The sequence below is a fragment of the Carassius auratus genome, chromosome 21 (assembly GCF_003368295.1).
Source record: "Carassius auratus strain Wakin chromosome 21, ASM336829v1, whole genome shotgun sequence".
Lineage (NCBI taxonomy): Eukaryota > Metazoa > Chordata > Actinopteri > Cypriniformes > Cyprinidae > Carassius > Carassius auratus.
In genome coordinates, this window is record NC_039263.1 from 25,320,131 (window position 1) to 25,392,219 (window position 72,089).

General features: G+C 34.3%; 2 protein-coding genes across 4 annotated transcripts; both read right to left on the reverse strand.

The window, feature by feature from the left end:
- Positions 1-2,947: 2,947 nt before the first annotated feature.
- Positions 2,948-28,983, reverse strand: onecut2 (one cut homeobox 2). Of its 3 annotated transcripts, none has more exons than XM_026196970.1 (2): positions 27,422-28,983; positions 2,948-10,448 (listed from the first exon to the last, which is right to left on the reverse strand). In XM_026196970.1, the coding sequence occupies exons 1-2, from the start codon at positions 28,515-28,517 to the stop codon at positions 10,150-10,152; spliced, it is 1,395 nt and encodes a 464-aa protein (XP_026052755.1). In that variant the 5' UTR covers positions 28,518-28,983; the 3' UTR covers positions 2,948-10,149. The 3 variants fall into 3 exon arrangements, with proteins under 3 accessions (XP_026052755.1, XP_026052756.1, XP_026052757.1); XM_026196971.1 differs by having other exon boundaries at positions 2,948-10,436; positions 27,422-28,973; XM_026196972.1 differs by having other exon boundaries at positions 10,182-10,436; positions 27,412-28,979.
- An 11,043-nt stretch (positions 28,984-40,026) lies between these two features.
- LOC113039079 (sia-alpha-2,3-Gal-beta-1,4-GlcNAc-R:alpha 2,8-sialyltransferase) lies at positions 40,027-50,768 on the reverse strand. The gene is made up of 4 exons (XM_026196977.1): positions 50,176-50,768; positions 46,980-47,099; positions 45,452-46,009; positions 40,027-40,663 (listed from the first exon to the last, which is right to left on the reverse strand). Exons 1-4 carry the CDS (start codon positions 50,337-50,339, stop codon positions 40,381-40,383), a joined length of 1,125 nt encoding a protein of 374 aa, XP_026052762.1. The 5' UTR covers positions 50,340-50,768; the 3' UTR covers positions 40,027-40,380.
- Positions 50,769-72,089: the final 21,321 nt, after the last annotated feature.

Genomic DNA, 72,089 nt, shown 5'->3' on the forward strand with positions numbered 1-72,089 from the left:
CTTTACTAAATATCAAAATGATTTTTGGCATAAAAGACGCTGTATTGTTGATTTCAGATATACCCCAGAGACTTATGACTTATGAAATACTTACAAGTGTGTGTGTGTGTGTGTACAGTACACACAAATATATTGTTTAACCACACACTTTTATTCTAGATGTGATTAATCACAATCAGTTTGACAGCACTAAAAATGACCATTAATCCATTAACTTGAACGTTTCTTTTTAAGGACATTTTAGTTATATTTTTCACCTTTCAAAGGAAACCGAAGTCAGAACTACTCAGAACTGATTTGCCAAAAGTGTTTATTTCTTCAGGACGGAGAACGTAGTTTCTTGGTGCTTTGAAAGACACTCATCGACTCTGTGTTAGCAGCTGTCCTGACTCTCTGAATGTCACTCCTTATCTGAAGGCCCTGATCCTCCTCAAAAGTCATGGAAAGCTAAATGTCAGCCGATAAGACGCAAACATTTACAGCTGATGGCCAGCAGAGATCCAGAGAAAAGTGTTAGACACAAATCACCAATATAAGGCACTTAGCAGGGGCTATGGGTGCAGTTATACTATAGACTTGCATTAAAGTATTAAATAGAAAGTTTTAAGTTTAATTATTAACACATTCTGTCAATGTGCATCCAAAAGTGAAGACAGGTTAAGTTTTTGATAGTCTTACCAAGGCTGCGTTTACTTGATAAAGCAAATATAGTAAAAATTGTGAAATATTTTTACAGTTTAAAAAAATCAGTTTTCTGTGTGAATATCTGTTAAAGTGTAATTTATTTCTGTGATGCTCCGCTGTATTTTCAGCATCATTCCTCCAGTCTTCAGTGTCACATGATCTTCAGAAATCCATTTTATTTTTCCGGCTTCACAGATGAATGAAGATCTTTTGTAACATTATACATTTCTGATACACTGTTACAAGGTGTGCATGTTACAGTGTAATTATACATTTATGTACAGAGTAATATTAAATAACTACATGGTTAGGGTTAGAGTTTGGCTAAGGGTTACTTGGATGTAATTATGCATCATTTATTGTTATTGCAATAGTGAGTACATGTACCATGCGTAACAAGGACACCTTAAAATAAAGTGTTAACTATATTTCTGTACTGTTACTTTTCTTAAACATTAAGTAAAAATTAGCAAGCATAAGTGCTTTTACATTTTTAACACTTTTTCCTAATATTCTGTAAAAATAAATTAACTGTAAAAATAAATTAAAATCTGTGCATATTGAATTTTTTTAGATTGACTTCTAAAAATCTTCATACAAGTTTGAAGTTTGATTATTATTATTTATTTATTTTTCTTTGGTGAATGAAAAATGTAATCATTAATGTATAAAAAATTTTTTTTACAAGTTTAAAAATTATGATTTTTTATTATTATAATTTTTTTTTTTTTTTTTACATTTTCATTCAACAATTGCAAGTTAAAATTTGGACACATTAAACTTTTCGGTTTTAACAGAACTTTTTTGTTATTGACCACATCATTATGAACCATAGTGTAAGTCAAATGCAGAGTGTGTGTGTGTGTGTGTGTGTGTGTGTGTGTGAGAGAGAGAGAGAGAGTGACTGAAGTATATTCTGTATATAATATACTGGTTGACAATAAATTTAAAAATAAATCAATAAAACCTTTAGCTTCTGACTTGTATGAAGATTTTTGTTCTGCAAACAGACACTAAAGGGTGAAATCAGAATCGTTCTTCAGTAAAAAGACAAATAGCACAGATTTGAACATGAACGAATCATAGTCATTTATTGAAGAGCAATGAGCACAACATTACCATCTGATGATAGTGAGCAAAACAACTACAAGAGGAAGAGAATCAACCCAGATGAACCTGTGAAGGTGAGGCATGGTCAGATGTGATGTGCACAAACACACAGATGTGCTGGAGGAAAACCGGCTTTGACTTGCATCAGTCAGAAAAACTTATTTATTTTATTCAAACACAGATATTAATATTGCGGATGAGAGGCTCTAATACTAATTGGTCAATCCCACCTGATCATAAGAGAGTTAGGCTGAAAGAGTTCAGACGATCAGATCCTGACATGAGAATCAGTCAAACATGCAAAACAGATCCAGAAGCTTCTTCTCAGGCGTCTCATTTGTTCTTGATGTTACATTATGATAAACATCTATTTGAGTTTTGATGTTAATCTTAGCTTAAATTTTACACATATTAAGGGCTTTACATTTTTAACAATAACTTTTATCTTCTTGAAGTTTGAAAACAAAACAAAAAAACAATCAATGGTTTCAAATTTTAAATCAACTTTTCTTGAAAATTCTAAAAAAAAAAAAAAAAGGCCGATAATAATATTTGTTACATTTTTAATCAACTGTTTTTCTTGAAGCTTGAAAATGTTAAAAAAAATATATAAAATGTAAAAAATCTTTTTTTTTTTTACAGTAACTTCTTGAATTTTTTTCGTTATTCATTTGTTGAATGAAAATGTAAAAACAAACTAACATTTTTATTAACTTTTCTTGGAGAACAAAAATTGTTCTTAATTTGTTGAATGAACATTTTTAATTTGTTAAAATATGCACACGTTAATTGTTTAAACTTTTTGAACAACAACTTTTCTTGAAGTTTGAAAACAAAAACAAAACAAAAAATTATTAAAATGTAAAAAAAGTTAACATTTGCAAAGATCAATGGTTTCAAATTTTGTTGTGTGAAAATTTTAAATATAAGAATCTAGTTCGACAAATGAAAGGCTTTTTTCTTGAAGTTTGAAAAATGAGAATATAATAATTTTCATATTTTTCTCTTCATATGCAATGAACTGAACTAAATATGCTGTCAAACTGTGTAAAACGGCATTTGATTCTTCAGTGTCCATTATAGTGAATAAAAAATAATCTTTGAACATTTCAATGCTTTAAATAACTCGTGAAATTTGAGACAATGCAAAAAATCAATGTACATCACAAGACAGGTTTTATTGTGATTGATGAAACATGGTTTCGAAATAAAATCACTTGTTCTCTTTATTTATGGTCAAAATTTTTTTGTGGAAGAACATGAACTTTGAATGTTTCAAAGACGTTGATCGTGAATGCAAAACTAAAATTTGATCAATTTTCTCTCATGATTTCCAACAACAAAAATCAATTTTTACATGATTCAACAAACCAACAAATGAACAAAGATGATGGAAAAGAAAATAATTCCAATTCGAATCAAAACAGCAGATCTTTGGAATACAGTCCATAATACACCGCGGTCGTGTTCGACGAGCGGTTCAACGTTACATCCATCGTTACATACATCCAGTTACATACGTGATCTTTGGACAACACAAGACGCCAATACTCAGTTAAACAACTCCTGAAACGCCTGTGACTCAAAGGGTTTTTTACATAAGAAGTAGATTGTCTGGTACATTTTAACTGTATTTGAGGACATTGCATGTTTAGTTGTTGTATTTTTGGATAGGATTGGTGTTGTAGATGTATTTAGAGCATAACGATTCGCTAAAAAATCCAATTTTGGAGTCAAATTTGGTGTTCAAACAAACATTGTATTTTGTCCCTGTTCGATATAGATGATCGGTTTCTGTTTGTGAGAATGGAAGATTAACAGTCACGGTGCACTCGATCAGAACAATTCATCCGAACTGGGGTGCGTTTCCCAAAACCATAGATGCTAACCTGTTAGCAACGTAGTTGGTTGGCAATGGGAAGTTGCATTGCAACCAACAAAGTTGCTAACTTAGTTTGGGAAACGCATCCCTGATCAAGTGCACGCTGTTTCGATAGACATCCAATCAGGCCGACATGCAAAAAACGAGGCTCAGTTAAAACTAAACAAGACGGATCCAAACTCTGAAGCTATTGACGACAATGCATGACACGCTAGCTAAAGCAGTAGAGATATTCATGCATAAATCAAGGCTGCGGCATTGAATGACGCTGCAATGCTGTTTTCACATGCAACGAAGAATCGAAGGAGAAAATGGATGGTGTGAATGAAAGCGAAGCTGTACAACGACTAAAAAAACTAAACTCAAGGCTCATTCTAGCAACAAACCAATTCCCGATCCAAAAATAACATCCTTGTTAAAAATATGAGCCACCCTTCACAAATATAAAGTCATGGAGAAAACAAAAAAAAAGTTGCACCACAAAACATATGTGAAAGTTGTCACAATAACAAGAGAGAAAAAGACAAGCATTGTGTTTTTTTTTTCTTTTTTTTTTTCTTTTTTGGTAAGCGAACCTCAGCTATTACAAAAAAAAAAAAAAAAACACAACTTAAGATGTATAAAGCTTTTTTTTCTTGGTTTGTCTTAAGTCACAGTTACTAAAAAATAAGAGTAAGTGAATAATTTAATACATACGCTATAATAACAATACCCTAACACTATCTTCTATGAGGTATATCCGAGAAAAATTTGGTAAGAAAAGCACGGTCTGCGCCCTCGACATGCCTCAGGGGTTTCTTTCTTATTTAAAGCTTTGCAACCATTCAAAAGAAAGAAAAAGTCAAGTCTAGAAAGCCTTTGGTATAGTTAGTCTTTTGTTCTCTGCAGGATTGCATTGCAAAGCTGTATGAAAACCGCGTCTCGCAGGTTTTTTCCTGTCGCTGAGGTACTAACAGAAGAAGAAACAGAGAGGTCAAACTTCGCTTTGGTTCAAGCAAGGCACTCATCCAACAATATCTCATACTTTGCAACTAAAGCGCTCTCTACGTCTTTGTCGGGGTGGAAACAAATATCACTTTGGGATGGAAACCGACGAGAATCTGTTTTGGTTTAATCGATGCAATGATCAGATTCCATCCACGTCATAAACACGGAATCACCGCTAAGAATATTGACCTAATGACCTTACGATCGATGCGGGACACGCTCGCGTCCCTGTTAACAGATGCTGTTTTTACAAGTAAATGTGTTAGTTTTGCAACAGGACGGAATGATGTACGACCTGCAGCAGAACGGATCAATACCATCCCATCTGCCGTTTGTGGTGTGTATTTAGCCACGTTTTCCTGAAAGTCGTCCCTACCCAGTCCCTTCGGTCTGCTGTGAGATGATTCGATTTTGTCTTTGGTTTTAGAGTTCGTCGTGCACAGAAACACCAACATTATTTTTGCCAGAATGGATTTTTGAGAAAGAAAACACTAAATACTGGGTGTATTTTTACTTGAGGTTTGCTAAACGGGTTTTATCTTCATGTGATGAAATAACTTTGACTAATTTATGTATTTTATTTGCTTAGAAGTTCATGTTTGTCATCATAATCTATAACAAAATTGTGGAGTTGTGGCAATGTCCAAATTGGCATTTTATTGCACTTCAAAATGCTGTAAATAATTTTCTTGGGGTATGTTTTAAACATTATTTAAATCTTTCAGTTTTAAAATTTCCTTGTTTCTAGTTTCTTTCTAACTGCAATTTCTCTGTAAGAAATTGTTTCTACACCGCATTTCTTTCATGCCAAATTTACACTGTAAAGGTGGCACAGAAGTGCTTCTGAAGTGGCATTTAGGTCTCTTTACACAAACTGTTTAATACTGCTTAAAAGTGGCATAAATGCATTCACACAGCAATTGCAACTATATATTTGATATTAAGTCTAAGTCTGGCTTTAATGCAGCATCACTGAATTTCCGAGCAGGCATAAAGCCGCCTTAACTCAGCTGTGTAAAGATGCCATAATTGTAGGCAGTTGGAAATCTCTACAAAATGCAATGCAGCTTGTGACAAAAATGCATTTAAGTCTGTGAAGACAACTATAAATGTCACTTCACAGGCCTTCTGTGCCACATTTGCGATGTAAATTTTGCACAAGTATTAATGCTAAGTGCATCTTTGTTCAGCAACTTTTGATGTGCTGGCTTTACACAGCTGAGTTAAGGCTGCTTTAAGCCTGCATAAAATTTAGTTTAATGATGCAATGCTGCATAAAAACCAGGTTAAATTATACCTTTATACAGTTCCACTTGCTGTGTAAATGCACGTATGCCTGCTCTAAGCAGCATTTAACAGTCAGTGTAAAGACAGCTGAGTTAAGGCTGCTCTAAGCCTGCATAAGTTTTAGTTTAATGATGCAATGCTAAATAAAAACCAGGTTAAATTATACCTTTATACAGTTCCACTTGTTGTGTAAATGATTTTATGCCTGCTCTAAGCAGCATTAAACATGATGTGTAAAGACAGCTGAGTTAAGGCTGCTCTAAGCCTGCATAAAATTTAGTTTAATGATGCAACGCTGCATAAAAACCAGGTTAAATTATACCTTTATACAGTTCCACTTGCAATGTAAATGCATTTATGCCTGCTCTAAGCAGCATTTAACAGTCAGTGTAAAGACAGCTGAGTTAAGGCTGCTCTAAGCCTGCTTAAAATGTAGTTTAATGATGCAATGTTGCATAAAAGACAGTCTAACTTATGCCTGTATACAGTAGCAATTGTCATGTAAATGCATTTATGCTACCTCTGAGCAGCATTAAACAGTCTGTGTATAAACACCTAAATGACATTTCAGAGGCACTTCTGAGCCACTTTTTAATTGTAAACTTGCAGTATTAGGCCCAGTGCATGCATCATGTGAAGTTAAGGCTTCTCTAAGCCTGCTTAAAATTTGCGGCACAAAAGCCAGTTGTAATTTCTGCATTTATGCCACTTCTAAGCAGCATTAAACAATCTGTGTAAAGTCACCTGAATGCCACTTCAGAGGCGCTTCTGTGCCACCTTTGCGGTGTAAATTTGGCATTAGAGTTACTTTGACTAGAACAAACCGTCAAAACTACAAATTTCTAAACTTTTCTATTCATTGTGTTTGATTAAAGAATATGGGATAACGTTCATGTTTCTGTGCAGGATGGGTGTTTGTTAGTGGGTTGGTTTTTGCATCACGGTCTTTTACATTCTGACCGGTAAGAGGCGATCAGAAGCACACAGCACTAAAATGTACAGCTCGACACGAGTGCCATCCGCTCCATTGCACTTATTTTTCAGAGGAGAGGAGGGACTCGTGTCTGAAAGAGGAAGAAGAGGAAACAGAGAGAGTGGCATTATCAAAATATCCAAAGCATGGCGTCAAGCGCAGACCGTACTCGAGAAAAAGAAATCTTTGGTATCTTTGGTTTCATCAACACGATTAAAATTACAAATGGAAAATTCAGTGAGGTAGCCTCTGTGGTTCTCACTATAGAGATAGAAAGACTTTTATACACACACACAAGTCAGTCTTGGAAGCAGCTTTTTCTAGTTTTTTAAGGGATTCCTCTACGTCCTTCTACGAGTGAAGCAATGAACAAACGGCCTCTCAGCATCCGTGGGATTTATCTTTGGTGAGTTCTGCGTTGATCTCCGTTAACGTGTGGCTCCGTATACCATCCGGCTGAAATTCGCTGCTCGTCCTTCGACACAACAGTGTAAATCGATCGCAAATGCCCCTTCAGACAGATTGTTTTCATTCGAAAATAAAAAAGGACAGACAAAACCTAAACAATTTCCATACACATAAATTACAACTAAAACCTGATCGCTAACACATTTCCAGAATTATCTTTCTAAGAAAAATTAAATACACCCTTTGTGTTGCTTTTTAAAGTAAAGCTAACTAATAAATTAAGAGGAGCACTGCATCTTTGATGCACTAGTAGTCTTAAATAGTCAATTACATCTAATTAAATAGCATTAAATAATTAAGAAACCAAAAAAATAACCTATGCATACTAGTCATAAATAAATACGTCTGATGGTGTCCAACATGCAAAAGAAGTAAATGTAAACTTTGGCAAGCTAGTAATCAGGATAAAAGGGGAGGTTTTGGTTAATTTAAATTAAGTTCAATCATAACAAATATAAATTACATAAATAAAATCACATATTGCAAATCCTGGGTAAGACATTGTACAGAGGCATTGGCAAAATATAAGTACTAAGACAAGCAAAGGAAAGCTCTTTGGCCCGTGTTGCTAAAGACCTGACTGTCGTGAAGAGCAGATGAAGCTCCAACCAACTGGCGTTGGAGAATCTTTGGACTAGAAGCTTTTAAAGAGAGAAAGCTAAAGGATAAAGCTATTCGACCTACAGTCTGCAGTTTCCTCTCTACAGATTAAGTGAGCGTTTTTGGCAGATTATTGGCTTTTTAGTTGGAATATAGCAAGTGATGGAACCGGCTGCAGCGGCTCTCTCAAACGAGGGACTTGGGATTCAACGCTTGGAAACGAGCGTGCATATGTTGGGAAATGATGGATGGATGACGTCTGGATTGGTGGAACTGATCCATCTTTGGACTATGATGGGATGTGAGTGCAAAACGATAACATAATGAGTCGTTCAGCTTGGGAAAATGGGAAAGAGTGAGGTTGCATGTGCTTAAAGGCGTTTATCTTTGGTATGCCCATCAGGCTGAGTTACACCTTTAGTTTTAGCTGCAAAATGGATGGAATGAGCCAAACGCTGAACCCTAGACGTCCCATGTTTGGAGAGGAGAGCCGCTGCGATCCCCTCTGTGCCGCGCCAATGCGCCTGAACAGGCGGGACGGGAAACTGAAGGGAATTGCGGCGGGAGTAACTCTGAATCTTTGGTATTGTAGCTGATGAGGTTTTCGTTGTTCTTTCCATTTTGGTTGAAAAAACTGCATAGGCACACATTTTGAGAGACGCATCATCCTCCGTTTGCCGTGGGAACAGCTCCGTCGCATTCGAAAACCCTTCCGATCCCATTCTGCTTCCAAAGTCTCCACCGATCCGAGCGCAACAAAGACGACGGCTCGGCGTTCCCGCTTTGTCACAGTCATGTTTTTTTTGGTTTTGTTTTTTTGTTGTTGTTTTTTTTTTTTTGTTTTTCCTTTGAACATATTCGTTTGCAGAACAGTTAGGTGCAGAAAAAGTTTCTTTGGTGTCGATTTGTCAATAAATAGAAAAAGTCTTCAGTGTCCGTTTTGAGTGATCCAAGCGTAACCCGGGAGAGAACTGCTTACCGGCTCTGTTTGTTCGTCGGTTCAATAATAAATGAGGACGAGGGATGGAATTTGAGATGAGTGAGCTAGGAAACTACGAGGGAAGGAGTCATGCACACTTTGGGAAAGCTAAACTGGCTGGCATTGGTGTGGAGATTGTCCTCTTAAACTCTTGTAAAGGCCCTGATCACCAATGCCAGTTCACTTGTGTTTGGTTTCTTAGCTTAATACGGTTACAGTCATGACAGCAAACAGCGATGTGTGTGTGTGTTTTGCAATGTAATTCATTGAGTGTGTTGAGCTCGTGAGATGCTTGTTCTTCGGTCTTATCATCCTGAGTTGTTTTTTAACCATAGAAGAACAATCGGTGTGGTCCAGCCCCTGTTCTATTGCAAATTGAATGTGCTTCAGGATTGTGCTCACAAACCCGGCCGGCCAATATAACGGTGTGAGAGATCTGCGGTCGGCGTGTCCTTCACGTGTGTTGTGCTTTGTGCTTCTGACGGGGTTTTTTCTAACGCACAGTTGAAAAAACCTGCGACCCGATGCCATCTTAAAGCTGTGTGGTTATGCAATTGGTGAATTTCACAAAAAATAACATGCAAGTCATGTTTCACTCCAAAATGCATTAATATTTGTTGTTCTTGTTTAAAAAGCCTGTTTGCAATTACACTGCAAAAAAAAGCTATTTTTTGTTTTTAAATATTTAAAATATTTGTTTGAGAAGGAAAACAACATATTATTTTGCGTAAAATAATAAATATCATTGCATATAAATATAATACCTTTGTATATTTATATATAATTGTTTTCAATTCGAATTCAGTTTGTTTTCTGGCCACATTGGCAATTTTGTTTTTTTTTAAAGCAAATCTGAAATTTTAATAGCTTAATATGTTTTGTTTCTCAAGTAAATATTATTTGTACTTGAAAACGAGTGTATTAAATTGCATTAAATGCGACCTGGATGTGTTTTTGTGAGATTCATCCTTATAGTTTAAAGTATCTCTCCTCACACACACACACACACACACACTTCTGGAAATGAATGTAGATGTTGAATGCAGACCCTTTGGTTTCTCTTCAGCGTTTAGCTCTTTGGATGAACAGCTCGGTGTGTTTCGAGCCGGTAAGCAGCTTCTCTCCTCTCGTTGCCCTTCGGAATGATTTTCTCCTCTTAAAAAACTGACCGTCACCTGATCACGCTTTGGTACAAGTGCTGGAGGTGGACGACGTGTTGCCCAGACCCCCCTCGTCCAGCCATTTGTCCAGGCTGCGTCTGCGGGCGTTCATGAAGAAGTTGCTGACAGTGTTCAGTTCCAGACCCAGCTGCTGCGAGATGGTCAGCTGCATCTCTTTGGACGGACGCTTGTTCTCCTTAAAGATGGCCAGAAGCGTTCGCCGCTGCAGGTCTGTGAAAACCAGCCGCGATTTCTTTGGTGTATTGCTCCTGTCTTTGCTCGGGTCTTGCTCTTTTCTTTTGCACGCTTCGGGGGTTTCGTTTGTTGGAAAGGAGACACAAAAGAGAGAGAAGAAACACGTTAGAATCAGTCACACTTATGTTCATGCATTTAGCAAACACTTAAACAGTTCATGCAGGGTTCGAACCTACAACCTTCGGATTATCAGATTAGAATCACATACAGTAAAAAGAGAAAATAGCAAAAGAGTGACAGAAGGGACAATTAGACCGTGTTATTCCTGATTAGCAACATCAGTGTTATTTAAGTTTGCAAAGAAGTGGAAACTTTGCAAAAATCCCCTGGAATATTCCAAAAAATTCCTGGAAAGTTTCCCAAATGTACTAGAAGTGTTCCACCTTTTTGCAACCTTAGTGTAATTATAGTATTTATTAACATTTTGAAATAGCATTTATTTTGTACATTTTAAGTTTTAGAATTTGTTTTTTAATGTGCTTTTGTTGTTTTTATTTTATTGTTGTTTTAGCTTTAATTTACATTTTAGTTTTAATTCTAGTAATTTTGTTATGTGCTTTTGTCATTATTGTTAGTTTTTGTTTTTAAAAGATATTTTATTTCAAATATTATTTTATTTTTATTTTGTTTTAGGCATAGTAATTGTTATATGTGCTTTTGTAACTTGTTTATTTATTATGATTTCTATCTTAAATTTAATTTTATATCATTTTTAGTAACGGTATGCAAAAATAGCATTTTTGTTAGTTTTTTTATTTCTATTTTATTTCTTTTTTTTTGTTGTATTTCTATTAACCTTTAATTTATTTTTATCTGTTTTAATTTAGTTTTTATTTCAGTTTTAGTAATTTTATGTGTTTTTGTAATTTGTGTTAATTGTTTAATTTTTTTAATATTTATACTTCGCATTTGTTTAATTTTTTTCAGTATTAGTATTAGTATGTGCATTTGTTAATTATATCTAGCTTTAATTAGTTTTTGTTATAGCAATGTTTGTTCCTAACGTATTTTTATTTCAAAGATTTTCCCAAATATTTCAAATTTCAAATACACAGTTTTAGTTTAGTTTGCAGTAAAGTGTAAGACCGACACTGCATTAGAGCAAACCTCCTGAGATGTGTTTTAGCAGCTTCTGGTTCAGAAACATCTCTAACATCTGCTCTGTGATCAGTGCGTCTCACGGGAAAGCTGTAGATGATTTGAGGAAGCTAAAGATCCTCTCCAGGTAATTGCTTCTGCGACCACCACGATTCCCACAGTAATTCACTCCTGTTCACCTGGAGCTGCTGGCTTTATTTTTAGGGTCTTTTATCACGATAGACTCCAGAGACCAAAAACACATGATCACCTGATAATTACCAGATAAACCAGAGCAAGAACTAGTCTGATCTACACCGACAGCACCAGCAAATCAACAACAAACACCACAGATATATACAGTATATATACAGAGAGAGAGGAGAGGCATTACACACAGTACTAGCACTCTTTCTGCAGAATGTAAAAACTTAATTGATATGAATGACCAGCAACATTTGGCAAAATGTACAGTTTACGAAAGCACATAAAACATATCCATTCAATTTATCTTGCATTTGCATTTCCTTGAATCCTGTACTTATTCCTTCAGGATATATTTTAACTAAATTCTAATGCAGTTGCTTTATATTTTTCATCAGCTCTCAAGATATGAGAACAAACATGCATTATTCTGTTATTCATCTGTTAATCTGCAGTTATTGTTTGTTTGGGCACAATTTTAATGTCTGACGAGCAGAATTTTTTTTTTATTGCACCAATTAAAAAATAAAAAAATAAATAAAATATTAAATAAAATTATAAATTAATCAGAAATATCTTCCTTGACGTGTATTTAATTCGATTGTAATTTTTTAATATATATATATATTTTTTCTATATACACAAAACTGAATTAAAATGCAAGTCAATAAAATAAAATAAAATAAAATAAAATAGACTGATGCATTAAAAACAACAAATGAACCAGAAATATCTTCCTTGGCACATGTTGAATTAGACAGTTAAATGTTATTTCTTTTTTTGTTTTTTTGTTTTTACACAAAGTTGAATTAAAATGTAATAAAATGCAATGAAATAAAAATGATGCATTAAAAATAATGAATTAAAATGACAAATTAAGGTCTCTTTTTTTGACAGTATTTAATCAGACTTCTGATTTTTTTTTTTTTATACACAAAACTGAATTAAAATGCAAAGCAAATCTTAAATATAACGGATTTCTGAGATAACAAAGGCATACTAATCATGCATTCATCTCTTATTGCATACAGTTTCACATGCTGTTTCTATAAATAATAAACAGTATATAGTGCACAATAATTGTAAGTGTTCTGCAAGTATTTCATTTCAGACAGACTCGATGGTAAATGCACAAACCGTCTGGCAATTAAAACATGACTTATGTGTAACATCTGGCCTTTAAAAAGACAAATATTTTTATTTTACAGTCAAACTAAAGTCTTTATCGCATGTGAATGAATTTAATACATCTCTAAAAGGAGGTAAACCAACAGTTAGTAAAAGAGCATATAATCTAATGGACATTTCATGCTATTTTACAGTAAAATATTTTTTATAATTTACAGTGAAAAATCAGAAATTGATGTGATATTTTTTCATAATTACTTTTCTTTTTAGTTTTGTTTATAATCTTCCCTGTACACTAGAGTTTTATTTTACATCTTGTGTTGTTAAATGTTGATTGCATTATTTTAGGGTTGTGAGCGTTATCATGATGCTGTTTCTAAATATTAATACATTCATAAAAGCTGTTCCTTCTCTTTTTCTTTTTCTTTTGAATTTATCTATTTATTTTAGTGGTTTTCAGTATATAATAAAAGCTATTAAACTGATTTTAGTGCTTAATTTTAGTATTTGGATTTACATTTTTAATAATATTTATTATAAATTATAAATAAAATTATTAAATTATTTAAAAAAATTAAATTATTTTCAATCCATAAAATCTAATTTTTTAATATTATTTTTTATTATAATATTTTGCATATATATATATATATATATATATATATATATATATATATATATATATATATATATATATATAAATGTAATATCTATGAAATTATTTAAATTTACATCTTAAGATGAATGAAAATCCTGAATGCTCGACTAAAGTCATATCACTTCTGCCACAAATCTGCACTGAAGAATCACATGCAACAACTCAAAAATGCAAATCAACAGCACTAATAATAAACTAAAACATATTTTCATCTGCAAACAACATGTGTGTGTGTGTGTTTGTGTGTGTGTGAAGATTTGATTTGATTACTTCTCTGAATTAAGTATGCACAACTGAGCCTGGGCCAGATCAATAGAAATCAGGTTAAGAGCTCAATTGAGTACAAAACTATTATGTAAGAGGAAACGACGGTGTAAATAAAGGCGGACACATGCCAGTGTGGTTTTACACAGTGTGTGTGTGTGTGTGTGTGTGTGTGTGTGTTTTCATTTCTGCTGCATTCACACCCTCATTACCAGACTTGCTTTCTCTTTCACACACACACACACACACACACGCAGCACAGACCCATTTGTCATAAATGAAGGCGGCAGCAGGCCAAGTGTAAAGAGTGTGAGAAAGCGCAGGTCTTGCTCTCAGGCAGAAGAAGTTGCTGAGCTCTGCAGACAGACGTCGTAGAGACTCGCGTGTGTAAAAACGACAAAGCCCTCGCCGGCCCCTATCACAGCGCGCTTAAACTAAATATTTGATAAAGACAAATGCACAGCAGTATTTCCACACTTTGCATGTATAATTGATGCCGAAACAATGGCCGCACAAACACAGAAGTGAGTGTTCAGGGATCTGAAACTCCGAAAGACATTCAGCGCTTTATCCTCAACTTCCATTAACCCATTCAAGTCCAGAATATTTGGAATGATTTGCACAAGCTTTCATAGTTCATCATCCTATATATACACTGATGGACTAAACTCAATTAAAAATCTATATTTTAACATACAAATTCTAAATATATTATTTAGAACATTCAGAGAACATTCAAATGTAACATTTCTGTTGATTGATTTCAAATGGAATGTTCCCTTAATGTTTCCAAACAACATTAAAAAAACTGATGTTTTGAATGTTCAAAGGACGTAATGTTTTCATAACTTAAAAAATTCCCTAAAAATGTTTTACACATATCCACAAACACGCATAAGTGAGTATTTTTTTAGGGAAATTGTACAAAAAAATATATATATAATAAGGAGTTTAGACCGTCTGTCATCCTAGCTTGGAACAATATGTTATTTCTAAGAACATATAATATATTTAAGAACATTTCGCTAACATTCTTATTAAATTATGAAAACATTATGTTCTTTGAACATTTAAAACATTTGGTTTTTAAAATTTAGTTTGAAAACATTTAGGGAATATTCTATTTTATCATTTGCAAACATTACAAAAACGTTACATTAGAATGTTTTCTAAACGTTCTAAATAATGTTATTACAGACCAGACAACTTTGAATGAACGTTCTATTAATGTTTCTGGAAGGTTTGTAATTTTTACAAAAAGTAATAAAGTAAAAAAAAAAAAACATTAGATAAATGTCCACATAAAAAAATTTCAGGAATAAACATTCTGTAAACAATGTGAATAACATTATTAAAAAACAAATGTTACTTTCAATGTTCTGAAACAAGTAACAACTAAAAAATGTTACATGAGTGTTCGACTAAAACACTTCAGAAAATATGTTCAGTGAACAATGAATAAATGTTATTAAAGAACTTAAAGAACTTTAAACAAATGTTCTCTGAAAACAAATAGTCATAACATTTAAAAAGCATTTAATAAATGTCCAACTGAAATGTTTCAGAAAATTAAATTAGCCAATATTTAATATACAGTATAGTATTACAGTATTAACTATGCATGTTACCAATCAAAAATTAGGTTTGCATATATTTACAGTAGAAAATGTACAATACATCTTCATGGAACATGATCTTTACTTAATATCCTAATGATTTTTGGCATTAAAGAAAACTAGATAATTTTGACCCATACAATGTATTTTTGGATATTGCTACAAATATCCCCCAGAGACTTAAGACTGGCACCACTCACATGTTCATCAAAAAATGCAAACATCTAATAAGACCAGATGCAATACTGCCACAGATGACTTATTACAATTCTGACTAATTAATTTGTTATGCGTTTAAATTGAATGATAAATTGCCACAGAAGCACATCATCATCTGGACAATCACAGATGCATATCATTAAGATGTTTAAGATATCAGTCTCATATTGAAATCCTTTGAGTCCAGTGTTGTGGTCAGCAGTAGATGGTGCTGTTCATCCATCAGAGCCAAAGTAACACGAGCAGTGAGCGCCATTCCACTGGAAGCCTCCATTACTGATGAAACATCAGCCGGACCCCATGCTAAACGTGCGCTTGTTTGAAGCTCTGAGTTTAGTTACAGGGTCTTAAGCATGAAAAATGAAGGTGTGCCATCGTTTCTGCCGGTTAGACACCATTACTAGGCCCAAATTCACACTAACTGCAGGATTAATACACGTTTATTCTCATGCATAGAAAGCAATTTCGGAATGGAAGATTGGAATGTATTCAGGAAAATCCTGAAGGAATACATAAAGGATTTGAGGAATTGGAAAACATCATTTGTAACAATGGGATCAATAAGAATCCTATAAGCAAATAAGATCCGACTGGATAAACTAAACCCTTTTCTTCCATAAAATACTATTTAGGCTTGGGATGCTTTAGGATAATGATACAAGATTCTATTAGCAGTCAAATGATTCTCTAATTAATATAGGATTTCTATCCTTCAGGACTTGTTTCAGATTATGATGGAAAAAAATCCATAAGCATTCCCTTCAAGTAATGTCCCAATGCTTTTCATTTTTAGAAATTAATTCAGTTGAATTCAGGGAATATTTTCCCCAGCTAACAGGGAACGTTCTAGAAAGGTTTTCTCAAAGTTATTAGCAAACGTTCATCCAGTAATATTAGTAAAGTAATGTTATCAAAATTTAGCACTAAAGCACTATTTATTGTTATTTTTTGAAACATTTCAGTTGGATGTTTAACTGACATTTTTGAAAATGTAGCTATAGCTGTAGCTTTTGTAGAATATTCAGAAATAATGTTTCCAGAACTTAATGGGAATGTCAGCAATACATACTTAGAACATATTTAATACTTTTCTGAAGATATTTTTAAAGAAACAAATGTAATGTTTATGTAACGTTAGGAGAACATTCAAAAGTAATGTTCCCATTATGTTAGCAAAATAATGATCTGAAATATTCCCTCAATGCATAACCAATTATTATATATATATATTTTTTTTTAATGTTAGGAGAACATTCAGGGGAAAAAAATCTTAACAGGAGCATTAGCAAAGCATTCTCAGAACATCAGAAAAAAAAAAATTCATGTTTCAGTTGGATGTTTGACTAATATTTAAAAAATGTAACTAAATGTTCAGAGAATATTCAAAAGTAACATTTCCATAATATTACAAAATATTAAAATCGAATGTTCCCTCAACATTTGCATAACCAAGAAAAACTTTCAAAAAACATTCAGAAATAACCTTTTAGTAACTTTATGTAAAACATTCTTAGAAAATATTTAACAATTCTCTCAAAATGTAAACTTTGTAAAAAATGTGAAAGCTTTTAAGTGGTTGTTCAACTAAGATTTAATTAATCCCATAATGTTTGCAAATAGTTCAAATTGAATGTTCCCTCACTGGTCACTTAATCAAAAGATGTTTTTAAAATGTTCAAAAGAGATGTTTTGAATGTTCAGAGAACATTTAGAAAAACATTTTCATATAATACATAATGAAAATAAGAATCATTTTCTCAAAATGTAACCACAAAATATTCATAGAATGCAAAAGCTTTCGAAGAATGTTTTTAAAGTTTTTTTTGGATGTTCAACTGACATTTTTTAAATGTAACTATATGTTTCAGGAAGTTTGGAGAACATTCAAATGTAACATTTCCATGATGTTTCGAATAAAAATTGGAACTTTCGCATAACCAAGAATTCTTTTTTTAATCATTTAAAAAACTGACCATTTTTAAACATTCAAATGTAACGTTTTCAGAACACTGGGGTCAGCTGTCTATGTTGTGCACGAGGCATCTGTACTTTCTCCTTTTGTTCTCTGTAGTAAAATAAAGGATCAATGTTTACTTCCTAAAGCCAGCTCTCTTTATGAGGCTCTGATGGCTTTCTGTTCAGTGCTGCTCTGGATAAAAGCTCCAGACTGCTGCTTTTGTAGAGTAGTGAATTTCCCCGTCATCATTTGGTATTCTGCTTACTGTGGCCGAAATGATCACACACACACACACACACACACACACACACACACACGGAGACGCAATCTCAGCCGTCAACACGCAACACTGACTCCATCAGGACGGGCTCTCATGGCACTTACAGTGCGATCAAAAAAGCAATTATATTATTCAAAGGGATTTACCATTTCCGTGGTGGGAGAGGGGTGTCAACTTTGGGCTTTTCTAAAAGGGGTAGAGTTCAATCAATCCGATCAATACCTCAGGTTTCCATGGCCTTTCATCAAACGGGTAAGAGCTGCTCTCACACCGCTGGTTTATCTTTGCTCGCTGGCAAATGTAAATCAATGTGTGTGAGAGGAAACGTCCAGTGGAACGGTCCTAACCACAGCGCCGTCGTTCACTGGGATCTGAACGCACTGTGAGATGCCCGTATGAGATCGATCAGTTCTGGCCTGTCTTGAGTATCAGCTTACACCTTCAGTAATTAATGAAGAACCCAAAGACTAGCCTGTTTCATCAGCCTATATATACTGAAACCTGTAAGAAATCTGATTTCATTTCATTTGTAGTGTAACAAATCCTAAAAGCATGCTACTGATGGATAATGGAATTTTTTTGAAAATACTACAACATAAATCAAATAAGAATGTACTAAAATTATTTTCCATTCAACTGGATGAACTGAAATTTGGGACAAAATTCTGTCTGTTCTGAAAAATATCAAGCAAAATGCATGTAAATTAAAAAAAACAATGATAAATAGACTATAACTGTGCAAAGGATTGCTAATGGAATATGTATAATAATAATTAAATATTTATAAAAAACTAAAAAAATATAGGTAACACTTTAGAATAGGTAACACCTTTTCGTTGCTTATTAGCATGCACATTACTAGTTTATTAGCCATGTATTAATGCTAATTATTATTACCTTATACCTTATTCTATATCCCAAATCTTACCCAATACCTAACAACTACCTTACTAACTATTAATAAGCAGCAAATTAAGAATTTATTGAGAGAAATGTCGTAGTTAATAGTTAACAAGTGTCACCTATTCTAAAGTGTTACCTATATATATATATATATATATATATATATAGTGTCTACGATTCTCTAGATCTTCAGAAATTCAGATAACAAATTAATTAGAATAAAAACATGATTTTCATTTTAGGATCATATTTAATGCTTTATGGATTCTCTGAGGATTCTTATGTGCAATAAACAAATTGTGTTAGAAAATATATTAACATATTAGCTTCTATGTGCCATATTAAGGCTATTGGCATCAGCCGAAAAACATTTTTAATAAAACATATATATATATATTTGTGAATTTTTCTAAGGACTGGTTCCAAATTCCATTATCATTCCTGAAGGATTTTTTTTTACCTTCAAATGTAATTATATTAACTTAAATAATCTAAAATCAGTGCCACATTGCAACAAAAACAAAAGGCCACGCACATTAACATGAATCGACAGCCCATACGGCCTACATGACGTCAGCGGATGAGGAAAGTCTTTTCAGAGTTAGAGTAAAAACATTAGATTTTACTGCAATAAGATGCACTAATGAATCATTGACTATAAAACCAGGAACATGCATTAAGGTGAATTTGACGTCGACTGCAGTCTTCACATCAGACGGAGTGGTTTTACTCTCGGTACATTATGTCCATGACTTCACAAAAACAAACTGCTGTCTGATCACCACTGAATTATACATGCGGATGCAGCTGAAGCCAGTTTCTGAAAACCCTGAGATCTGATGCTTTGCATGATTTCAATGCAAGGAGAATCAAATCTGCCCAAATGGGTGCAGATATCCAGAGAGATTAAAACAAAAATGGTGAATTGAAACACTTATTTTACAATAATTTCACAAAATGTATTGAATTAGGCTGTAAAATGTTCTATTTGTTTGCTAAAGCAGCCGAATCTCTAAATGTCTAGTCACAGTCACCAGATTTACATGAGGGAGAAAAAGACATACACAAAGAAATGGAGGGAATGAGAGCCGGGGAGTGGGGGGTGGTGGGTGACAGATCAATATTTCGCCACAAAACACGATCAGTAATGATGTTTTCACTTGTTCGCTGAAACCTTCCCATAACAGATGAGAGAAAATTCCTCTTTTTTTTAATTCGGCTAGTGTTTCGTACTCTCACAGTTGTGTGATCTCGAGCGAACGCCGGGCGATCAAATGCTTCCGATCTCAACATCAACCGTTTTCTAAGCATACGCTCTTCTGGAAGTGCATGGCTTGTGTGTGTGTGTGTGTGTGTGTGTTAGAGCGAGAGGACTTGCTAAATGCATTATGCTGTAGTCTTGCACTTAGCTGTGTCATTCTGTGCATGTGCGGATATCCTTAATGTGGAGGCCGGACACCTCACCGAGAGATGGAGGAGGGGATGGAAAGAGAAACTGAGAGAGAGAGAGAGTCTTGTGTTCTCTGCAGTGGATCATCTTGCTTGAGCCACAACTAAATACAGTAACCCCCAAAAGTATTTGTGCACATGCATCACACTTCTAATGAAGATACCAAGCATGTGTATATCTCTGAAATCCTGCAGGATCTTTTCTGCAATAAATGTGTTTTTATTTGATTTGATTTTAGAACTACTGTTTTATCATTTCAAATCATACTGTTAAGTCTTTTGGTTTTAAAGTGTGTTTGTGCATCTTTCTAAACAACAACAACAACAACACTTGATATATAATGCAATGATATTCCAACAAGGCAATGGGATAAACGTTCTATCAAATAGAAAATACATACTTCCCCAGTTGATTAATTAGTGCAATTAAGACTATGCAAGTGAAGCCTTGTGTGATTCGAAATGCACTAATTTTCATGAAATTCCAGAAAAATGATCTGAACATTAGATGAAGCTAGGTGCAAAATTCTTGTTTCATTTTGATGATAAATGAAAGAAGAATGTTTTTATAGAGGGCATTTTGGATTTCTCTTTATATCACCCTGAAAAAAGAGAAAAAAATAAAAGTTTCTGTAATGTTTTTAAGAATAAAATGTTATAGAAATCAAAACAAATCATATATATATATATAAAAAACCTTCAGTAAAATTCTTCAGACAATAGAGAGAAGTTTGGTGCAAGTAAACTCTGCTGAAGTGGAGAAAGAAATGCTAGGTCTTTAAAAGATATGGATTTTTACCATGTTTTTAAGAATAAAGTGTCATACAAATCAGGGCGAGTGATATATAAACAAACCCCTCAGTAAAAATCTTCAGACTATAGAAAAGGAATAAAACTTCTAAGTTTGGTGCATGTAAGTTATGCTGAAGTTGAGAAAAAACTTTTAACAGATGCATTGAAATCGAAATCTACAGACGCAAATATGTAAAGTGTAATAAAAATATGTGTATTTTGGAGGTTTTCTGTTCAATTGTATGAAGGACATTTCATGGCAGAAAAACAGCCCAAAATCTTGACCAATGCATGAAACAAACACAGTGGTTTTGCCTGAAGTGTCCTTAAGTGAGACGCAAGTGCAGGGTCACTGTATCTCTCCATCTCCATGTGGAACAGAACTAATGTTCTCTGATCAAGTGAATAAAAGATCAGAGTTCTTCTGGGTCTCAAACGATGACATCAGCGGTTCAAAGGTTTGTTGCCAGACAGAAACATCAGCACACTGACAGAACCAATCAGAACGTTCACAGACGCTGTGTTGAAACAATGCTGATGGGGTAACACTTGTCAACAACATCAGTCAACGATCCAATCAGCTTCACAAACACACTCTATGCCTGCAAATGCACAAAAGTGCCACTGGTAAATAAGCAACACTGATTACTCAGATAGGGATTTTTGTTATCCGTATCTTTTTTTTTTGGCAAGAAGCAACCTGTCTTAAAAGTACACAAATCTTGATTGCATCACATCCTAAAATGAAAACTCTGTCATCCTTTATCCAGCCTTCATGCAGATCCAAACCCAAAAGATTTTTCCATCCTATAGATATTCATGCAGCTTATTTCCATTCAATTGTTTTTTTTTTATTGACTGTATCTATTTAGTAGCTCCAATAATAACAAAAACACGAATCATACCATTAATCTATACTATGGCATATGAATGCTTTTACAGTACTTCATAGCTTTCTGGAGCTAAATATGAACTAAATGCAAAAAGATGCAGGATTTCTCCTTTTGCATTAAATTAGCGCATTTTGTTTTATTTATTTATTTCAGTCATGGGTTTCATTTCCAAGGAATGCAATGCAATGATCTGCCAAAAGCATAAACCTAAATGTGCAAACCTAAATAAAAAATAATAATAGCAAACAGGTTTGGAATGACATGTAGGTGAATAAATGATGCCAGAATTTGTTATCTATTCCTCTAACAAAAGTTGTATTTAAAAGAACATAAAACCTAAGTGTAAATACTGGCCATGTTTTATTACGTAAGCTCTTATCAGCTTCTAGAAAAGCAAACATGAACCTTTCTCTTTCCTCATAGCTGGAGTTAAAAGTTGCCTATTCTTTTTACCAAGCCAAATCAGAGATGAACAGACATGATGGTGTATAATCTGTTTTACATGAACTAAACTTTACAAAGTCAGTTTCCATCATTTATATATGGATCACTAATATAAAAACCGCTGGAACGCAAGAATAAAATCAAAAGAAAAAGAAAACGGACAGACAAATGAATCCCCCACAGACCCGCTCCATAAAAACATGTTTTGGCTTGCTGTTCGCTTGCTGACAGCAGCATGACGGGCCGTTTTGTGGGGCTGAGAGACCAAAAACTTTGCCCTTTGCTCAGACTGGTGCTGACGGTGATCCCCCAATCACAAGACACAGAGATAAACACATCAGCTCACCTCAAAACTCACAAACAACCTGCTACCGCTATCTGTGCTGGAAGATATCCCTACTGTGAACATCTGGGGTTTAAACATACAGAAATACAGTTTTAGAAATACATTTTTAAGCGGTTCTGGCATAAAATGAAGCTTATTTTCATCTTTACATGAAACATTACTATACTAGTATCATTTGCAATGACAAAAGTAGAATAATTTAGGCATTTAAGAAGCATTTTCAGACTTTTAAACCCCACTATAGAGTTTATCTGCTTAAATATGATTGGACTGATTGCAACATGACTACATAAAATATGTTAACTTTTCAGAGAGCTATAGATGAGTAAAATACATACATTATAGATATAAAAACATTAAACCATAGAATATTAATGAGTCTCTGGAATATATACGTGAAACACAGAATCGTAACAGATGATGTTCTAATTAAAAATAATCTAATTTAATTTCTAAAAAATTTAAGAAAGCAATCATAGCACTTTACAATAAACAACATTTATTACTGTTTTTTTAATGGAAGTTAATAAAACAATTTTTTTTTGTTCATGTTTAGTTCACAGATGTTTTTGAAGTATCTGTAAATTAAGTTGATGTTAACTAATGAAACCTTATTGTAAAGCGTTACTGGATAATCTTAATAATACAACAGGCAATGCTGTTTTTTTTTTCATAAAATAATGCTAGGACATCTTCCATGAGATTGGATTAGTCTGCTTTCTGAATCAAAAGCAGCTTGACCACAATAACAAGAGTATCTGATAAACCAGTCGGGCCCAATCATATTTCTGCCGGGATTATTTCACTCTCTTGGCCCGTGTTACACACTTATTGGGTTGAGAAGAGAATCTCATCACTAAAAGGTCCCTCAAAGCACCGCAAAGCCATTACAATTATCAGACGCCGTCCTCTCTGGAGCCGCGAGGCGCGTCACTCCGGCCTTTGTGTGAAGGTCACCGGGCGCATCCTTTTAATGCCGGCCTCCTCCACACAGAGCCGGAGTGATTAAACATCCTCTGGAAAACATCTATCCTCGGTTATGCGTTGATTTCGCGTCTCATCCAGGCGGCTTCATCAGCTTTAATGATCCTTTTAAACAAGCACAGCTCAGAATAGCCCACCAGGAGTCTTTTTAGCACGGAGTCAGTCGGCTTGCTGGGAACGTTCTTCCAGCGTCAGCTTTACTGGAACAAGTCCGGATCGGGTTCCAGATCAATGCGAACTGGGTGCACACGTTTATGTTATTGTTGCCAGCATTAATGCCCTTTTAATCTTTAAGAGATTACCCGCATTGATCCGCCGTCGTTCAGCAACACATATTTGTTTGAGAAAGTGACATAACTCACACACATTACTGAACGACAGGACGAAAATAAACAGCAGTACTGGCCTGGCTCTGCCCTTTGAGAAGTCCAGAAAACAACATACTGACAACATGATGCCCGATTGGCCTTTGCTTTCACTTTATATTAAAATCTGACACAACCTCATTGTGACAGTACACATATTTTAATTAGATTTTCCAACTAATCACTTGCCGATATATCGGTCAGTTCATTTGGAGTCTACTAAGCACTACAAAACTGAAAATATGCAATTGCTATTTTTAATAAATTTCTAATAAAATGTTTAATTTCATAGTGTTTAAACTTTTAAAATACTATTATCGGTTAGCATGTACATCAGCGTTTATCGGCTAACCTCGTCTGTAGATATCGGTATTGCATTTGCCATTAAATAACACATATCGGTCAACCATATAATATACAATAGTGCCCAAATGTCTAAGACCACATTAAAAAAGGCTGAATTTTTTCATACAGATATGGAAATGAATAAGAATTTAAGTGGCATCCAAATGTCTCAGACCACATCAAATATTTGGGATTTTTGTCATGCAAACTTGAAAATATATTTAAAATGTGACCACACTGAAAATGCAAAAAAAAAAAAAATTCCTTGCAAATGCATGAATAATGATATACAGTAGCGTTCAGTCTGAAACCACAATTAAAAGCTGGGATCTGGAAATAAACCAAATTTACACTGACATCCAAATGTTGGAGACCTCATTTTTGGAATTAAATAATAATTTACAATGGTGTCCAATTATTTGAGACCAAATTGAAAATCTGGGATTTTGTCATGCAAACCAGTAAATAAATAGTTTTGAATAGTAAAAAAAGGCAAATGAGGTGAAAATAAAGAAATACTTGAGTCATAGAAATATTAGGATCAAATGTCAGTAAATGAGTGTGCAGAGATGGTCAGATTTCATGATGGAGAACATAATCATCAGGTTTTATTTCTCTGATGCACTAATGCAACAAATTTTTCATTTTAACTTTCACTCAAATTGGTATTCTGTTAAATATACATTGCACATAAAAATTATGTATTAAATGACAAAAATGCAAGTGCTCTCAGTTTTTCTAATATTTCATATCTTCCCCATGTCTGTCTTCAATTTGGAAAGCGAAATAGTCATTTGCAGAAGCCCTAATCAGTAGAGACGTCTCTCTGAATGCAGTCTGGCATGGGTTGGAGGTATATTTATCCATCTCCAGTGCTCTTATTTACGGGCCGGGACCCCGAGTTTCTCCAGCACTGGCTCTTTTTTAATCTCCTCTGTCCTGACTCGTATAACAGCGCTTGTCCCCTTTGATCATTTACTTAATAAAGTTGTTTGTCCATGGTAGACGGCACAGGCCGAGGTTCGTCTCAATAGCTGATTGCCTGCACCGTGTGACTGGAATGAGGTCCAGTCAGACGTCATGTTTGATTTGACTAAATTAATAGTGCAAAGACAGGCTTGTTTTCTCCTGTGACATCGGGCACCTGCACCGCTATGCTTAGAGAAGACCAATAAGTCATTAAATCGCTATGTACCTTCAAGTATGATTATAAATATCCTTTTTTTTTCTAAACAACATTTGACTTTAATGACAAGTTGGACTCTAAAAGTGCAAAACCTAAAGATCATGATTTAAGAACAAACAACATCTTCAATTAAAGCAAGAAAATCTGACCGTCTGTACAAAATGTAACATGAACAATGACTCTCATTTACTTACATTTGATTAGTCACCTAAAAATACCACAAAAATGTGTTTATTTGCAGTTATACACACACACACACACACACATACATATATATATTTAAATTGCTATAAAATTCCCTATTCTCTGATTTTTAGACCCCACTGTAGGCCTATATGTAATTTTTATATATAAATCAGTTATCATTTGTTCAGGATTATATTATGCTAAATAATATGCATGAATTTACAAATTTCATTTAAAAATAAAGGTTCTTTTTTTGGAATTATGTTTCCATGAAGTACCTCTACAACAATGGAATCTTTCCATTTCAGGTTCTTTAAAGTGGAAAAGGGTTCTTTAATATTTTTAAATGTTCTTCACACTATTTGAAATGGTTCTTTGGGGAACTTCTATGGCATCTCTGTGAAAACCCCCTGTGAAATCTTTATTTTTAAGAGTGTAACTCCGAGTCAACATTTACATGCAGGGAATTCAAGCATGAAAACAAAGCGGCCAGCAATTCTCTCTGCGTCAGACATTTCTGATGTCATGACATGCAACTCCTCTAACAGCTTATTTTTGCTTCATTATTTGTGTCTCTTCTCTCCCCTAAAACGCAGAACAAAAGGCAGGTGCCGAGCTGCACATCTCTGCCTGTTTAACCCAAGACAAGGTGACGTTTTGTGCGTTGAGCTGAGGGTCACGCAGAGATTTCTATCAATAATTCATCGAGCCGCTGCAGCCTCTGTTCTTCTTTTCAATTCCCCTGCAGATCACATAATACCTTCCCCCCAACCCAAAGCCATCTGTGAGACCAGAGCCCTGCAGGGAAACAGCATTTAAGCACCTACGCCAACATCTCAAAGCACACTTCTGCTCGAAATCGCATTCTTGATAAAAGAAAATGCATTTATTTGCTTGAAAAAAACAATTGCCTTCTGTGGCCGTTCACAGTGTATTTCATTAGCTGAATGCATCATATGCAAAGAGTCAATGATGGCATGTTTTGACAAAGATGCTTCTGTTTTGGTATGTGATTTAACAGCTGGAACACACACTTCTTCTCTGAACCTTTTATTGACACTCAAATGCATTGTTCTTTAAGTGAAAGGGCACAGTTTATGTTTTTCTCAGCTGAAGTTAATGCACAGGCTCGCACACTTGTGTTGCACAATGCATGAGGCATCAGAGCTGTCCATTATTTCAGTGAATAATTGTGCATCACCCTACAAATTAAAAATCAATGCGCACCAAGCTTTTATTTTAATGCACTGATAGGATGCTCTTCAACAACACGACACCGTCTCTGACACCTCGCACGCAAAACTACGAAATTCAAGTCTTGCTTTTTCTTCACCCGAACAAAGGAAAAGGGGTCCTGCACCGCCCATCGCTAGAGGGGGCAACACGCCTGATGTAGAGGGGCAGGAGGGGAATAACAGTCCAGTAATTACCAACACATCCCTATTCAGCGCCTCTCTGAAAGCTTTCTTTGACTGAGAGAGAAAGAGAGAAAGAGAGAGAGAGAGAAGAGAGACCGAAGCGGCTCTTCCAAAGCATGCACTTGCAACATTTCAAAAGTAAATAAAGACGGAAAAACAACAAACGGAAGCGGAGCGATACATTGTTTCACTCTTGACGTTCGAAATAAAAGAAAAGCGCCGCGCGTCTGCGCATCAATTAAACATTTTACGCATTAATGCTCGTGCCACAGCCGAAAAATCGCCCCAGAAAAATTGTTCAAAAGCAGATACCTTGTCTTACCTGCAAGCCGAAGGGCCGACATCCTCTGAAACTCGGGCTCCTGTAACCACTTCCACATGCGGCGAAACGTTTCACGGCCGGACTTGAGTTTACTCCAGGGTTTGGGGTTCCGCAGCAGGTCGGAGAGCGTGCCCTGCGAGCGGCACAGCACCCGCTGCGCGAAGATGGCCTGCGGGATGCTGTAGCGCTTGAGCTCGGCCGTGATGCGCTGCGCCACTTCCTTGGTGTTGATCTCTTCCAGCTGCCCCGAGCTGGAGCCCTGCGCTCCGGAGGAGGAGGAGGAGGAGAGCGGTCTGTCCCGGTTGGAAGCCAACACGGGCCCGTGGGATTGAGGGTGGCCCGGATGCCCGTGCATCCCGTTGAGGTGGGGCATCATGCCCGCCGCGGGGCCACCGAGGCCTCTGGAGAGGTGCTGGTCACTTCTGGCCAGCATGGCAGTGTGCGCGTCGAAGTTGGAGCTCAGCATCTTATCGTGGCTGTGCGCGCCGTAGTTGTGGAGCGTCTGCTGTGCGTTGTGGATGGAGCCCAAGCCGTTGCCCAGAGGGGACAAACTCTGCCCCATCCCGCTCATGTCTTTGTGGTAGGGGCTGTAGAGGTTGTTCATGGCTGGTAGAGTCCTCTCGTCCCGCATGAGGGTGAAGCTGCCGCTCACGTTCCCAGAGAAACGCTGGTGGTGATGGTGGTGATGGTGCGGATGGTGGAATTTGTCGGACACGGTGGAAATCGGCGGCAGGGGCTGCAGAGGGGTCAGGGTGGTGTAGGTGCCGCTCATCCCGGATGGGGAGGTGTCGCAGGGCATGCTCATGGCGTGATGGAGCGGCAGCGAGAGCTCGGGACGGTACTCTCCTCCTGCGCCGCCGCCGCCGTCCAGAATCGAAGCCATACTGGAGACCATCGCGGAGCGCGACGGCGCCACGGTCAGATCCTGGTGTATCCGCAAGGAAGCCCCCGGATTGCGGTTGTGATGGGGGCTGTGGCTGCTCATCAAGTCCTGCTCATGGCTGAGGCTGCCAATGTCCATTGTCATCTCTGGGTTCATGGCGTACGCATCCAAATCCTTGGCCAGGCATCGATAGGCGTTATAGGCAGTCTTCATTCAGTCCATTGATTTATCTCCAGCTTTGTGCCAGGGATGTGTTTCTCTCCGTAATTGTTTTTCTTTTTTCCCTCTCCCTCTCTCTCTCTCTCTCTATCTCCAAAGGCCTCTCGGGTTCTTTTCCTCCTTTTTTTAATAAATAAAAACACCGATCTCTATCAGACGGGCCAGTGCTGATTTCTCCCCATGTCCGAGTCCTCTACTCCTCCTGCGTCTTCTGTTTGGGCAGCTGGACGTGTTTGGGGTGGGCTTGCTTCGCGCGCACCCGACCCTGCTGAAAGGGGAGGAGTTTAGCCTTGATTGACGCGCCGGAGGGTCCAATCGCGTTCCTCGCCAGCGCGCCTCTGGCCAATCGCTGACGCTTCCATGAAGCCCTTCGGAGTCGCTGGCTGTGCATCTGGAATCGCGCGTCAGACGAGCGCTTCGCTGTCAGCGCAGACGCATCGGTTATCCGGTTCATCCTCTACGAAACAACACTAAAATATAATCACACGAACAGGTCTATTCAAAATCCTGCAATGTCACTGTACACTCTCAAGAAAAAAATCGACTAAGCTGCATATTTAGCCTACCCCCAAAGGGCATATATTAGTACCTTAAAGATACATTTTAGTAGGCTACGTGTATACTCATTAGTATATATATATATATATATATTAAAAAATCTAACTTTATCTTTATTTCGTGCATAGTCCTGCAAATTACTGAATATTTGTTTTTTCCTGTTTTTACTTCGATGGATAAATGATCTATCTATCTATCTATCTATCTATCTATCTATCTATCTATCTATCTATCTATCTATCTATCTATCTATCTATCTATCTATCTATCTATCTGTCTATCTATCTATCTATCTTCTGTCTGTCTAAATTCATCCATTGGATTTAAACACTGAACACCTGCACATTTAAATGTATTTCCCTCGTGTTTTTTGCGAGTTAGCCATTAATTTAACTCTTCCTCATTACATGTTTGCATTTACAAGACCAATTATGCATATTAATTATGGGCTCTGTAAATATAAATGCACGTGACACTGTAAACAGGAGCCGATCATTCTCTTGTTTGAATTTGTAAAATTTTGCTATGTTTTTTTTTTTTAGGCTTTATTCTGTTTCCAAACACAATTTTACACCGCGTTAAATTCTAATGTCTAAAAAAGAATCAGAATGTTGAGACTTCTAGATATACAAAAGAAGTGCTTTTTAAATTTCAGTAAGCTCTGCATGTTTGTTTTAGTTTCTCTGAATCGATCAATCCGCTCGCGCACTAACTTCTTTTCCGCGCATTATGGTCTGATCCGGCTCGCAGTGATTCAGAAGGAACAGATTTCTCGAATGCCGGTTGCTATTTTGTTTGGAGGATGCGCAGATGTTGCTTTTGTTTAAAGCGACTGTAATTAAGGATGAGCGACAGAAGTCTGAAAAGCGTGACCTATTTCTCTTTTGATCAGCTGTCAGAGGAGGAGCAGGAGGTGCAGGGGGCCCAGTGTCCTCCTCGAGCCTCTCCCCGGCCTTTCAGCTGCCACAAATTGGAGGAAAAGTGTGTGTAAAGGCTACCTGCTGCAGGAGATGCAGTGACGGACACACACGAGCCTGATTCCTGCTCTGGTGTTCCGCGAGAGCTTTTGTGCTGCTTTGCTTTGGCGCACTCCATCTATAATGCGAAGAATCACTGACTGAAAAAGGCCCTTATTCATGTCAAAGAAAATCGATATTCGAAAGAGAGAGAGAGAGAAAGAGAGAGAGAGTCTCCACGTTGTTTTCTTGCTAAATGCATGTAAAAGTGTAAACGTACAACTCACTTTAAATTCAACAAACGCAAATTAACGAACGTTCACTCTTAAAAAAAATATTTTTGTGATTTTAGTTCCTCTTTAAGTATCTGTATTACACATTATTTAGCAGTATTTTTTCAGGATTCTATAGAACCAAAAAAAAAAAAAACATTCACATTAAAATCACCCAAAACACGCGTGAAAACAGAAAATTTGACTATTATATGCACTGACAAAACGGTTGCATGTTTTATAAACTGTTTTCTAATTTTCTAAACAGTCAAAAAAAAAAAAAAGTCAGTAAAAGGCAAAACTTTTAATTTTGTCTTTGTGTTGCACTATAATCTATATAAAATGGAGTAGAAATGATTACAAATATGTCATTAAATGGCAGGAAACAGATCATACTGACATAATGATGATAAACTTTAGTTTTCTTAATAGTGCATATCTACTATACAGATACACAAATAATCTCCCAGGAGGCCTATAAGACAAATATAATTTTAAAAATCAACATATATTTTTGTAAAGGCCTGGTTTCACAAACGGGTCTAACGTTGGCAGACCATAGTTCAATTAGGACATTAAAGTATTTTATTAACAAGCCTTATTATAAACATTAGGCTACTAGTGCATCTTGAGACTAAACAAATACACTGATATATTTTGAGATCAGTCAGTGCAAGCTTCTTTCAGTTGAAAAACAGCTAAGAATTACATTTTATGGCTTAAGAATCGACTGTGAAACCTGGGGATTAATAAAGATAATGGCATGCTATTTAAATCCATTTAGTTTAGTTTTTTTAATGCAAAACAATTCTTGTTTTCTGTGAGATTATTATATATATATTTTTTGTATGCATCTGATTGCAATATCAAACTGATAAATACTCTGATTAATGTATGTACTTATAATGTAGACTAAATACTTACAGTAACAAAAAGAGTTAGTTTCAAGGCAATCGTTCAGATGTGATGAGTTTAACTCATGTTGCCTTCATCTGAATGGATTAAGTGTAAATGAAACACACTTCAGTTTGTTGCTATGATGCACAATTTCTTCTTTCCAGCTAAAAGCTGAAGAGGCCCGAGTGACTCTTCGATTGGAACCGTGTTTTCTCTCTCTCTCTCGCCCTGTCTTTCCTCATTTCTGTCGCTCTCTGGCCATCTGCTGTGTAAGTGCAGCACTATTGATCAGAATCAATGCGCCTCGGACCCCATGATGCTGCCGTTACCGTCGCGCGCTGCATCTGTTCGGGGCGCGCGCAGAGATCCTGCGGCTCTCGGTAAGTCTCTGACCTTCCTCCGGCATTAAACGCGGCAGAAATGCGCTTCTTTTGCTCGTAAATACGCTTTTATCCGAACCTGCGCGGCGCGTCACAAATCACATCAGAGAGAAGCGTGCACGAGGTCCTTCTGAGTCTCGAGACGAACGGAAAAAAGAAATCACCCGGTGTTTCAGCTATTAAACCCGTTTCATATTTGTATTGCGCCGCGGATGTAAATATGACAATACAGTATTTGGGCTCGGCGAACATAACGTTAACCTCCTTTTACAAAAAAAATAAATAAAAAAAATGTAGTTGGACTTTTTAACTTTTACAAAGATGAGGTTTGTTTTCTGATATTCTCAGTGATTTTGCATATTTAAAATCTAATTTAATTTCAATATACAGAAACATGTTTATGTCATGCATATTGTTGGCTGCAATATTCTCATTATGTGAATTTTATTCACATAAAATATCAATATAATTCTGATGTCCAGCAAAAACCAACAACTATCAGATCTAAAAGTATCACTGTTGTTTTAAAGTTTATTTTATTGTAGCTAGCCTATATTATTAATGTCATGCATTATTATGCATTATTAGGCTATAGCATATTTTAGGCTACTTGAAATGAAGATGATTTTAATGCGACGAGCTGAAATACACGTCCAGGGCCCTTGAGATCTGTTCCTATACGACAAAACGAAATAAAATCACATTTTAAAGGTTAAAACAAAGATTTAAAAGACTTTCAGAAAAGGTTTACACACACACACACACACACACACACACTGAAGGCAGTTGGTTTGAGTCTGTTGTTCGGATCTCGTCGTGCATGAAATGCTTTAACAGGTGCGCAGAGATTATTATTAATTGTAATTCTCTAATTAAGTTCGACTGAAGTCAGGAAGTTTCACATGCGTGTAAATCTGACTCATATCTCACATGACAATAACGCTCTGAATAATTTAATAGATCAGAGAGATTTGTGTTCAGAATGCGGCATTAATTCATACAATGTTTTTTTACGTGAAAAAAATCTGATTTAAATTAGTCATGCATGATATTAAAACTCACACGCGTGCATTTATTTCCTATTCTAACTGTAAATGACATAAAAGTCTGTAGCATTTCCAAAAGTGTCCTGATTTATTTTGTTGAGCATGGCGGCTCATGAACCATAAATAGTTGAATAAATACATTGTAAAATATTTTAATTATTTTGAAGAGTTAATGTAAGCTTATAAAGGGTTTAGAAACACAACACGACGTTAATATCTGACATTGCATTACCTTTTGGCCGTGGTTTTATTCTTCCTGATTTTCACATGACATTATTATTTTCTTTTCTTTGGGAATGAAGATGCTCTGTTAAACGCATCTTACACTGATATTTCTGTGGGATATTAAGGATGCAGATTTGAAAGGAGATCAGGTGACCTGTGACATTTGACCTCTCAGAATAACCTGATCACTGGAACAAGGATGTCAAACAATGCAAGGAGAAAGAAAGGGGGGTTAAATTAAATAATTCAACTACAATTATTTAAATGCATTTGGCTACAAAACTGGACTCAGTAAATATGTTGAAATGTGTAGCCCAAAACTAAAATGCATGGTCCCTAAAGCTGTGTTAAACTGAGGTGTGTGTGAAAGTGTGTGTGTGTGAGAGGGTTTGTTGAGTGTCTCTGATGATCATATTGATTGTTTTGAGTGTTCAGGGTTAATTAATAACTGCTCTTGCTTTGCATGCGTGAGCAGTTTAACATGGAAGTGTTTTACTGATCGGGTTTTCTCTAGAAGAACGCTTCTGTTGCATATTTCTCCATGATATCTTCATCGTGTCTCGTTCTCTGTTGCTGAAAGGCTGTATTTTGCTTGCTGTGTTTCAGGAGCCGTGACCTTTAACCCTTGACACGTTCACCTCATTGTGTCCATGAAAGAGACGAGCAAACACGCGTGGACGACACCACTGATACCTCACCCTGAAACCCTCCTCTTATATATATATATATATATATATATATATATATATATATATATAAAACCTAATAAACTGAATATATGTCTAAATGAACTAATGCATGTAAACACTATGTAATAATCACATTTTTTTTTAGGTATTTCTGAGGTTTACAAAACACTTTGTTATTTTGACATTTGAATTTATTGTAATTAATCTCCCTACAAAAATAAAACAAAATAGAAATGATTCTTTAAAGCCTCCCTGTAACTGAGAAGACGTATAATAAAACATAAATATAAAGTATAACCAATAATAAAATATATATATTAATAAATATATAATATGTGACCCCGAACCACAAAACCAAGTCAATTTTTCTAAACTTGCATCTATGCATCATCTGAAAGCTGAATAAATAATATTTTTCCAGTGTTGTAAGGTTTGTTATGATCGGACAATACAACTATTTCAAAATCTAGAATCTGTGAATGCAAAATATATATATATACTGAGAAAATCACCTTTAAAGTTGTCCAAATGAATTCTTAGCAATGCATATTACTGATCAAACATTTATATATTTAAGGCATGAAATTTACTAAATATCTTCATGGAACATGATCTTTACATATCCTAATGATCTTTGGTGTTAAAGAAAAATCTATAATTTTGACCCATACCATGTATTTTTGGCTATTGGTACAAATATACCCCAGAGACTTCAGACTGCTTCCGTAACAAAAATCTTTTTAAATAATTTAAATGATGCATTTTTTGTCTTATGTGTGTGTGACAAAAATGCTTACTAATTTAAATTGCAGTTAAAATGTTTAATAATCTACAATGCTTGAAAATATGGATTAAATCATGCCGTTTTACTAAAATATAAACACTATTATAAAACAGTTAGCATTGTAATGACCACGCACACATCTGTCTGCCCTATTCTTGTGCTTTTCTGAAACCCTGCAGGAGAAATGAGCACTTTCCCCTGCTCTCTCAGCAAGCCTGTGTGTGTGTGTGTGTGTGTGTGTGTGTGTATTGATTATCTGAAGCTGGTTTGCATTTCTATCTTTTGCTCTGAACCACAGAACAGTGTTGTGTACAGTCATGTTTATGTCACTGCAGATGAACATCAGACTGTCCGAGATGACAAACCAAACCATATTGATTCACAGAATAATAAATTTAATAGTTTCTAATAACCAAAAATCTGTTATTTTTTCCATGCAACCAGCAGACATCTCATTATTCAGATTTCTTCACTTATAACAATAATAGATGTGTTATATAAAACCCTTTCCATTGCTAATTTGTATATTAAAGCAATAGCCAATAGGCCTATATACTGTAGTTATGCTTGATATTATTATAAACATCACCGTTCATTTACAAGCTTTGGTTTTAAGTTTAAAAACGTAATGAATGGTAAAATCTTCAAGAGCAAAGAAAGGAAGGAAAATGTGCTGCTTTTCCTTTTTCCTCCCCAAATTGATTTTCTATGAATCACCAACACAAGAAACACAAAACGGCACACAAATGAAATTACACTAAACAAAGCGTCGGCTTTAACACAAGACTTAGACAAAAACGCTGTAGTGTACCGTCTGCTGGGAAAGACTGATGAATGCTCTTCTACTCGACTGACTGTGATAAACACTGTCTGTTTTCATGCATTTTGAGCTTTTCAGGAAAGAAAACATCCAAAATACACGTTCAAGGGATTGTTTTATCGCACTTTTCCAGTTGCATCTAATGCATTTCTTTAAAGACACTTTTGTTCACTTCAGCAGCACTTACAGTTTTATCCCTATCTCTATTCTGAAGATTTTTACTGTGGGGTTTGTTCACATATCTCTCATGCCTCTCATTTTAATCCTGAAAACATGGCGAAAATGTATTATGTCTGTTGACAGTATTTTCTGATTTATGGAGTGATGGAAATTAATATGACAACTAATTTAAATGAACCTGGCTTTAGCCAATGTTTAGCTTCCGGTTCTGGAAAACTGGGTGAATTAGTGCATGTTTAATTCAACAGCGGCTCATTTGCATGCTTCAACATGACATTTCAGAAAAATTATAATACAAAAAGTGTTTGCTATCCTTAATGCAATCAGTAAACTGTGATGTCTATTAGTTAACACTTAGATAGATGATACCACAAAGTCAATTTGAAGTTAAACTTTTATAATAAAATAAAGTTTTTTTTTTTTTTTTTTTTATACAATAGAGTTGGATATAAAGTAACATCTAATATTGGCCTGGATCGAACCTGATTTTTGGCTCTTCGTACTAAAAAGTGTGGTCTAAAGAGACAAAGCCGGTGGGCTATTACATCATTCTGTTTAAACTCTGACCCCTCTTTTTAGGAGCAAGGGTCAAAGGTCAAAGTAGACACGGGAGCCAAGCGCTCTGACAGCAGGACACAATAAACAAACTAACTTTACCATAAACAACAATGTGTTTGTTTATATTTAACATAAAAAAACTGGTTGATGATTGTTTTTGAGTGTGTGTGTGTGTGTGTGTGTGTGCTTGTTTTTTATTGGCAAAGCAATTGCACAATAGGATACACCATTATGACATTAGAATATAAAAAAGGATGTTTTTTCTTCAAAAAATGATCAATGTTTTCTCTTCCTCCGCACATGGATTATCAATAACCTACGCTCATGTTGTTCTTCTTTGATTGACGTTTGTGTTTTAAATCATGTTCAGAAGGACGTCTCTACATAAACACCGTCACGTGACGTTCTTTAATAATGAAGTGTTGAACTTTCCTCACAGATTTCATCATATAACCTGATTTATGATAACTGTAAATAACAAAATATGAGAGAGAATATGAGAAATGAGACTGATTTCTGACAGCCATTAGACTGTCAATCACAGCATCTTCTGATCAATCTGAAACAGATCAAAATGTATCGTTTGTTAAAATATAATCACATGAGACACGTTTGATGTCTGACACTGAAGTTTATTTGCTTGCTCTGAAACCATCACCTTCATGAAAACATCTCTGTTTATAACAAAACCGATCACACATTAAAAGAAGAAGAGAATATCATTCACACACTTAAAATTCACAGAAACGATTCTCGGGTAAGTCGAGATCTGCCTTGTCTTACAATCGAAACACATTCAGAAGATGGAAACACAGACAGATACAATCAAAAGAGGTCGGCGCTATCAAAAGAACTGCATTCGACATTCACAAAGAGCGCAGAACCGTTCTCTGGGGGAGAAGAGCTCGATATCACAGAGGGAAATCATACACAGATGACGTCTGTACGGTAATGAAAGAGTGAGGAAAAGATCCCAGCAGCTGAAGGGTCTAAAACATTAACACATCAATGAACAAATTTAATAAAATGCAGAAAATGTCTATACAGTCAGTGGTTTTTATAAAGTTGCTTCTCATGCACTCTTAAAAATAAAGGAGCTATAAAAGGATTTTTTTAACCATTTTTGGTGCCACAAAGAACCCTTCAGTCAAAGGTTCTTTAAAAGGAACCATTTTTAGACTCTGAAGAACCTTTTTTTCGCCACAAAGAAGCTTTTGTGAAACAGAAATGTTTAAGGTTCTTTATGGAACCATTTGGACAAAAAGGTTCTTCTATGGCATTGTGAAGCATCTTTATTTTTAGGAGTGTAGACTGTATTTATTTGATCAAAAATACGGAAAATACTGTTAAAAATGTGAAATATTTTTACTATTTAAAATAACTGTTTTCTGTGTGAATATCTGTTAAGCTGTAATTTATTCCTGTGATGCTCCGCTGTATTTTTAGCATCATTCCTCCAGTCTTCAGTGTCACATGATCTTCAGAAATCATGAAAATATGATGATTTGCTGCTCAAGAAACATTTCTGATTATTAGCAACGTTGAAAACAGATATCTTTGTGGAAACTGTGATGCATTTTATTTTTTAGGATTCACAAATAATTAGAAAGTTCAAAAGAACAATATTTATTTCAAATGTAAATCTTTTGTAACATTATAAATGTCTATATTGTGTATAATTTGATCAATTTAATTTATCCTTGATGAATAAAAGTATTAATGTCTGACACCAAAGTTTATATATAATACATATCACAAAATATGAAAATATTGCATTGTAGAAACAAAATCTGGCACGATGATATTAGTGAAAGCAATAATATCAAAATTAAAATGAAATGTGAATACTTTTATGGTGTTTTGCAAACTTTTAAAACAATTTTAAAAAATTTTTGGGAAAAAGAAATCATAATCCTGACAGACTTTTGCGTGTGATGCTCTTTGGTAAACGTCATTATGTTAGTCAGACTGTTTTTGGGCTTTTAACATTAATTAGCTTTTTTCATAAAAACATGACGGTTTTAGATGTTTATACAGTATATGCATCATACACTGAAAATAAAATGAAAATGAGATTACATTATTCAGTAATCTGTTCAGGCTAGAACTGTCTCGGCCAATCACATCGCTTGCTAATCCTCTCAGCCAATCAGTTTGCTAATTAAAAATAAATTAGCATGTGCAAACCATTTTAGCAAATACTAAAAAGACTAAATAATAACACGTTCTGGATAACTATTAAATGCATATACAAATTATGATTATGAAGATTATTCTGCTGCATTTCATTAAATTAAGTTTCATATGAAAACAGTTTTGTCACTGCATTCGGTTCAGTCTTATACGGCAAAAATATATATTTTTTTCTGGCTAAAACACTGTATATTTTAAATATATGCTGTAAACAGTGAAGCTGTTAGAAATGTTAAATATATCTGCTTTCAACCTTCATATCACAAAATATTTCAAAATGTTTTTGAGGGGCAGGAAAATACATTTCCAGTCTTACACTAAACTACATTTAGGTTTAATTCGTTTTTTATTTTTTATTAAAATGTATTGTGTTCATATGTGAATGTGTTTTTTGGATTGAAATATATATACGGAGGGCAAATTGTATTTTTAAAATGCTTTAAAAAATATATTGATATTTTTAAAATATATCTTCAAAAATATATATATAGAAAAAATGGACAAAAAATGTATTTGTAAAAAAAACAAAAAAATACATTTGAACGAATACATTTTTGACCATTTTTTTTTGTAACATATTTTGAAATATATTTAAAAATGTTTGAAATATATTTTTTGCCGTATGGGTTCAGAAAGCCAGAAACAAACAACACTATCATAATCTTTATCAATTCATATGCTTTTACATTATCATCTATAAAACAAAATTCTGTATATTAAAAAGAGAGGAATAAATATTAAAGACGATGTGACACCTGGTTTTCAGCACACACAGAAATATTAAACATTCATAAAGACATAAACTGACATCATTCATATTCATAAACGATATTATATGTAAAGTAAACATTGATATTTCTTCAGCTCTCAGGAGCCAATCACAGCCTCCCCTTGAGGAAGCCCCGCCCAGTGGCTCCACATTGGTGCAATCTCATTGATTGACACAGACTTTGTCGAATGAAATGCTTTGATTTGACTTAACTGTGTCTATATAATAATTCAACCACATAATCCATGCAGAATATAAGCATCATCCTTGCCCTTCTCTGACATTTACAAAACAAGACTTTCTGAAGAAAATGCATGTAGTGTTTGTGTTGTGGGTCGTTGGCAGGGTATTTCTATGCGGTTGCTAGGGTGTCGTCGTTGGTTGCTAGGTGGTTACTCACTCGAGTCGATCTGGTCTGTAGATAATTATTCAAAAGAACCATAAATTGAAGAATTTCTTTGATGTGCTTTATATTTGCATTATATTTAGGTTATTATTTTGCAACATGATGCTGTTTCATTGTCCATTTGATAAAATGAGCTGATAAATGCTTTGAGCAGATACAACTTTACAATAAGATTCCATTAGTTAACATTAGATAATTCTATTAGTTAAATGAACTGACCATGAAAACCCTAAAGCATTTGATAAAAAAATAAAATGACAATAAAATAATAATCATAATGCCCATATAGCCCATAAAAAAGGAAACCCTAAATATATGCTGTAATGAGTGAAGCTCAATTAATTTTTTTCAAATGTGAAATTACTGGATTGAAATATATGGAGGGCAAAATTAAAAAAAAGAAGTTTAAAAAAATATATTTATATTTTTAAAATATATATAAAAAAATGGCCAATGAATAAATTGGTAAAACATATATTTACATAAATATATTTTTACATAAATATTTTTTAAATGATTATTATTTGGGCCTTTTTATTTATTTTAAAATATATAATATTTATTTATTTGCTCTATGGTTAAGCTAACATGAACTAACAACTGTATTTTTATCAACTAACAATAACAAAAGTTATTGTTATAATTATTATAATTGTTATAATTATTGGGCTACATTATTTTCTGGTACATAAAAAAATTTATATATATATATATATATATATATATATATATATATATATATATATATATATATAATTTAATTTAATTTTTACAGTTTGTTGCTGTATGGGTGAGCTAACACTATATTTTGACATTTTTTACATTTATTTTGACATTTTTTTAATCTATATAAATGTAAAATATTTTATGTTTTTGCCATATGGGTGAGCTAAATCTCAATAAATACTGCAGTAAAAGTGAAGCCAATATTAGTTAATGCATGAACTAATGTCACCTTATTGTAAAGTGTCACCATTCTCCCTTTCTATCCCTGATATCATTAGTTATCAATAACACTGCTGAGCTCAGTGTGGACAGTTTCAGAAATAAAATCCAGGGCAATCACGACAACCGTCCATTAGCGAGACCGAACAACCCCACATCTTGACCTCTGACCTCTGACCTCAGGCGCAGTGGGAGAGGCTGAGTTTGAGGACGCCGTCCGCGTGCATCTTGAAGAGCAGTTTGAACTCGGTGGGCAGCTGGTGAGACTCCTGCCACTTGGTGGTGAACTTGGTGCCCTTCTTGTCGTAGTAATGGTAGGGCAGCTCTTTGCCCGTGTTGGGGTCCCAGCCGAAGGGCCAGAATCCGTACAGGTGCACCTGTTCACACAGAGACGAGGCCAGCGTGAACATCAGGATCCCTGTGCTCAGACGCTTCGGGGAAAGCTGCTTCGTCTTCCAGTACCTGCAGACAGCAAGAGCGGAAACTTCTGCTTAATTCAGCTGTGACCCTGAAGCACAAAACCAGTCATAAGAGTCCATTTGTTTTTAATTGAGACTTATACATCAATGCTGGATAAATAAGCATTTCGTGATGTATTGGTGCAAAAAAATTAAATTAAAAAAATTTAAATCTAAATACTGAGAAAATCACATTTAAAGTCGTCCAAATGAAGTTCTTTCAAATGCATATTACTAATCAAAAACTAAGTTTTTATATATTTACTGTAGGAAATTAAAAAAATATCTTCATTGAACATGATCTTAATATCCTAATGATTTTTGGTGTAAAAGAAAAATGCATAATTTAAACCCATACAGTGTATTGTTGGCTATTGCTACAAATATACCCCAGAGACTATTTCTAATTCTAGATGTCCTATAAAAATGTATTTAATACAATTATAATGAACACAAAATTTTTATTATAATTTTAATGACCTTTATAAAATTAAATTATACTAATACATTTTACATTCATCAACCGATTGATTTATTATACATAAAACCTGTGATTTCTTCAAATTACATTAATCATAATATCAACAATAATGTGAAAATTAATTATAAACTCTTTCTAGTCTGTCTGTGTATTTATTTATTATTATAATTTTATTTGTAAAATGGAATAAAAAACCAATAACTCTGGAATAACAAAAAATTGCAACAAAAAAATGTAATTAATAAATGATGTAATTAACATAAATGTTACAGTGTTTCCATAAGAGCTGATCTCAGTACATTCTGCACTCTGGCACCTCAAATCCTCCATCGCTTTACCTGCGAAACCCAAAACTTCAGCGTGAATCGAGTCAAATATCCTCACATAGAGCTGATGGCAATGGACCAGCGTTTACCCAGAAACCCCCGGGAAACAAAACTAATGTGTTTCACCCAAAGTGGCACACGTGTCTGAGGGAAAACGGAGACAATACACCCATGAAGGTCAGCAGCTCCTCTGTGTGTGTGTGTGTGTGTGTGTGTGTGTTCAGATGTTTCGCTCAGAGCAAGGTTAGTTCAGCCAGCATCTCTAATACAGTCACAGAAACACTGAACACAACACTTAACCACTGGGACAATACTGGGACAATGTGTGTGTGTGTGTGTGTGTGTGTGTTTATAGGTCTAACATTAAAGATTTTAATTCCCACACCTCTCTCTATGATGAACATGCTTTCAGTTTCTCAATTAAAATAATTTTGAACATGTCTAGGGGTTTTAATCTGAGCTTTAATGACTTTGCAAATATCTATTTACTTATTTGTGTGTTAAAAAATACTCTTGATCAGTTTTGTAATAACTTTCTAATGCTATTTATTTATTTTAGATTTAACAAATTCTTTAAAAAAAATAAAATGCATTTATTTATTAACTTTAATTTTTTTAAATATTATTTATAAAGTTTAAAAACTTTTACTAACATCAATATAATTTTGTCTATTTAAATCAAATGTCAAAATATTTCGAAAATGAAATAAAAGTTATAATTAAATGATGAACTCACAGACTGTGAAACCCAGTGTCTGAATCCTCTTGTGAGCGTCTTCCAGAGTGAAATCACATCGACTCTGTTTGATGGGATTGCAGTAGATTACAGGACAAAAGCTCAGTCGATGAATGAGGGTTAAACCGGGTAACTCTCACTTACAGACATCCTGATAATCTCATCTTCTGCTCGCTTCCACGTCCAAAAACCAACATGATAGCACTTGGGAAGACTGCACGAGATCATGATTTCTGCTTCATCTGAGATATTTGCATTGGTTACAAAGCGTCATGGTTGAGGTTTGCAATCTTTAATGACTTTGCAATAATTGTTATTTTAAGAGTTCAAGAAATTATTTCAAATAAAAACATAAAATAAATAACAATCAGTTAGTAGCAATGTTCTAGAATTAATAATTCATTATTAAGAATAGCTTGTAATTCGTAGTAATTAGTAAGAATTTTTAAAAGTGTTTAAAATATTTAAAATGACAAAATATAAAACTTAAGCTTTCTATTTTGTATTTTATATTATTTTTTTACTTATTTATTTAGTTATTTATGAAGTCTTTAGTTTTAAAACATCAGTAATGCCAGGCTAAAATTATAAAAAAATAAAATAAAATAAAAACTCAATCAGTTTTCAATAATAATAAACAACCCTATTTATTTATTTAAAATAACTTAAGTTTTCGAAATATTATTAATAACGTTTATTAATATCAGGCTGAAATGGTTTTAATCAGTTTGCAAAGTTTTATATTATTTATTTTTTTATTTAACAGTTTTAAAAGAGTGTAAGAAATTTTTAAAGGGGCGGTTGACTGTTTATGGGGTGCAGTCTGATTGTATTAATGCTTAATAAAATAAATAAATAAATAAATAAATAAATAAAAACATTATTTTTCACATAATTTACCTTTATTCTACAATTCCCTTTATTCAGATCACTTCCTGCTTTTATGAAGCCCCTCCCTCAGTAACAGAATATGGGTTCTGATTGGTTAACTAGGCTCCTAATTTAGTTTTTTTGTTTTTTGTTGTCTCATACTGTCTTTTAGATATGCTGCTTTTTGTAACTTGTGAATCCATTAGAATCATTATAAGACCGAATCGTGATTCAGATATGAATAGATTTTACGTGGATCCTCTAGTTTTCTCTTTATTTTCTCTAAAGCAGTGCAACATGGCCACGCCCCCTGTGCTGCATGTTCCCGGGGGCGGGGTTTATCAGGGTTTGTGACATCACAAACCCGGGAAGAAGCTCATTGTAGTCCCTAAAAAGCCATTTTTGTAGGCATTAATTTAAGTGGACAGAATTTAAAAAAGAAAAAAATAACAAACAACCACCCCTCTAAAAGTAAATATATATAAATCTCTAAAAATAAATATAAATGCAAAAATACAGAAAACCTTAATTTCAAACTATTTTCTGTAATTGATATTTATTATTTATTTTATATATATTTATTCTTCAGTTTTAAAATATGTGTAGTGTGGAGCACAAAACCAACTGTAGCACAGTTATATTGGTAGCAATACCCGACAATACAAAAGTAATTAGGATATTAAGTAAAGATAATGTTCCATGAAGATATTTTGTACATTTCCTACAGTAAATATTAGGGGTGTAACGATACGCGTATTCGTATTGAACCGTTCGGTACGACGCTTTCGGTTCGGTACGCGGTACGCATTATGCATACCGAACGGTTCGTTGGACTAATTAATTATATTTGGAAAAAAAAAAGAGAAATATAATGATATGCGTTCAACAAGGTAGCCCAATAACCCAAACGACGTAACAGGCAACGCCCCTGACACTCCCGAAGAAGAAAAAAACACCAACTTATGTTTATGTTATGTTATGACTCAGTCAGGCGCTCGCTCACTCAGTACGCGCTGAAGGCTCGTTGCAAAATGGCCAATGCGTTTAACAGACTAGAAAAAGAAGATGACTCTCAAACATATTGTTTGAGATGCATGATTCCATCTATGAGCTGCTCGATCAGAGTGACATGAGAGCCCCTCCTTAGAACATTATTTGTAAATCCATGTTATGGTAAGTGTGCACGTGAAGTCTTTGCACACTTTCTGAAATCCACACTGTGGTAAGTTTGCACACTACACTAGTGCTCTGCATTCTTTCTAAAATCCTATATAGTGAGGGCTTCGCGCGGTTGCTTCATTGCTTTAAAAAAAAAAAAAAACACCAGCGTGAATACTTGAAACATGTCAACTCATTTACGCCGACATCACCTTATTGTGTCAGTATCTGGGAAAAGACGAAAAAAAGGAGAAACATGCACGCAACAAACTATGCCTGCAGCATTTAGACACCAGTATTATAGCTTACAGGGAATCCAAAGTGCACCCAAACACCAGACCTGTTGGTTATTTTAGGATCTTATATTTCTGGTCTGTTAAATGCATTAGACATTTTGCAATGAGCCTTCAGCGCGTGCTGAGTGAGCGAGCGCCTTAGGGTCCGTTCACATATCGCTCCTAAAAACGCGTGGAAAACGCTAAGCACGTCTTTCTCCTCCTTTCCAAAGCGCTCGGGTAGAAGCGCTCATGAGGCGTCTGTCTTTGCTAAGCAACAATGACGTGCTCTCTCCATGAGACGCGGAAATTTCAGCGAAGGATAAATGGATTTGCAGCTCTAAAAATCGCTTGCAGTAGCTCTGCTACTAAATTTATTTCAAAATTGCAATCCATATACAACTATGATCAGCTGTTCCTTCATCTTGGCTGAGTTTTCAACGTTGTTATGGGAAAGGATGAAGCTGATTGGTTGGTTCTTGTCATATGACCCGCGGTGCGCTTGCGGCATTCTGAAAAGTTGAGATGTTTTTACATTTTGCTGTATCTAAAACGTACCGAACCGAACCGAACCGAACCGTGACATCAGTGTATCGTATCGAACCGAACCGTGAATTTTGTGAACCGTTACACCCCTAGTAAATATATATAAACTGAATTTGTGATTAGTAATATGTATATCTAAGAACTTAATTTGTACAACTTTAAAGCCGATTTTCTCAATATTCTGAATTTGTTTGCATTTTCTAATAGTTGTAATAATAATCACGGCCAAATATCGTCCAATCATAAGAAGCCATACATCATGGGAATGTTGAATTTATTCATTCAGATGCTTCCAAAAGATGCATAAATCTCAGTTTCATAAAATTGACCCTTATGACTGGTTTTCTGGGTCACATATTTATTACACTTTTATTTTGGTAGCTTGGTTCTCAGATCTCACCTGTTGACGTACTGCATAATGTTTCCCGGCCAAGCTAACTGCACCTTGAGCTGGCCCTTGTGCTCTACGAAGAAATCGACGAGCGTTCGCGTGACGGTGGCCGACGTGTGGAAGAAGAAGGCGGGAATCCAGAGGATGGCTCCGTCCAGCTTCTTCAGGCTCAGGTAGAAGTTGTTCCTGTCCTGGATGGTCAGCAGGTTGTTGTAGTATTTCTCCAGGATGCTGGGGTTGAAGGTGGTCAGATTGGTCCGGCGGCCCACGTCACGGCGGAAGATCTCGGTGGGCGCGAAGTTGCAGCGGAAGACGAAGTCGTAGCTGTCGATCTGCGCGCCGCAGCGGCTGCCGGTGAGGATGCCACTGTTGCCCACCACGGCACAGCTGTTGAAGCGCTTGTTGAGGACGGGAGACGAGTCCGGCAGCAGAGACCTGAGGTTCTCGCCGATGGAGAAGACGTATTTGTGACTGGAGTAGTCGTAGTGCATTAGCTGACCAACGCGGACGCTGCTCTTGATCAGCGTGAAGTTGTGCGTGACATCGATGTACTGCGCGATCTCTTTACTGGAAAACGGATAAAACAACATCCAGCGAATAAAACGGACCCAATCATATAGAAAAATTGTTTATATTAATATTTAGAAATACTCATATTCACTGTAAAAAAATTCTGTTAAATTTATTACATGAAAATTGTTGCCCAGCACTAATATATATATATATATATATATATATATATATAGAATCGTCTCTTATTTTTAAACACAAAAGAATAAAAAAATATATATAAGTATATTAAGGTAACACTTTAGTATAGGGTCCAATTCACACTATTAACTACTTGCTTATTAGCATGTCTATTATTAACATATTGGCTGTTTATTAGTGTTTATAAAGTACATATAATGCATGACATTCATAATCCAACCCAATACCCTAAACTTAACAACTACCTTATAAACTATTAATAAGCAGCAAATAAGGGGTTAATTGAGGCAAATGTCATAGTTAATGGATAGTTAATAGTGAGAATTGGACCCTAAAATAAAGTGTGACCGATATGTTACATAAAAGATGTTTGCATATAGTCCAAAAAGACAAAAAAATTGCTGAAATTATTAAAATAACCCCATTCAAAGGTCTGTTTGGTTCTTAATACTGTTCTTAATACTGTGTGTAATATGTGATTCCATACTGTAATATTTTAAGTATTGTACATATATGTGTGTGTGTGTGTGTATAATGACATGGGTATGACACAGGTATTACAAGGAGAGGGTGACTTATGAGGACATAACCCATGTCCCCATTTTTCAAAACACTTATAAATCATACAGAATGAGTTTTTTTGAGAAAGTAAAACTGCACAAAGTTTCCTGTGAGGGTTAGGGTTAGGTGTAGGGTTGGTGAAGGGCCATAGAATATACAGTTTGTACAGAATAAAAACCATTACACCTATGGGATGAACACACTTTACACAAAAACCTGTGTGTGTGTGCGTGTGTGTGTGTGTGTGCGAGAGAGAGAGGTTCACCTCTGCTGTAAATAAGCGCTCTGGTTGAACCTCCAGCTGCTGGACTCCTGCAGGTTCTCGTTGAGCGCATTATTCAGCGACGTGAACGCGGGATCCAGGAACTTCATGGCCAGTTGGGATCTGATGAGGAGATGCACAGACAGAGGAAATGAGAAACACTGTTTCTGTTCCAGTTCACAGGACGGCCCGACCGCGGCTGAGATCAATGAGAGCCATCCAGACCGCTGTCAGTCAGCTCGCGCCCGGGGCAGTCGATGGCCGCTCTAATTAAACAGCTGCTTTTAGACTCCACTCCTGCTCGTTTGCTCACTCTCGTTTGTTAAAGCTTGTTCTGTTTCATTAGCAGAGCTGTTTGAGTCTGGGTTACAGCCTCAGAGGTCAGAAAGACTCAAGTCACTCACAATATCCCATCATCTGTCACACATCAAACCGGCTTCAAAAGAATTGGTGTGGAAACCATTTTCACTCGGAATTGCTCGTAGATTTCACATTTAAATACAAAGAAATTGCGAGTAACACACTGAATCAAATGTGATTTTTTTTTTGTAAACTATTAAAAAAAATGTTTTTATTTATTTAAATCCAACTTGGTTTTTTTTTTTTACAAGAATATACAATCTCAGTTTGTCAACTTCAACTTATTTCTTTGTAATTATTTGCGAAATTTACAAGCAATTCTGAGTGAAAATGGTTTCTATAAATTTTTATTTTAGTGTAAAAATACTGAAATAGTATAATTCTTGTTTTATAAAATGTATTTTGATAGATTTTACAACCAATTTGCATACACTTTAATGCATAAAATAGCAGAAGGATTCAAATTATGTTTGGCATTACAATATTTTACACAAATTACACATCCATCTTTAAAATTCAGCATTGAAAAATAAATGTTATGCACTTATGTGAAATCAGTTCATTTTACCTACTTTTTGAAAATTAAGCAGATTTAAAAATATATAATATTTCAAATATTATTATTTTTTAAACTATTTGCGATGAACATTCTTTCTTTGTTGATTGTCAGTTTAGGCACAAAACAGATTTAATACTTTTTATACTGTTAAATCAATAATTCCCTAAAATTTAGCAACAATATTTTCACAGTAAAGCTATAGCAAGCGACCACAGATGCCAATTTTTACTGTATATTTCGCAGATTTTACAGTGAATTACTTGATTTAAATTTTACCCTCATGATGTAATTTGGTTATTCGACCTGGAATAACAATTTTCTTTTTCCTAAAATTGCTAGTTAATGTTATGGCACTGGACCAAAATGTACCGACTTTGCTCAGACAAGATATGACAACTTCCCCAAAACATATATTTTTTACATATATTTTTATATGCATTATTTGTAGATCATTTTGGCTCAAAAACTAAGATGCATAAGCTTAGATCAGTGATGGATTTGGTGATAATAAAGACTTATGAGAGATGATTTATGAGGAATTTTTAAATGGCTGTTCTTTTTTGACCAGGAACACCAAGGGATATTCAGCACTGCATGTGGGTTAAAACACACTTCAATGCAGTTCTGCTAGTCTCGGCGTATGCTCTCTCTTCACTGGCAGAAGTTCAAATGACTCTCAGTAAAGCTGAGTAACATATGGTCATATCTTCCACAAGACGTGCAATGTAACCTTGACTGCAGCAGAAGCGTCTGATTACTGACTGAAATGAAACTACCAGAGGAGTAAATCAGGACCAAGGACAGCGGCTCCGTCTCAGACCATCCTTCAGTCTCACAGTCATCACAAAATGTGTCTTTTGATGCCAAAAGCTGTGTGTTTCCAAGAAACAAGGCCATTATTAAAGTGTTTTTAACATCAAACCATTGCCTCCAGCTACTATCTGAGTCCATAATAACACTTCATCCAGTAAAAAAGTGTTTTGGTCTGAATCAGGAGAGAAATCTGCACAAATCAAGCAGCTCTAAATATTTTAATGTGAGAGACAACAGGAGATGCACTTTTTCACTGGAGGAAGCATTACTATAAATGATGGACTCATATTTTAGCCAGAAGCCAGAGTTTAAAGTTAAAAATGTCTCAATGATGGATTTGTTCCTTTTGTCTTTTCCAGACGTTAACTGATGGACTGGAGAAGTGTGGATTATTGTGATGTTTTTTATCAGCTGTTTGGACTCTCATTCTGACGGCACCCATTCACTGCAGAGCATCCATTGCATTGAGTATTTGATATAATCCTACATTTCTACAAACTCATCCTAATCTCAGATTGCCTGAGAGTGATCACATTTACAACCAATGTTCAGTTTTGAGCGAACTATTCATTTTAATGAATTCCATCAAATGCAATATTGTGTCCTTTACAGATGGGTCATATTCAAAATATACTGTATATAAGAATTATTCTATTACTCTTAAAATTAAGATTTTAAAATGCTGTTTTCACAACAATGCCATAGACCACTGTTATTCTAGTAAAATTTATCAAGTTTTTTTTTTATTCATATTTTGAATGTTTTTTAGTTGTTAACATTTACTTAATTGTGCTGTTCTATTTTGATTAGTTTTTTTAAAATAGTTTTTATTATACCTCATTAAACTAAATGTATGCTCAATTATTTTGTGTTATTGATTTTTTTTTTTTTTACTTTCAGTTACTTATTTGCCTATAAAAAATAATAATAAATATAATAAAACGACCATGAACGTATTTGCCTATAAAAAAAATAATATTAAATCATAATATGAAGATTTTTTTTTGTATAATTTGAAGAACTTTTTCCACTATTAAGAAGGTTTTTTAACCAGAATTTGTTGAAGGATGGAACCATATAAATGCCCATCAAGAACTTAAATTCTTGATTCTATTAGAATCGAATACATGACGCACATAGAATATGACGCATATAGAATATATATGACGCATATAGAATATGCATACAGCAGCTGACTTCAGAAATTGCGAAATATACTCTGCGAAATATGAGAATGTGGGTTAGTCCATCTTCATGATCCAGGAGCGAACTGCGCATGCGCGCTGTGCATCATGACAGAAGGACAAGAGAGGCCTTTCCAAAATGTGATTAAAGCAAGCCTTATTAATCTGAATTGGTTATATCTGCACACATGCGCATTAGAAACGTCCCCATTTGAATTCCGGACACAAACACCCCCGTTATGAGATTAAATGAATGCATGTAAGTGATAAATCATTCACTCACCGAAAGCCCGTGTGGAACATGTACATCCGCGGCCCGCCGGCGTTGGAGTATTTGGGAGCGGTGAAGATGAAGTCTTTCTTGATGGACACGTAACTGATCAACGATAAAATGAGCAAAGCGACGCTGAACATCACCAGACCCAGAACACTGACGACCCGAACCATCTCAGCCCAGAAACACTGCGATTCACACCAGGAGAACGAGCATGGTGGACGCGACGCGCCGCGTCAGACGCTGCTGCTGGTGATGATGATGATGCTGATGCTGAGGAAGAGCAGGGGTCCACGGCGGCTCTCATCAGCACCGGCCGCTGCCATACCGGAACTGAGAGCATCATCCCCGCTCGCACTCGGGATTCTCGTTCAGGAACCGAAGGCAATATTTAAAGGAGACTTGAACCTTTTCAGAAAAATGCAAGAAATAAACAAGTCACTGCCGCAGACTGAAGCGCTGGAGGATCCGCGGACACGAAAGGGTTACACACGGATTATCCTCATCTCTCTCTCACACACACACCTACAATATCCACATAACAAAACACATTATGCCTTTTAGATCCTTCAGTGGACTCCATAACAGCATGACAGTTTTGAAGTACATATAATTTATTCTTTTTTGTTTTATTGTCTTTGATTTTTCAACTTATAATATATTTTTATATTTTCCTATTTAATATAGGCCTATATCAAAGCATATTTTTGTTTCTGATTTATTTTTCATTTAACAGCACAAAACATCAAGCCAGTAATGTAGTTATCAAATACAAACACACACACACACAAATATATATATATATATATATATATATATATATATATATATATATATATATATATAAAATGTAATATCCAGATATTTTATATATATATATACGCAAAACACGCACACAATATTATGTTCTCATAATAATTTACATTTTTAAGTTAATATAATACATACATTATTGAGATTTTTGAAATATTAACATATATTACTTTTAATAAAAAAAAAAACTAACAAACATCCAACATCATGGACAAAACACAACAGAACAGCAAAACCCCTCACAATAACTGAGCACTGATGTTAGATCTGCAGAGATAAAGATTACTGTAATCCCAACATCATTATGAGTTTTATTATTACAGAACACAGAATAAAGCTCAATCACTTAGACTAGGTGGGGATTTACGACTCATGGAGAGTTTGTATTTATGGAAATTAAAATGTATACTAGAAATATGAACATCAACAACTGCCTCTTACTTTTTCAAAACTTAAAAAGTATTTTAAAATAACACATGCAACCAAACACACAAACCTTTATGATAAATTTCAGTCCCTTGCTAAAGAAACAGACTAAACTGTGTAAAGTTTAACTACAGAAAGCTATTAGTGAACGCCGGTGATGAATCAGGCCTTTTGTAAACACACTGAATGTCTAATGCACTTTATATAAAACATTAGAGGCAGCACAGGATATAAACCACACAAATATCAATATCTGATATCTCACTTCTCTACAGAACACAATAAAAGCTGCGAAATTGCTCCTTCTCTCATGAAAAGTTAAAAAGGCTGCAAAGGGAATAATTATGAAAAACTCATCAATTTCAGCAGCAGCAGGGAGAATTAAAGATCTGTTTAGTGGAGCAAAACCAAACGAGTTTAAAATAAACGACTTTCTGGTTCAAAGAGAGTTATGATCTTCCACAAAATCAAAGATTGCACTGAACTTTATCTGCAAAACAACATTTACAAAAACAAACAAACAAATGACTCTGTAATGTCTCTTGCTTCACTGTAGAAACACATTCTGTCCATATGAAATCTGATACATGACATCATATTGACAACATGACAAACTCATATTTAAATACAAGTCTTCTTCTGTGTGTGTGTGTGTGTTTTGTCAATTATATCACAATATATCATATGAAGGTTTAAGAAAGCAAGTGCAGCTTTATTCCAAAAGTAATCCCAAAATACAAACATAATCCAAACAGAGACTTGACTTGGCAAGAACAAACTTGGCATGAACAAACGTGACTTGGCATGAACAGAATTAAAGTCTTAACTTAGCATGAACAGACTTTGCATGAATGGACTTGAAAAAACTTGACTTGGCATGAACAGACTTGACATATACAGGATTTGCATGAACAAAATTACAGACATGAACAGACTTGGCTTGAAGAGAATTGACATGAACATATTTGAACAGACTCGACTTGGCATGAACAGACTTGACATAAACAGACTTGAACAGACTCGACTTGGCATGAACAGACTTGACATAAACAGACTTGAACAGACTCGACTTGGCATGAACAGACTTGACATAAACAGACTTGTACAGACTCGACTTGGCATGAACAGACTTGACATAAACAGACTTGAACAGACTTGACATAAACAGACTTGAACAGACTTGACATAAACAGACTTGAACAGACTCGACTTGGCATGAACAGACTTGACATAAACAGACTTGAACAGACTTGACATAAACAGACTTGAACAGACTCGACTTGGCATGAACAGACTTGACATAAACAGACTTGAACAGACTCAACTTGGCATGAACAGACTTGACATAAACAGACTTGAACAGACTTGACATAAACAGACTTGTACAGACTTGACATAAACAGACTTGAACAGACTTGACATAAACAGACTTGTACAGACTCGACTTGGCATGAACAGACTTGACATAAACAGACTTGAACAGACTTGACATAAACAGACTTGAACAGACTTGACATAAACAGACTTGAACAGACTCGACTTGGCATGAACAGACTTGACATAAACAGACTTGAACAGACTTGACATAAACAGACTTGAACAGACTCGACTTGGCATGAACAGACTTGACATAAACAGACTTGACATAAACAGACTTGTACAGACTCGACTTGGCATGAACAGACTTGACATAAACGGACTCTACTTGACATAAACAGACTTGAACAGACTCGACTTGGCATGAACAGACTTGACATAAACAGACTTGAACAGACTCGACTTGGCATGAACAGACTTGACAAACAGACTCGACTTGGCATGAACAGACTTGACATAAACAGACTTGAACAGACTTGACATAAACAGACTTGAACAGACTTAACATGGCATGAACAGACTTGACATAAACAGACTCTACTTGGCATGAACAGACTTGACATAAACAGACTTGAACAGACTTGACATAAACAGACTTGAACAGACTCAACTTGGCATGAACAGACTTGGCATAAACAGACCCTACTTGGCATGAACAGACTTGAACAGACTCGACTTGGCATGAACAGACTTGACAAACAGACTCGACTTGGCATGAACAGACTTGACATAAACAGACTTGAACAGACTTGACATAAACAGACTTGAACAGACTTAACATGGCATGAACAGACTTGACATAAACAGACTCTACTTGGCATGAACAGACTTGACATAAACAGACTTGAACAGACTTGACATAAACAGACTTGAACAGACTCAACTTGGCATGAACAGACTTGACATAAACAGACCCTACTTGGCATGAACAGACTTGAACAGACTCAACTTGGCATGAACAGACTTGACATAAACAGACTCTACTTGACATAAACAGACTTGAACAGACTCAACTTGGCATGAACAGACTTGACATAAACAGACCCTACTTGGCATGAACAGACTTGAACAGACTCGACTTGGCATGAACAGAATTGACATGAACAGACTTGACTTGGCATGAAAAATGCCAACATGAGGGCTATTTATATCAAACAATACAGGTCACATGACAAGAACCAACCAATGAGAGACAGGACACATGAACCAAAGAACCAATAGAAGGATAACATGACGGTAAGGGTATCACATGACTAGACAGGAACCATGACAAGGCAAAAATATCAAAATAAAAGACAAGAAAACAAGGAACAAAAGCCACCAAACCTTTTAATTCATATTTTGAATTCGTTTCTGTTTTTGTTTTTGTTTATATAATTTTTTATATGTTTTTTATTTTATTTCAGCGAATAAAAAATGTAAACGTAAAATTTATTTGATGAAATGAAATAACTGTGATTAATGTCTTGTTTTTGTTACCTTTTAAGTTTTATTCCATAATTGTGACAAAAATAGTAATTGTTAATGTGTGAATTATGACTTACTGTATCATAGTTACGACTTTTTAAAGTCACAATTATGAATTTTATTCCATAACTTTTTATCTCCTAATTTCAACTTTTTATGCCATACACTAAAACATTTTTAGTGTAGAAAAAATTTTCACTCATAAATTGCTAGTACATTTCACAAATAATATTTTTATTATATATTACACATATTTGTGAATATAATATAATATAATATACAATGAACAGTTGAATACAATTAAGCACTGACAAATGTTAAATGTCAGAAAGCAGTGAGGAAAGTGTGTGTGTTTCATGTTTGAAGTGAAAGAAAGAGGAGAAGAGTGAGGAGCTCCAGACGTTGTTGTGGGATGTTGAGGTGGAAATGAGCAGAACTGTACGGCTGAAGCATGGCTCAGATGAATGGGGACATTATATGTGGAGACGGCCGCTGTGTGTTTGATGTATAGCTCAGAGGTCAGCGGGTGTGAGACCCTTGTGTGTGTGTGATGGCCAGGCCAGGGAGGGATGCGGTTGCTAAGCAACAGACTGACCAGAGCGTTTCATGGGATTAATTTCCACTTGCAGAAGATGAGCAGCGTCAATCACAGTCACGCACATTCATCAGAGCGCAGAAACAGCGGCTAAACACTCACTAAACACTCATCCGTCTGCTGCTGTCAGCCCGAGAGAAATGATTCGTTAGTGATGGAGTTCAGCTTAACTGGAGTATGTTTTCAAAACCTTTCTTTTTTTTTACTTTGAAAAAATGAAATAAAAGTATAACTGCTCGATCTGATCCAGTTTACTTTGGCTTTAACTCCCAATGTGTATATATACAAATGTATTATTCAAAAACTTGTGAGTTTGGTGAGTAAGAATTTTCATGTTTGTGAAAAAATATCTTCTGCTCATCAAGGCTGCATTTATTTGATAAAAAAATAAAAATATTATGATTTAAAACAGCTGTTTTGTATGTGAATATCTCTTAAAATGTTATTTATTTCTGTGATGCACAGCTGTATTTTCAGCATCATTCCTCCAGTCTTCAGTGACACATGATCTTCAGAAATCATTCTGATATGATGATTTACTGCTCAAGAAACATTTCTGATTATTATCAATGATGAAAACAGTTGTGCTGATGAATATTTTTGTTGAAACTGTGATTATTCGCGTCTATTCTCTGATCTCTGTCTCTCTTTTAACCTGGTGGACATGTACTCATGCATCACACACTGATTGACACACACACACACACACACACACACACACACACACACACACACACACACACACACACACAAGGTATATCTTAAAATCTATCTTTCAACATTGGCCCTTTTTTATCACATAAAAATAGGGATGGACAGATATATGACAGCAGGACTTTTTACCCATAAACCCCTTCACTAGTGAACACAAAGATCATTGCTGCTCACAACTCACAAATCTTTAAAAGCACAAGAAAAAGCATGTCCCAAATCATATCTTTAATATCTTTAAAAGCTATTTAAGCAGTATAATTCAGATATGAAATATAATTATTATATTATACTGTATTACATTCATCATTTTTTGCCAGAATGATCACTTTCATGTCAATTTTGTCTTTTTTCCTTCTCAGTTATTCTCAAATTCGACCTTCGAATCAATTTTGGTTTGACTTATAATTTTTCTGCTTTTTATTTAATACAAAGTAGAAATTATGATAACTTTTCATGTAACAGTTATGACTTTTTATGACAACTTTAAACTTTTAATTTGATGTTTTATGTCAATTTCAAGATTTAATTTCATAATTTTGACAAAAATCTGAAATTTATGTGTGAATAAACATTTCATAATGGTGTTTGACTTCATTACTTTGCCAATTTTAACATTTCTTTTTATTATTATGACTGTATCATTTTGACTCTTTACTTTTTATCTAATGATTTAGATTTTTCTTCTTAATACACTCACAAAATTTGATGTGGAAAAATTTTTCACTCAGAAATAACTAGTAAATTTCAGAAGAATTGCAGAAACTACACTGAATTAAACAAGAAATTCTGTAGAAGAAATGGCAGAATGTGGCAGAAACGAGCTTCAATTTGAGGCTGACTAAATGGCAAAGGCAAAATAATGACAAAAATCTAAATTTTTGTGTGTGAATTATGACTTTTTGTTATAACCTTTTGTCAATTTTGACTTTTTACTTCAAAATTATGACTGTAAGGGAAAGTAAATTATGTTTATTTTTATTTTTGCATGAACTGTCCCTTTAAGGGCTTTATTGCTGCTGTAAGTTGATCAGGACTGCAGAAACATCTCATGTAAACTAAAAGTGTAGTATGTCTAAAGCAAACAGCAATTTTTAATCACTTTAAAATATTTAGAGTGAAAGAAACTATTCAAACGAAAAAATAGCAATGCATGTTAATGGCACATAATCAAACAGTGCAGAGTGTGAAAGCAGCTCTCTGATATTAACTCAAAATGTTCCTGGACAAATATTAGTTTTGTGTTAAAACTGATGATCTTTTATAACCTCTGTCGACACAGACAAATCCAGCCGGACAAAGACTGTAATTGTGTGTGTGTATGTGTGTGTGTGTCTCTAATAGATGATTGATTCAGCAGCTCTGTGTGTGTTTTATGTCTTATCACATTCCTGCACTGCTTCTGTGTGTGTGTGTGTGTGTGTGTGTGTGTGTGTGTACGATAAGATCGGCTGCTGTCTTCACTTTAAGGGTTTCACTGATAACATTAAAACACACTTGGAAACAATGGCAGGAGAAATGACACAGCATTCAGACCTTTGACAAACACAGAGACAACAAATTATCAACCCTCAACATATAAAACAAAGAGTGCGGCTCATATTCTGAGTTTAACCCTCTGGAGTCTAAGAGTATTTTTGGGGCCTGGAGAAGTTTTGTCATGCCCTGATATTTGTGCTTTTTTCAGTTTCTTATAAATATCTAAATAGGTAAAGTCTAATATCACTATAATCAGTACAAACTGGGCTATAATAATATATGAAATGCATACATGTACATGATTGTATTTTTGAGAAAAAAAATGTTACGCATGGTTAGTGAAAAACTAAAAATGTTAAATCACTTGAATAAGGCAATAAAACACATACATAACATTGGTTCCCGGGATTGTTGAGAACTGGAGCTTGTAGCCTATAATTTTTCTCTTTTTGCACACATTTTATCAACTTCTCGTGACAATAACAAAATACTTTCTTGTAAGAGAAAAAATTCAAAACTCACATTTCATAACCTTTACATATTTTTCCATTTTTTCACAATTTAAGTCATAATTGTTTTTCAAATTTGACTTTTTATTTCATAATATTTGACTTATGTCATGATTTCATCTTTTTTGTCATATTTGTGTATTTAAAGTTTGGACTTTACATTCATTTCAAATTTTTATTTCACAATTTTTACTTTTATGTCAGAAAAGTAAATCACAAATAGTCGATCATTTGAGCCATATTTTATTTCTTTAAAGGTATTTCAGGTGAAATTTCTGAGACAAAATCTTTTTGTGTCAAAATCATGACATTTTATTTAAATATTTACTTTTTTAATTGTCTTAATTGTTTGTCAGTCTTGACTTGATTTCATAATATTGGCTTAAGTCATGATTTCATCTTTTTATATCATGACTTAATCTCAATTTTGACTTTTTTTGTTCAAAATTTTGACTATACGTCATAATTTTTACATTTATGTCAGAATAATAACAAATAGAGACTCTTTTGAGTCATATTTCATTGAAAGGGTTGTAAAATATGGCAAAGCTGATACATGAAATATAATTTGTACTTTTAATATCAGTTTTTACATCATAATTATGACTTGTGTCAAATTCACGTTTTTTTTTTACTTAGATTTAGATTTTTTGTACTTTGTCATGATTTCATCTTTTTACATCATATTTATGACTTTTAATCTCAATTTGACTTTTTACATCACCGATTGAGTCACATTATATTTATTGGAGGGTATTTTATGAGAAACATCTGAGATAAAGGTTTTGGGAATTTTTGATATTTCAGACTTATTATGACAGACAAAGTGAAGTTTGAGTTATTAAGATTTCTTATGAAATCCTAAAGAAACATTCAAGATACATATATATGTCTTTTTCTTAGGAGAAACTTACATGTGACCTAACTGTGGAGAAACAGCTGAGATGCATAGCTTCATTGATGAAGCGCAAGCAGCAAATCAGTTTAATGATGCAACATGCACTTACATGATTAGCACAGATAAGACAGCCGGCAACATTAAGATAACATTAAGATAACACTCAGATAACGTGGGAATAACTGAGGGTCTGTTGCAGAAACATTTAACACTGATCTGCACGCCTCACATTTGATGATTTTTTTTCTTTCTCCTTTCTATCACCAAATAAGATATTTAGAAAAATTTCACGAAGCTTTTCATCGAGGAGAACTATTTCTTTAACGCTTTTAACCTGACACCAAGTAATATGGAAAAATGGTAAAATATTGATTTGTTCCTGACAAATATTTGACAGGGAGACAGTAGATGTCAGATGTAGTAATTGCAGTCTTCAGCAGAGCAATTAGCAGCTGAAATATAAATTAAACAACACGGTCTGAGCTAAGGCCGGCAGAAGCAAGATTAACAGGTCGAGACCTCATCTCAGACAATCTCCTCCCATAAAACACCAATCTCTCCTAATGTTTTCTTGTCAAGTGCATTTCAATCAAATTACATTTCTAATGCAGGAAGGAACATATATTTGTATATTTTTTGTGGCATTTGTTTAGGAGAGCATTAGTATCACTACTGATCATATTTACAGTTAGCGATAAACATCAGGGTGTAACTTGTCCTGTATTATACATTGCTTTTTTGTAGCTTTTAATCTGTGTCTTTACAACGTGGATCTGTAACGTTCCCTGTAGATGATTTCAAATCAAAGAGACTATTCCTCCCAGAGAGATTTCTCCTCACACATTTCCTGAGACATTAAGTCATAATTATGAGAATAAAAATCTAATTATGAGATTTGAGAAAAAAATCTAATTATGAGAAAATATCATTAATATGAAATAAAATGTCATAATTAGATATAAAAAGTTTAAAGAATTACAAAAAGTTAAAAGTTAGGTGAGAAAACGTCACAACATTCAAAAAGTTAATTATGAGACATTAAGTCATAATTACGAGAATTAAAGTCAAATTATGAGATAAAGAGTAACAAATAAAATAAAAAGTCATAATTATGATATAAAAAGTCGAACTAATGACAAAAGTCAAAAGTTATGAGAAAAAAGTCACAACACAACAAAAAGTAAATTATGAGACATTAAGTCATAATTATGACAATAAAAGTCAAATTCAAAAAGTCATAAATAAGATATAATTCTACATAATGAAAAACTACATAATAAAAAGTCAAAGTTAAGCGAGAAAATGTTATGACACTAAAAAGTAAAGTATGAGACATTTAAGTCACAATCTCAATATTAACAGACAAATAATGATTTAAAGTCATAAATATGAAATACATCAAATATGTGAAGTAAAAATGTATAATTATTAGATTATATGGCAAAATTATAAAATAAAGGAATGTTAAATTGTGATATAACATCAAAATGATAACAAAAAGTAATGACAGAAAAACTGATTATGACGAAAAGTAGAAAATATGAAAAACTAGTTCATAACTTAAATATTCATTATGTTATCATTTATACAAAAAATTGAAAATATGAGATACTAAACCATAATTTTAAGAATATTATCTCAAAATATTTATCATGTAGTCATTATTGCAAAAAAATTAAAATATGAGATACTAAACCATAATTTTAAGAATATTATCTCTAAATATTTATTATGTAGTCATTTTTACAAAAAATTGAAAATATGAGATACTAAACCATAATTTTAAGAATATTATCTCAAATATTTATTATATAGTCATTTTTACAAAAAATTGAAAATATGAGATACGAAACCATAATTTTAAGAATATTATCTCAAATATTTATTATGTAGTCATTTTTACAAAAAATTGAAAATATGAGATACTAAACCATAATTTTAAGAATATTATCTCAAATATTTATTACGTAGTCATTATTACAAAAAATTAAAATATGAGATACTAAACCATAATTTTAAGAATATTATCTCAAAATATGTATTATGTAGTCATTATTACAAAAAGTTGAAAATATGAGATACTAAACCATAATTTTAAGAATATTATCTCAAAATATGTATTATGTAGTCATTATTACAAAAAGTTGAAAATATGAGATACTAAACCATAATTTTAAGAATATTATCTCAAAATATTTATCATGTAGCCATTTTTTAAAAAGTTGAAAATATGAGATACTAAACTAAAATTTTAAGAATATTATCTCAAAATATTCATTATGTAGTCCCTATTACAAAAAGTTGAAAATATGAGATAATAGGCCATCATTTTAAGAATATTATCTCAAAATATTTATTATGTAGTCATTATTACAAAAAGTTGAAAATATGAGATACTAAACCATAATTTTAAGAATATTATCTCAAAATATTCATTATGTAGTCATTATTACAAAAAGTTGAAAATATGAGATACTAGGCCATCATTTTAAGAATATTATCTCAAAATATTTATTACGTAGTCATTATTACAAAAAGTTGAAAATATGAGATACTAAACCATAATTTTAAGAATATTATCTCAAAATATTTATTATGTAGTCATTTTTACAAAAAGTAGAAAATATGAGCTTCTTAGCCATAATTTTAAGAATATTATCTCAAAATATTTATTATGTGGTCATTTTTACAAAAAGTTGAAAATATGAAATACTAAGCCATAATTTTAAGAATATTATCTCAAGATATTTATTATGTACTCATTTTTACAAAAAGATAAAAATACGAGATATTAAGTCATACATTTGAGAATATAAGTCAAAATAAAATAGAAAAAGTCAATTATGAAAACAGTGGAAATATGAAATGTCAAAAGTATGTCAGGCAGTCAATCAGCTCAACTAATGAAAACTTTCTAGACCATCAAAGAGGATCCGTTGCTTTGGCCGACATCAGCAAGAAAACAGCAATCAGATAAGTGAGGTATGGAATGCTGGGTAATTTTTCTATTTGATAATACTGTACATTTAACCTGTGTATCAGCAGCGGACAGACTTTACAGATAATAAGTCATGCTGTGTTTCTGCGTGTCAGTAACGCTGATAAACTCGTGTTTAAGCAAGCGTCTTCTCTGATCCTGTAATCTCAGTCTCTGGTTTCTTATTAACTATTCAGGTTAACGTGAGCTTCTCTCTGGCACGACAAAGTAAACGCACCAAACAGTCATGTATTTATTCAAGACTCATGAGAGAATGAGAGAAAGGGAAGTTTCTGTGCAGGCTTGAACAAGAGGATGAGATAATGAGCCAGTCTTGTGTGTATGTTGACCTGACGTGGTAAGACATAAAGCTTTTGTAATGGTGAATGGAAGCTTGAATTCATAAGTATTTATACAAATCACAGCATACAAATTTATCAGAAAAATGCCACTGTGTAAAATACATATGTTTAGTAAGTGTACAATCTGCTTATGCATGACTGATGAATAGGTTTAGGGGTGGACCCTCATGCTTACTTTTTTCTACAAATCATGTTTCATATGTTTCTACAAATATGTTTTTGCATAAATCACAGCTTACAATTCTTAAAATACTTACATTTAATAACTACAATCTGCTTTTAAGTTTTTTTTTTTTTTTTATACAATTTTGTGCCAGTTAATGCATATAAATTCATACAAATCACAGTGTATAAATTCAGGCAAAAAAATAAAATGCCTATATGTAAATTACTTGCATTTAGTAATTGCACAATCTGCTTATGTCCAACTGATTGTTAGTTTTAGGGGTGGGCCTTCATGCTTATTTTTTTTCAAAAATCTGTATGATTTTGTATGAATCACAGTGTACAAATCAGACGAAATACAGCACTATGTAAAAAAACAAAATCTTATATTTTCATACATATCATTATGCGAATTAATTAATGCGAAAACACCACTACATAAATCAACCCTTTATTGGCTATTGACTTCACAATACTAAATGCTTGAAAAAATTAAACTTAGAAAAAATTGGATTCAAACAATAACGGCCCATTCACACTAAGAATGGAAACAATAACGCTAACCATAACAGTATTTTTTTAATGTTTATTTTAATAGAACACATAACTGCAGCAGTGTGACTTTGCTTTAAAGTTGGTTGGATTCTGATTGGCGGTCTATGATTTTTATCATTCATGTTTGCCTTTTTCTGAAAATCGTACATTTTCACACAAATTTTGAATTCATACAAAATCGTAAAATAATTACATTTTCTTGTGAGATCTGGTTGGAAGGCCAGTCTATATTAAAGAGGACATTAACAAGCATTCAGCTCAGAAATACGCTTAATTCAACATTAATTTCTCATATTAAGATAACCATAACAATATATTGTTATAGTTGTTTCTGCACTCATGTAATCATACTATTTCTCAATAAAATGCTCCAGTTTATGAATAACAAGTGGTTCTCTAAGTCATGTGATTATTAAACCTCTTCACAGGAGCAACTATAAACGTAAGCTGTTCTGTACTATATATTTTGACAGGCAAAATGAAGCATTAAAATGACTGAATGAACTGAGACGACTAAAATGGTTCATATTGGTTAAATATATAATTTAAAAAAAGTGAATGAAAAAATGAATACTAATAAAATTAAAAAAAAAATTACTATGGAAATTATTCTGCAAAAAGTGCTGTCACTGCACCCCTAGTTGTGTTATTCTCTGATGTTTAGAGCGATTTAGACTTTTTGTCATAACTTTGGCTTTGTCATTATTTCAGCTGTCAGTTATGTTTATATGATAAGTTATATATTATCTTTGTATATCATAATTATGACTGCTTCTAATGTTGAATGTTTTTGCTTTTTAATACTTTCAAAAATAATCAGAGATGTATAAAGTACTAGAGAACCATACTTGAGTAAAAGTACAAGTGCTCTATCAAAAAAGTGACTTGAGTAGAAGTAGAAGTGCTCTTTAAGCACCACACTTAAGTAGAAGTACTAAAGAATTCAACATTTTTTGTACTTAAGTATTGCAAGTAGTCTATTTTAAAATTTACTACTCAAGTACTGAAAGTAAAAGTAGAAGTATTGTGTTATGTAGTTATTAAAGAAAGTAGTCAAAAGTTTGAACATTTTTGTTCAAAATAGTAATTGTTTTTACTATTTCAAATGATTAACCTAAAGGACAATCACAATTCCTTTGACTGTAACTTCTTGTAAACAAAAAACTGTTACTAGGGTTAGTTAGCCCAGTTTGCAAAATGATGTCATTAATAACTTACCCTCATGTTGTTTCAAACCCGTAAGACATCAGAGGGTCATTTAGAATTTTTTGAAGCATCGAAAATACATTTTGGTCCAAAAATAGCAAAAACTACGACTTTATTCAGCATTGTCTTCTCTTCCATGTCTGTTATAAGACAGTTCAAAACAAAGCAGTTTGTGATATCTGGTTCGCGAACGAATCATTCGATGTAACCGGATCTTTTTGAAACAGTTCACCAAATCGAACTGAATCGTTTTAAACAGTTCGCGTCTCCAATGCGCATTAATCCACAGATGAATTAAGCTGTTAACTTGTTTAATGTGTCTGACACTCCCTCTGAGTTAAAACAAACCAATATCCCGGAGTAATTCATTGACTCAAACAGTACACTGACTGAACTGATGTGAAGAGAGAACTTCGTGAACGATTCGTGAACCGAGGAGCTGATGATACTGCGCATGTGTGATTTAGCGTGAAGCAAACCGACACACAGAGCGTCTGAAACGAACTGATTCTTTTGGTGATTGATTCTGAACTGATTCTGTGTTAATGTTATGAGCCCAGGTGCAGTCAACGCCAATGACGCCATTGCATTGACCGCAAAAGAATCGGTGAACTGTTTTCTTCAACTGGTTTATTGAATCGAACTGTCAGAAAGAACTAACGTTACTGGTCATCCGAGAACCGATGCAACCGGTTCTTGACTCGTGAACGAGTCATTATCTGGCTCGGCTCGGTGTTTATTTCTCTCTTCACAGCAGTTCAGTCAGCACGCGCAGTCTTCTTAATCGCTTGATTCGCTCAATGATGTGCCAGCTTCATCAAACCTGCCATCTACAGTTCTGGCAGTGGTTTGTAATGGAATGATTCGTAACATTATTATAATTGTAACGAGTAACGATGCAGCACATAAAAAAAATATCGGAGTAAAAGTATTAAACTCAGCGAAAAGATGTACCGAAGTAAAAGTGGAAGTAGGAGAAAAAAATAATACTCTAGGAAAGTACAGATACCGCCTTTTAGTACTTAAGTACAGTAGCCTAGTGAAGTAGTTCTACTTCGTTACTATACATCTCTGAAAATAATTGTTACTTTATCTCATAATTTGAAGTTTATTCTTATAATTATGACATATTCTCATAATTTCTTTTTTAATGTCATGACTTTTTCTGACCATTCATTTCCATGTCATTATTTAACTTTGTATGTCATATATTTGATTTATCTCATAATTTTGACATTTAGAGTGATCTCATCATTCCTTTTTGTCTTTTTATCTCATAATTTGAATTTCTCATATCTATGACTTAATATCTCATAATTTACTTTTTCTAAATGTCACAATGACTTTCTCTCAAAAATCTGAAGTTGTCATTATTTCAATTTTATATCCTAATTATGACTTCTTATCTCATAATTGACATATAATCTCATAATTATGATTTTTTTATGTCATATTTAGACTTTTTATTTCATATTTGTCCTTTTATCTCATATTTGTCTTTTACTATTGTAATTAAGACATTAAAACTCATAATATATATTTTTATATTATAACGACTTATTGTCACTATATAACTTTTTATAATGACTTCTTATCTCATAATTTTGTTGTTCGGTCTCATAATTATGTATGACATAATTTAAACATTTTGGTAAAGTTTGTTTAAAATTCATAAAAAAAAGAAGAATTATGAGCTGATCCTTACTGTTAATCAGCAAACCTGAGCTGATCCTCTGCTGATCTGGAAGAGTTCACATGTTGAGCTGATCGCTCCGTTGATTCGGATGGGTGAACATTAACCTAAAAACACTTAATAGAAAAAGTGTGATACTCAATGACAAAAACAGCAACCATCTCCCGACACACCGGGGGAATTTCACACTTCCATTCATGTTTAATTGAAAAGCTCATCCCAGATGAGGTCATATCACAGTGTGTCAGATCAAAACCTGTTAGTTTCTCTCTCCTCTCTGAGGAACTGCAGGATGGTGTTAGGATCTGCCCAGAGCCCCCGAACACTTTCAATAGTGCGCTGTACATCACCAGCCTGCTGTCCTCAAATCAAGAAACGCAGGTGGATAATGATACGAGGCTCTGAGACATTTAGAAACCTCAAAAGAAGTCATTCACCATCTATTGACTTTATACTCATCATCCTGCTATAAGAGAAAGTGGCTTTGGACTCCAAGTACAGCAGAAAGAACATTCATAACAGAAACATGCACAAAAAAATAAATAAAGGAATTAATAAATCAATAAATAATACTATAAAACACAAACTACAATCACATTAATAAATATAATATAATATAATATAATATAATATAATATAATATAATATAATATAATATAATATAATATAATATAATATAATATAATATAATAATCCACATCCAACATGTAGTAAATAAATAAAAACACAAAATATGATAATTGTGTTATCTTCTTTGTATTCGTCTTCTTCTATATTAATAATAATAACAATAATAATAACAAAAAGAAAATAATAACCCACATCCTGCATGCAGTCTCACAAAATGAATTTTAAAATAAACACACATCATATTGTAAAACATTATAGAGACTTGAATAATAATAATTAAAATAAATAAATAAATTTATAATAAATAAAAATTACAAAGAATAATCCACATCCTGGATAAAGTCCGATTATATATATATTATAAAACGTTGCATAAACTATATTAACAACAACAATAATAATAATAATAATAATAATAATAATAATAATAATAATAATAATAATAACAATATTTATTAACATCACAACCAATCCAACCACAGAATAAGACTTTTGTTAAGTCCAGTCAAGTTTGGAGCAGAACAAAAACCATCACATAAAGTTTATTCAAATAATGGCAATTTAATGGAAAACTTAGAAGCTGTTATCCAAAATTAAAATGTACCAATTATTGCTTTCGATGTTCTTCATTTCTAACTTGCTTCAGATAAAATCAGAATCATTGGAATTGTAAATATCACACTAATAACTCAGATAACCCCTTACTGGAGCTGTTCACCATTCACTTTCACTGTATAAAAAATAAAATAAATGTATGAATGTATGAATATATAATGTTTGTTTCAGGTGATCTATTCCTTTAAGAAGGACACAGTGGTCTCAGGTCGGTTCATAAACTCTATTCTCCACTCCATTATCATTTCAATAGTGTCGCTGCAGCAGGACTAAAGTGCCGGCCTTCCCTGGTGTCCATCTGAGTGGTTTTCACACCCTCCATCTCTCTGTCACCTCCTCATCATCTTCATCACCAGCAGCTCCTCTGCGCTCCCCCTGAAGTGTTTTAAGGTGTGTGTCCTGCGGCCCGAGGCTTTGGGACGCGCTGATGAGGAGATGATGAGGGCTTCTGCATGAATAAATGATCACGTGTGGAATCCACCGGAGGAAATAGAGCCAGCGGCTAATGAGGAAGTGTTTCCTCCTCTGGAGTGGTTTTATACGCCAGAAAATAAAGCACGACCCACGCTTCGTAATTACTAATGTCTCGAGTGCATTCCTGCCCATGAATTAATGATGCCAGAAGATGGGATGGTGTGATATTAGTACCTTTTTCCGCCTCCTCTCGCTATCAAATCAACTTTTTAGATGAGTAAAACTAAATGGGAGTGTGGGGTAATCGTCCAAACGGGTCTCCATTGGAGCAGCTCCATTTCGGACGATCCCAATGCTATTAATTAATAAACGTGTTTTCCTTGTTTGGTTTTTGAGCTAAAAACAGGATTGTTCAAGTCTTGAGCTGCAGCATGTGTTTGGCTGTAAAACATCTCATTCGGCTGCAATGCCAATGGATGAAAGGTTTTTGGCACACAGTCATCAGAGATTGGCAACCGACCAAATTATAGACCAATCGCTGGAAGAAATCTGTACTGAATATCTGTCTCTGTTTTCTCCAAACAAACTGAACTGAAGCAAAATACAAGCTACTCATCATACAAAGCTGATAAAGCAAAAGACAGTTCACTCTTTGGGCATCTTGGTAAAACTATTGGACAAAATTCAATTTCTGCCACATGAGGGAAAAAAATAATGTTTCGGTAAATCATAATTATGATCAATTAATAATAATTATAAGTAGTGCTGTCAAACGATTAATCGCATCCGAAATAAAAGCTTTTGTTTACATAATAAGTGTACTGTGTATATTTATTATGTATCTATAAATACACACACATGCATGTATATATTTCAGAGAAATGTGTTGTTTATATATTAAATATATTTATTTATAATATAAATATATAGACATGTAAATAAATACATGTTAAAATGTTCAAAATATATTCTGTATGTGTGTGTGTATTTTTTTATATACACAGAACACAAACATATATTATGCAAACAAAAACTTTTATTTTGTATGCGATTATCACGATTAATCGTTTGACAGGAACAAATAAATCCAAATTATGAGATACTACGCAAGTCATAATTATGTCGAAACTATGACAAAAAGTTTAAATTATGAGATAAAAAGTCATGACTTTAAAAACATTTTGCATTATAATTGACTTGAAAATGTTTTTGTCATTATTTCAACTCATAACTTTAACATTTATAGTTACGACTAATCTCATAATTATGAATCAGTATCTCATAATTTCAAGCTTTTATGTCATACTTTCTTACATCTCATGATTCATTATTTTGTCATACTTGTGTTTTCATATCACAATTTGGAATCGCATCATAATATTTTTCTATAATTATAAATCAGTATCTCATAATTGTTACTTTTTATATCATAAATTTGACAACATATCTCATGATGTATTTCATAATTGTAACTCTATACCAATGACGTTTTCTCTCATAACTGACTTTTTGTCAGTATCTCAGCTTTTTATTTCCCAATTGTTTTTATTTCATAATTTGAATTTAAAAACTATGACTTCTCATCTCATAATTTTGACGTTTAATCTCATAATTGATTATTTAGGTCAATTTCCGACTTCTCTTACAACTGAATTTTGGTCATATTTTGCATCAAAATATGTTTCTTATGTCATAATTGCACATTTGTATGTCATAATTATGACTCTTTAGTTCAGTTTTGTAATTTAATCTCACAATTATGAAATAACAATAATGTAACCGAAAAACGTTAATTTATAAAACTAAATCTAAAAGTGTGCATATTAAAACATTTAGATTTTTTTGCTTAAACAAAAAATGGTGAGTGATGAGTTAATTGGTGAATCGTTTATTCGATTCATTCCAGTGAATCTGTTCGTTCAAACCATTCAAACGAACTGGAATATCAACAGCATGAAGTTCAGGCCAAAAAATCTAACTTTCAATGGCGTAAATGTTTCAGAAACATGACGTTTACTCCTTTTAGATGTTGATATAACAACATGAGAATCCACTGTTCACCCAGAGTCCAATGCGTGCATCCTTATCTTGTCCTGTCCTGTCCTTCCCGAGATGAACGGGCCGCTCCTCATCACACGGGGCGGGGTTCGGGGCAGAGGTAGTGGGGAAATAGTTAACCCTGATGTCCAGACCGAGCGCAGCACGTGTGGATCTTCATTAACCTCCACGCAGGTGAACCGTTCATCTCAGAGAGCCACTTATTACCGGCAATAACACCAGAGCGGCCGCCTCGCTCTCTTTTTTTCAATTAAAGAAGGAGCAGTGTTTCATTAACCCCTCGCTGCTCCGGTTGGCCCGCGCGTGCCAGCCTTGTTTGGGGTCCGCGGTGAAGAGGCCCATATTTTACGGCAAACTATCACCGAGTTTCGCCGCCTGACAGCCACCTGCCCGATCGGGCCTGAAATATCGTGCCGTGTGCAAGAGAGCAAATCATATTTCCTGAGATCGGCCACTAATAAGGTGAATTCACTTTGGAGGAAAATGAGGTAAAGACCATCAGACCTTTGATACACAGAGAAATGAAGTGGACATAAAGGAAACTCGTTATTCTTTACAGGACAAGAGTGAGACAAAGTCAAACAGAGAGTCTATTACTGCGCAGAAACAGAGGCCTGTGCTATTCTGCTTCAGTGTTACTCTGGCATCACTGAGACACTATTATAGTGCTTGCCTTTTTTTATTAGATATTTTTTCTTACGTTTATTTTGATTTTGTCTTTTTTGGGGGGTCTATTAGGCTATAGTTTTTATTAAAAAAATGATTTTAGTTTTTAGTACATCTTAAGTTAAACTAAATGAAAATTATCAATGCTGCTATGATGACTAGCTTAAATAAAGTGAGTGATTTTTTATATTTCATTTCATTTATTTATTTTATTTTCATTCACTTTTGGCATTTTTCTTTTGAACAACAGTAAGAAATCATAGTCATATGACATCATCAAACTGTTTTATATGTTATATGTGTGTGTGTGTGTGTGTGTGTATATATATATATATATATGTATATATATATATATATATATATATATATATATATATATATATATATAAATTACACAAAGTACACAAATCAAGTACTTGAGTAAAAGTACAGATACGAGTAATAAAATATTACTCCAGTAAAAGTAAAAGTACTCCTTTTTCAATTTTACTCAAGTGAAAGTACAAAAGTACTCAATTTTGTATGTACTTAAGTAAAAAAGTACTAAAAGATAGATGTTTGCAATTTTTATATATGCTAATTTAATTTTATATTAGCATATTTTTTTATAATCCTACTGCTCAAAATACCTGGGATTTTTTCCAAAATAGCCACTATTTGGAGTCGAGATATATTTTTGTTGTTGATATGGACTACGCTGACGAGATTAATGTTCACTGTGAAGCTTACACTGTGATGTACCTGAGAGAAACCAGAGATGACCATCTGATTTTCACCAGTAAGAACAAAGTGTTTTAAAGTTTGTGGTTTTACAGAACACCACAGTTATATATGACAAGATAATAAGGCCTGAAGTTAGGAAGAACATCTTAAGGAAAATATAATTATATTTTCTTAATGATTTTTTTCCTTCTCAAACCTTGTCTGTGGTGTAAAAACACCCCTGGCCAAACGGGGTGCATCTCTTCCCCTCTTTGATAATTACTGTAGTTACCATGTTCTGAACATCACATCCTTTCTTTTCTCCCCAGATGTAATCTATCTATCTATCTATCTATCTATCTATATCTACCTACCTACCTACCTACCTAACTGTTGAATACAAATATTTGGACATTATTTATAAAAATTACCTCTAGTTAGCACCAGCAAGCCTGCTAGACATTTAGCATCAGCTACAATATTTACTTATTTTCAGTACCGTTCTGAATAAACATTCATGTCTGTCTAACGTTACTCAAAAAAAAAAAAAAGGCAAACAGTCCAAATATTCATTTATCACCAATTAACTGTTTGACAAACACTTCCTGCGAGATCTGAATTTAAAAAAATCTCAAACATGCTCCGAAGTCCCGATCTGAATCAACCGAGTCGCGAACAGGCTCCGAGGTGCCGATCTGAATCAACCGAGTCGCGAACAGGCTCCGAGGTGCCGATCTGAATCAACCGAGTCGCGAACAGGCTCCGAAGTGCCGATCTGAATCAACCGAGTCGCGAACAGGCTCCGAAGTGCCGATCTGAATCAACCGAGTCGCGAACAGGCTCCGAAGTGCCGATCTGAATCAACCGAATCGCGAACAGGCTCCGAAGTGCCGATCTGAATCAACCGAGTCGCGAACAGGCTCCGAAGTGCCGATCTGAATCAACCGAGTCGCGAACAGGCTCCGAAGTGCCGATCTGAATCAACCGAGTCGCGAACAGGCTCCGAAGTGCCGATCTGAATCAACCGAGTCGCGAACAGGCTCCGAAGTGCCGATCTGAATCAACCGAGTCGCGAACAGGCTCCGAAGTGCCGATCTGAATCAACCGAGTCGCGAACAGGCTCCGAAGTGCCGATCTGAATCAACCGAGTCGCGAACAGGCTCCGAAGTGCCGATCTGAATCAACCGAGTCGCGAACAGGCTCCGAAGTGCCGATCTGAATCAACCGAGTCGCGAACAGGCTCCGAAGTGCCGATCTGAATCAACCGAGTCGCGAACAGGCTCCGAAGTGCCGATCTGAATCAACCGAGTCGCGAACATGCTCCGAATTGCCGATCTGAAAACTCGACCAAAGAATGTAAAAAATAATTCTATTTCTCTAATAACTCTAACTCTACAACTCTATGAAAGACTCAGATCACGTATCTAAAAATAAATCGCTATAGTAAAAGAGAAATAATAAGAGGAGTGAAGTTTCCTACCGCTCTGCTGTGTTTGGTCCTCACGCGCGTCTCCGCCCCTCACACGTGCCTTTACAGCGCTAAATTAATCATCTTTGCTAATTATTATACATTTACTTCATTGTCAGCTTCAGGTACTTCATTTA

Excerpts from the sequence above, each read along its gene's own strand:
- onecut2 (XM_026196970.1), bottom strand. The coding sequence starts at position 28,517 with ATGAAGACTGCCTATAACGCCTATCGATGCCTGGCCAAGGATTTGGAT. Across the intron at positions 10,449-27,421 it reads GTCGGCCCTTCGGCTTGCAG|AAACCCCCGAAGCGTGCAAA; the intron begins GTAAGACAAGGT and ends TTCCAACAAACG.
- LOC113039079 (XM_026196977.1), bottom strand. The coding sequence starts at position 50,339 with ATGGTTCGGGTCGTCAGTGTTCTGGGTCTGGTGATGTTCAGCGTCGCT. Across the intron at positions 47,100-50,175 it reads ATGTTCCACACGGGCTTTCG|ATCCCAACTGGCCATGAAGT; the intron begins GTGAGTGAATGA and ends TCTCCTCATCAG. Across the intron at positions 40,664-45,451 it reads ATTATGCAGTACGTCAACAG|GTACTGGAAGACGAAGCAGC; the intron begins GTGAGATCTGAG and ends TGCTGTCTGCAG.